The 72,089-nt window shown below is 33.9% G+C and overlaps 3 protein-coding genes, 1 long non-coding RNA gene and 3 pseudogenes across 4 annotated transcripts; 4 read left to right on the top strand and 3 right to left on the bottom strand.

Annotated features, from left to right (window-relative positions):
- LOC114740182 (CBL-interacting serine/threonine-protein kinase 20-like) overlaps positions 1–3,291 on the top strand; it is a 3,444-nt pseudogene extending 153 nt beyond the window's left edge.
- A 4,832-nt stretch (positions 3,292–8,123) lies between these two features.
- Positions 8,124–9,721, top strand: LOC114740187 (CBL-interacting serine/threonine-protein kinase 20-like). The gene has a single exon (XM_028928312.1). The coding sequence runs from the start codon at positions 8,136–8,138 to the stop codon at positions 9,444–9,446; it is 1,311 nt and encodes a 436-aa protein (XP_028784145.1). The 5' UTR covers positions 8,124–8,135; the 3' UTR covers positions 9,447–9,721.
- Positions 9,722–15,443: 5,722 nt separating this feature from the next.
- LOC114740181 (CBL-interacting serine/threonine-protein kinase 12-like) lies at positions 15,444–16,987 on the bottom strand. The gene has a single exon (XM_028928306.1). The coding sequence runs from the start codon at positions 16,899–16,901 to the stop codon at positions 15,444–15,446; it is 1,458 nt and encodes a 485-aa protein (XP_028784139.1). The 5' UTR covers positions 16,902–16,987.
- An 11,057-nt stretch (positions 16,988–28,044) lies between these two features.
- On the top strand, positions 28,045–35,723 carry LOC114740180 (calmodulin-binding receptor kinase CaMRLK-like; annotated as a pseudogene).
- Positions 35,724–47,955: 12,232 nt separating this feature from the next.
- LOC114740179 (uncharacterized) lies at positions 47,956–50,559 on the top strand (annotated as a pseudogene).
- Positions 50,560–51,595: 1,036 nt separating this feature from the next.
- On the bottom strand, positions 51,596–53,441 carry LOC114740166 (uncharacterized). The gene is made up of 3 exons (XR_003739667.1): positions 52,973–53,441; positions 52,761–52,816; positions 51,596–51,668 (listed from the first exon to the last, which is right to left on the bottom strand). It is a non-coding gene; the product is annotated as an uncharacterized LOC114740166 (long non-coding RNA).
- A 1,170-nt stretch (positions 53,442–54,611) lies between these two features.
- LOC114740178 (disease resistance protein At4g27190-like) lies at positions 54,612–64,411 on the bottom strand. The gene is made up of 7 exons (XM_028928304.1): positions 63,559–64,411; positions 61,877–63,492; positions 60,304–61,053; positions 59,320–59,646; positions 58,929–59,207; positions 57,621–58,142; positions 54,612–55,259 (listed from the first exon to the last, which is right to left on the bottom strand). The coding sequence occupies exons 1-7, from the start codon at positions 64,409–64,411 to the stop codon at positions 54,612–54,614; spliced, it is 4,995 nt and encodes a 1,664-aa protein (XP_028784137.1).
- Positions 64,412–72,089: the final 7,678 nt, after the last annotated feature.

Here is a 72,089-nt window from a genome sequence, read left to right as displayed (position 1 = left end):
AAAATTCTTCGAATTGGCTTGATCGACCAAATCAAGCACGAGATCTCAGGGATGCACCTCGTAAGGCACCCGAACGTCGTTCAGCTCTACGAAGTAATGGCCAGCAAAAACAAGATTTACTTCGCCATGGAGTATGTGAAAGGCGGCGAGCTCTTTGCCGAAGTCGCCAAAGGGAAATTGAAGGAGGATTTGGCGCGAAAGTATTTCCAGCAGCTAATCGGTGCCGTCGATTTCTGCCATAGCCGAGGGGTTTATCACCGAGATCTGAAGCCGAAGAAGCTGCTTCTGGGCGAAAATGGGGATCTGAAGATTTCGGATTTTGGGTTGAGTGCTTTGTATGAACGCAGAAAGAATGATGGTGTTCTCTATACAACTTGTGAAACACCTACTTATGTGGCCCCTGAAGTGCTCAGCAAGAAAGGCTATGATGGAGCCAAAGTTGACATATGGTCTTGTGGGGTTATTTTGTTTGTTCTTCTTGTAGGCTTTCTTCCATTTCAGGATAAGAATCTGATTGAAATGTATAGGAAGATTTGTACTTCAGAATTCAAGTGTCCTCAATGGTTCTCACCTCGAACCAGAAGACTTATCGCAAGAATTCTCGATCCAAATCCAAGAACAAGAGCAAGTGTTGTTAAGATTATGGAAAATGGCTGGTTTAAAATTGGGTACTAGCAGATTGAACCACCCAAATCACCAGTTTCCAATCCTACGAGTGATGTTCAGGCTCTTTTTATCATCATCAAGTCCAGAGGAAAAAACCAAAGAAACCCCAATGGAAGTGAAACCATCTGTCTTCAGTGCGTTTGATTTATTAATATCCCTATCTTCAGGATTTGATCTCTCTAGTTTGTTTGAGGAAGATACGTGTCGAAGACAACACACTAGATTCACCACCACGAAGCCTTTTTTTTTATTACCAAAATGCTATAAACAGTAAAAATATATATATCAAAATACTACTTTTAAAAGTATTTACTAATATGTTATACTTAAAATCGTTTTTCAGGTAAATAATTTTTAAAGTCATTTTTTTTATGAATGATTTTTTCAGAAACAGTTATCGATGTGCGTGAAGTGATTGAAAATTGTTCTTCTGATGAACGACCTCAAAAATCATTATTTTGGTGAATGACTTCAAAACTTCATCTCCTATTGAACGACTTTTCACCTTCTCTCCTAATAAATGAAAATAAAATAATTAATATAATGATTTATATTCGGACTTGGATTTCATTCAAGTAGAGGATGGATGGCTATATGCAATTGTTAATGCTCCTATAGCACTTGATGAACTTAATTGAATATCTCAGTACACGCAATAGTATTGGAGACATACAACGCGATGGATTTAACGTATCAATGGTGATACAGGTCGCACGGTAAGTTTTTCATCTTTCCACCATTAATATTGTTTTCTTTTACACAAAAAGTGTTATTATCTTATATCTTATTATTTATTTCAATCTGACATAGCGGAGGAGTTATACGGGCTATCAATTAATTCTCGTTCAACATGCCCTAGTTGTATTGATTATCGAGACAGGATTGCTCGTGACCAACGTAATGTTTTACTTGCACTTAGATAACAACGTTTTAATATGAACCCTTAGCCTGCTCCACCAACAATGGAGTTGCCTTGGCCACAAATTTCTCGTGATAGACCGAGCAAGCGACGTGGGAGTTACTTGTCTACCCAACCTATAATTGAAAGCAAAAATGTAAGGGAACAGGAACTTCCAATTTTTACTCAAACTTGTGACATATCACCATCACAATTATCCCTCTTCACCTCTGTCAATCCTACACAACTTGAGTCTCATTACATGGCACTCTCATCATCATCCCCTTTCAACTTAGCCAATCCTTCTCAACTTCAATCGTTCATGACTTTATTAGATAATTAGGCGCTAGTTTTAATTGAATACAATGCCTTCAAGCGATTGAAAAACTTACCGTGCAAGATGCCTTTAATTGAATACATGCAATAGTATTAGAGAAATACAACACGATGGATTCAACGTATCAATAATGATACAGGTCGCACGGTAAGTTTTTCATCTTTCCACTATTAATATCGTTTTCTTTTACACAAAAAGTGTTATTATCTTATATCTTATTATTTATTTCAGTCTGACATAGAATAGGAGTTATACGGGCTATCAATTAATTCTCGTTCAACATGCCCTAGTTGTATTGATTATCGAGACAGGATTGCTCGTGACCAACGTAACGTTTTACTTGCACTTAGAGAACAACGTTTTAATATAAACCCTCAGCCTGCTCCACCAACAATGGAGTTGCCTTGGCCACAAATTTCTCATGATAGACCAAGCAAGCGACGTGGGAGTTATTTGTCTACCCAACCTATAATTGAAAGCAATTTTTACTCAAACTTGTGACATATCACCATCACCATTATCCCTCTTCACCTCTGTCAATCCTACGCAACTTGAGTCTCATTACATGGCACCCTCATCATCATCCCTTTTCAATTCAGCCAATCCTTCTCAACTTCAATCGTTCATGACTTTATTAGATAATCATGCACTATTTTTAATTGAATACAATGCCTTTACTTTTGAACATGGTGGACCATAAATGAAACATTTGTCACTCCTCAACAATCTATACATTTAAATGAATCACCTTGATTTGATTTGAATACGCCAACTATACAAACAAATGAGACACTTGAATATCAAGAAATTGATATACAACAACAACGACTACAATGTATGAGAAGGAGGGCAAGATGTATTACTAGAAGTCACTATCAGAAAAATGGATAACTTTTTCTTTTTAAACTTAATTTTTATTTATTATTCTTTATAATAAAATATTTATTACTTCTTTATTTTTAATTAATATACATCTTATACTCATTTTACAATTAATTTTAATATCATTATATAATTATCAACATTTTCCTCTCATTATTTAGTTATGATTTGGTCATTTAAATGATTGATAAATCATTATACTAAATCATTTTAGTTTCATTTATTAGAAGAGGAGGTAAGAAGTCGTTCAGAAGGTGATGAAGTTTTGAAATCGTTCACCATAAGAATGATTTTCAGTCATTTCACAAACATCAATAACTAATTCTGAAGAAATCATTCACCAAAAGAATGACTTTAAAAATTGTTCACCTGAAAAACGACTTTAAATGTCGCATATTGGTAAATATTTTTAAAAGTGCAACATTTTGGTATATATTTTTACTGTTTGTAGCATTTTGCTAAAAAAGGCCCCACGAAGCCCGCCTCAACAATTGTTTCAAAATTATAATTTTTGAACTTCAAAATGACAGATGAGGTGTTGTGAAATTTCAATAAATAAATTGCAAAAATGCGAGAAAATTCTGAAATAAATCTATAAAATATAATGGGTCAAAGCAAAATACTCGCATATAAGATGGCCAGTCAATTTCAAAATTTTACTTCTAAATTGTGGCAGATGAATTTGTAAATAAAAATAATATTTAAAATGTTAATATTCTAATAAATAATAATAATAAGTTGACTTATTGAACTTATTTTGGTAATTCACTTCTAAATCCAATATTGCTACATCTAAATGCAAAACTTGTTTTAAATAATGTTTTAATTAATATAATTTTTTCTTGCAATTATTAAGATTTTTTGAACGAAAAAAAGAGCCAATTTCATGGCCCACATATATGATAATTTTTCACAAGAAAATTAACGAAACGTTTTTTTTCCCTGTTCTTTTTTACTGCTATCTGCATGTTGTCCAAAAGATCACGCAATATATATCCCACAAATGCCTCCCCACTTGAAGTCACATTGGAATGAGACCCTTGAGGTGGATGAATCCATTAATGGTCAATATCAATTAATTAGAAAGCCAGAGGTTTTCATTATATGAATGAATGGTTCTAAGACATGCCCTTCATATCGCGTCACGGTGTAGCCAAAACCCACGAAAGTCTCATTTCTCTCTCCCATTTATGAGATAAAATCTATTTAAAGTGGTAAATTTCTCTAATAATATTCTGAGTTGTGGAAATCCATAATAATCCGGTAGGTCCTCGATATATATGTGTGTATGTGCAATTAACTCACTTGAAAATAAAGAAAAGAAAAGTGTAAATCTTGACCGTGATTCCTCTAGCTATCTCTAACAATACTTAAACTCAAGACTTTGGGGGTATTTGAGTTAGCTTTTCATAAACTATATAAAAACATTTTGTTTAATATTTTTTTCAAGTATACCAAATTTTTGTTTGTGAGGAAACTCTTAAAACCTCTTTTACTAAGAGTGTTTAAATAAAACCAAATTATAATTTTAAAAATAATTTTATAACACAAAGTAAACATATAAGAAAATTTATCTCAATTTAAAAATATACTTTTGAGATAAGCCAAACACCTCAACACCACCAGTAATTGGGTTGGTATTTCTTTGGCTCTCTCAAAAAACAAAATCGAAATAAGATCCAAATCTCAGGCTGCATGGCTTGGGGTGCGCGCTCTTGGCCCACGTGGGAACACAATGGCTGTTCCAAATGTTAAGATTCTGTTGGTCAGCACTGGGGTCCGCAAAAATCCACATCGGGTGGGTTCATTCAGATTCAATGTCCTTCAAGTGGGTCAGAAGTTTTAATGATTACGTTATCATTAAATTTACATTTTAATCTAATTGGAGCTGATTTGGGTGCCCAAAATAATACTCGTTCCGTTTCTTATTATAAGAGACAAATAACTAAATTATATTGATAAAAAAACAGTTAAAATTAGTTAAAAACAATCAATATGTAAAAAGTATAATTTTTTTCCAAAAATACCTTCATTAATAAGAAGAGAAAGCATGAGAGAGAACAATTAAATTATTAAAAGAAAAAGAAGTAAGAAGGAGAGAGTGTGTAAGTTAGAAATAATAAATATAGATAAAATAGGAAATCAACACAAAAAATTAGAGATAACTTTTAAGTGTCTCTTATATACAGGAACATGCTATAAACATTAAATATTTCTTATAATAAGAAACGGAAGGAGTAATAAATTTTCACTATTCTTTTTTTGGATACTAATTTTGCTATTATCAAATTTTTTGATAACAACAGGACAAAATAAAATTTTAACATCCATAATATAAGACTTAATTAACTAATTTAAGTATAATAAGCTTAATTAAGGATGTTAATTAAATAAGTTAATATAATATATTTTTTTAAACATCTTAAATATCTTTTTTAATTCCCTTCCTCCCTTTATTACTTGATTATTGTTGACAAAATATCAAAAGGACTAAAAAAATTATAAATATGTAAAATAAGTCTTATATATAGGATCAACATCAACTCCCCAATTAGCTTCTATATTAGCCAGAGGAGTATAATATTTTTTTAGAGCAAAAATTATATATTAACACTCAAAGGTCTTATTACCCATAAAAACTAATCCGGTCTTATTTATGGAAAGAATAACTTGATGCTTAAAATATAGTATATTTAAGAAAATTGCTTAAAATTGGTCCTTTCAAATCTTTCTAAGTGTCTGTTTGGATTAGTAGTGAACAACTGTGATTTTAAATAATCGTGAATTTTACAAATGACACTGGCTATAAGTGACACTGGTCAATCGTAATTTCTGTTTGGATATTTTTTTTATAACTGATTTTAAGAATTATGATTATGTTTGGTTTTCATTTATTAAAATTACTTATAAATGTATAATTACTAAAAAGGACATAAAGTTAATATTTAAAGAGAGATTTTTAGAAGAGGATAGGAGGGTAGATTGGAGAAAATTTAATTGCTGAAAATTGATCGGGATTTTTCAAAAGTATAAGCTACTCCTTGTTGCTTATTGTAAAAGTGCGGCATAAGAGTAAAATCATGATTGATTAGGATTTTATAAAAATTATCCAAATAAGACAAACATATTTCATAATCGCTTATTTAGATTTAAACGGGCTTATTTGAGATCTTACCACTTAACCAAACAGGCTTTAAAGGAATCAGAATCCAATTGACGTTATCTGAGCAAGCATTAATTATTTTTCGGTTCGTTAGTTGGTTGGGTGGCGATACTTGTAATTGAAAAAGAAAGCTCGGAAATTGAAGATGACGTTAGGAGTTTCTGAACCAGACATTTATACATCCGTCACTCTCAAATTGAAGAGTTGGAATTATTGTGAACTTGGTTCCTCATCACCACCTCTAGTTTCTTAGATTTCTTCTTTTATGTTCAATAAAAATAACACACATTTTGATTATTGGTTAATTTTTCAAAAGGAAAAAAATATGTTTAAAAGAATTTTTTTGTTCCTAATTGATAACACTCATGAAATAGAAATAATATTTTAAGAAATTTTAATATGACAACAATTCAAGGGTTTTTGTACTTTTTGGAAAAAGCAAACATTACTTAGTTTTTTATTATTATTTATATTCCCTCCGTTCTTTTTTTATAAGAAATCTTAGATTAAATTACATAAATCAAAAAGTCAATTAAATTGATTAAAAGTAATAAATATGTAAAAATTAAAAGTGTCTTCAAAATATCTTTACTTATAGAAAAGAGAGTAAAAAAATAAAAATTTCTCACCCGGTTCTAAATATAAGACTCATTTTATAGTGTAATTTCTAAAAAAAAAAGATAGATAAGAAATGTATATATAGGATGGTAAAAAAGGCAATTAACTATCTCAAATAAAAAAAATAGCAATGATTTTAAAATTTTGTTGGCCACTCGATTTCAAAATGTTTGAAATATCAATTTATTAATTTTTATATATTATATGAAAATTGAATGAGAGATACTATTCCTCCGGTCCTAAATATAAGACTCCTTTTATAATGTAAATTACATTATAAAAGAGGTATTATATTTAGGCCCGGAGGAGTATTATTTTAGAATTTATTAATGTGCCTGGTGTTTTATTTTATTGTCAATAATTTGCAATAAAATTATGGTGGACAATATCTAAGTATCTTTACAAATGTTTTCTGAGCTTGTAGGCATGTTTTGATCCTCGTGAGCCCAGTAACCTAACTTGCTAAATTTTTTTAAAAAATGTAAATAAAACCACGTTTATTAGTGAACCTAGAATGTTTGATTTCATCTCAAAATAGATTTTTTTTTTGTATTTGCATAATAATAATACTCACCAGAGAAATTGCGCGTGCAAAATATTTACGTCAATCTATTTACATCCTTCTTACAAAAATTTCAATATGTACGCCAGGCACTTTCTTTAAATATAACAAAATATATCCGCCATAGCCCATAAACGGTGCATATAATTTTTTTAAAGAGAAAATATGACCTATAAATTGTTACAAATTTTATACTCTATTTGTATTTAAACTTACATTTTAATGAATATGTATTACATCACACTGTGTCATCTCTCAACGCAACTTACAACAATATATTGCTCTTTACTCCCTCTAATCGGTTCAGTGCAAAAGCTAATAAAAATAGTTTATCTAATCATAAATATAAGATTTATTATTTAAATTTATATTTTTTAAATTCTATTTATTGATTGTACTTATTAATTTTAACTAAAAAATTTTCTATCAAAAGAATAATTTTCAATACAAATAATTAAAGGTTACTCCAATCTTACATCGAGGTAGTATAACTTTGTCAGCAAAACAATTTTTTAATGAAAGCGCATGTTAATGTTTGAAATTATTTTTGGTAGGTAACCTAAAAGGCAATTTTATCCCTTACCAAAGAAAATAGTTTTATACATGCTTTTTGGAGATTGAGATATACTCGAATGAGTAATAAGCAAAAGAGCCAGTTTACTTAAATTTTTTGCCCCTAAAAAATTATATTATATTGTGCCCTTATTTTTTCTATAAAATTTAATAACGCAGGAAAAAGAGGGGAAAAAAAACCAAACTGAATAGTAATATCTATATACTGATTTTCTACAAATAGAGCAAAATAACGGCCTTCGGCATAATTCTGTGAATCTGTTGGCTTCCGCCTGACTCCATTCCTCTTCTTCTTCTTCTTCTTCTTCTTCTTCTTCTTCTTCTTCTTCTTCTTCTTCTTGTCCTCCCGCCTCTTTATTCTCATATCTCAACCTTGAAACCCACAGTTCCTTTCTTTGCAACCCCAATGGATTCAGAGCCAGAGAAGAAAGGAACAATGCTGATGGAGAAATACGAGCTGGGCCGTTTGCTCGGCCAAGGCACATTTGCCAAAGTCTACCACGCCAGAAACATCAAAACCAACCAGAGCGTCGCCATTAAAGTCATCAACAAGCAGAAAATTCTTCGCATCGGCTTGATCGACCAAATCAAGCGTGAGATCTCCGGCATGCACCTTGTAAGGCACCCAAACGTTGTTCAGCTCTATGAAGTTATGGCGAGCAAAAACAAGATTTACTTCGCCATGGAGTACGTCAAAGGCGGCGAGCTCTTCGCCAAAGTCGCCAAAGGGAAATTGAAGGAGGATTTGGCGCGAAAGTATTTCCAGCAGCTAATCGGTGCGGTTGATTTCTGCCATAGCCGAGGGGTTTATCACCGAGATCTGAAGCCGGAGAATCTGCTTCTGGACGAAAATGGGGATCTGAAGATTTCGGATTTTGGGTTGAGTGCTTTGTATGAACCCAGAAAGAACGATGGTCTTCTCTATACAACTTGTGGAACACCAGCTTATGTAGCCCCTGAAGTGCTTAACAAGAAAGGCTATGATGGAGCCAAAGCTGATATATGGTCTTGTGGGGTTATTCTGTTTGTTCTTCTTGCAGGCTTTCTTCCATTTCAGGATAAGAATCTGATTGAAATGTATAGGAAGATTTGTACTGCAGAATTCAAGTGTCCTAAATGGTTCTCACATCAAACCACAAGACTTATCACCAGAATTCTGGATCCAAATCCAAGAACAAGGGTAAGTATTGCTAAGATTATGGAAAATGGCTGGTTTAAAATTGGGTATCAGCAGATTGAACCACCCAAATCACCAGTTTCCAATCCTACGAGTGATGTTCAGGCTCTTTTTGATTCTCCATCATCATCAAGTCCAGAGGAAAAAACCAAAGAAACCCCAGTGAAAGTGAAACCATCTGCCTTCAATGCCTTCGATTTAATATCCCTATCGTCAGGATTTGATCTCTCTGGTTTGTTTGAGGAAGATACGTGTCGGAGACAACATGCTAGATTCACCACCACGAAGCCCGCCTCAACAATTGTTTCAAAACTGGAAGAAATAGCACAAGCAGAGAGAAAATTCAATGTTGTGAAGAAAGACGGATTAGTGAGGTTGGAGGGAAGCAAGAGTGGTCGGAAGGGACAACTTGGTATTGATGCAGAGATTTTTGAGGTGACATCAACGTTTCATGTCGTGGAGGTGAAGAAAACTGCCGGCGATACGTTTGAGTATATCCAATTTAGGGATCAGAACTTGAAGCCTTCATTGAAGGATATAGTGTGGGCTTGGCAAGGAAGTGAACAGTAGCAGCAATACTTGGCACCAATATATACCAGAAGATATGGTTTATATTTTTAATTTGCTTGCGGGATGTGTAATTTCAACCCTTCTGTTTCTGTTTTTGTTTTGTTCAGATATATGGTCTTCCACCCTGCAGAATCACTTGCTGCAAAGTAGTGAAGGTTGTCTCTATTGTACGTCTGGTTCTTCTTTTCTTGCGCCCAGGTTGTGTATAATAATATTGTACAGAACTGTAACTGTAGAGTTCAAATTTTCTGCCTCTAAAGACGGTTATCTTGCTACTACCGGCTCCTATTTCTAATATAAAAACTAGTTAGAAGTTAAATTTGGTCTTAAATATAAGATTTTATTTCATTTTATCCCTCATATTTATTATTTTTCCCAAATTGTTTCTACTAATTGTATGTATTTAGGGAATTTGCATCAAGAAATGGTTTCAATACAAATGAAAAAATCGTTTCTATACAAATGATTTAATATGGTATTTTGGATAAACCAAAACTTATTTTTAACAAATAACTAATTAAACTAGTTTTTTTTATCTATCCAAATTAATTAATTAATCAAGTAGATATTATATTCAGGACTACAAATATTATTATTATTATTATTATTATTATGGTCGTCATCATTATGGTCCTCATTTTGTTGGTTGATACTTAGAATAGCAATTTACCAACGTCAAGAAATGGTTTCAATACAAATGAAAAAATCGTTTCTGTACAAATGATTTAATATGGTATTTTGGATAAACCAAAACTTATTTTTAACAAATAACTAATTAAACTAGTTTTTTTTATCTATCCAAATTAATTAATTAATCAAGTAGATATTATATTCAGGACTACAAATATTATTATTATTATAGTCGTCATCATTATGGTCCTCATTTTGTTGGTTGATACTTAGAATAGCAATTTACCAACATTAGTTGAGTTGAGTGAAAAGGATTGGAATTTTATTTGAGGTTAAGAATCGAACTTTGTACATGCAAAAAATTATGTCACCAGAAATAATGCTATTGTCAGTTATATTAAACCACGTGTGAGAACTTCCCATATTAAGTACATCATAATGCTAATTATTCACATGCACTCCTCCAAAAGAAGCCATAGGATCATACTTATTTGGGAAACCCAAAAAAAGAAAAATCAAATTTCAAGGAATAAAACTATTGATTTTAGATTTCAAAATTAAAATAAGATCAAAAGGAACTGAAAATATCAATAAGGTCATCTAATAAAATAAAGGGAAAATTACACTCAGGTCCTACAGAGTACAATTAATATCAAAAAGGTCCCACGAAATCGCGAAATGATTCTGAAGTCCCCAGGGACCTGTTTGTAATTAATTCTAATTGTGAAATTACCTACTTACCCCTGTTAATTTTATTGCAACAATTCGTTTACAATTTCAACAGTGACTGTTAACAACCCAAGAAGACGTGATTGACAACCTCGACAGTGCTCATGACAACTCACTTTGTGGAATGCTAGAGGCGTTGTTGAGGTTGTTAACCACCTCTTCTCGAGTTGTTAACAGCCACTGTTGATATTGTAAATAGGTTCTAATTTTATTTACAATCTCAACAGTGCTGTTAACAACCCGAGAAGACGTGATTGACAACCTCGGCAGTGCTCATGACAACTCACTCTGTGAAATACCAGGGGCGTTGTTGAGGTTGTTAACCACCTCTTCTCGGGTTGTTAACAGCCACTGTTGAGGTTGTAAATAGGTTCAAATTAACAGGGGTAACTACGTAATTTCACAATTAGAATTAATTACACACAGGTCCCTGGGGACTTCAGAATCATTTCGCGATTTCGAGGGACCTTTTTTATATTAATTGTGTTCTGTGGGACCTGAGTGTAATTTTTCCTAAAATAAATTGTCTCTCCCATAGCAAAACAATGACATAATCGCATATATCGCCAATCCTGTCCTTGTTGGTTTATTTCTCATTATTTTTTGTACATTTGGCCGGTGGATCTGGATGGTGATTGTTGCCCGCAACATGGAGATTTCATCAGTCACTTTTCAAATCACGTATTTAAATAGAGAGAATTGCAAAAAAGTCTCAAAAAATAAATATAATAACTAAAAAGTCTTAATAACAATTAAGCAGTTTTTAATAATAAGTTATAGAGTGAAAAATGATAACTTCTAACTTGTAATTGAGACTTTATGGTAATTATTTTTTTAGCTTAGAATTTTATTATAATTCTCTTGAATATGTTTCTCCATCCTATAACTTTGAAATTTGATTTCTTTAGGAATTTTAATTTAATCTTTTTTTAAGCTCAATCTTCATTACCCATTTAAGAAGTTGTTACCATGTACTGCACATTATTCCTATTATCTTTAGTATAAGAGTTAATAGAGGTATTTGTTTTAGCCTTAGAAATAATATTTTAATTTAATTTGTCTTCTAAATATATACTTCTTTAATTTTTTTCTGCTTAATTACACATATTATGGGAGTTATTTATGAGAGAAGCAATTCCAATACAAATGAGCCTTGGCTTTAATGACATCTCTCTACCCCCTTATTGAGGAGGTTGGGGAATTGATTCTAGAAAGTATAATAGATATGGTGATACAGTATACTTATAATTGAGTTTTCAATTCCAATGCAAATGAGCCCCGGCTCAAATGACATTGCTCTATGTTGATAGTGTATATATAATTAAATTTTTAATTCAATTTAAATAATTACAATAAAAATAAGCATAAATTAGTGTTTTTTTCTTCTATTTATCTAAATATAAGGAGTGAAAATATTTTATACGCACTTTTCTCTTCTATATCCATTTTCTTTTCTCATTCAAACACAAAATATAATTCTTTGTCAAGGCCTAACAAGGCTGTGTGGTGGATTTTTTTTTTTCCTTCCCCTTTTAAGGTTTCAATAAGGGAGGCAGCTTTCTTTCTTTAGTAGACAAATGAGTTCTTAAATTTTTGTCCTTTTTTTTTGGTTTCATTTTATTTTACATGCCAAATCATGCCGAAGGCTAGGGTGGACCTAGTTCCATAATAATAAATAATAATTCAATTATACATATACATATACATATATACACACACACAAATATATAAATTGATATGCAGGTTTGAGCTCTTTATGTCATGCCGTTTAGACCAAAATAAGGCTTTTCGAAACTCTCTTTTATTAAAAGGGAGCATTAGAATAAGGGAAAATCACTAACAGGTCCCACAGAAGGCAATTTATTACTCTGAGGTCCCACGAAATGTCAAAATCACTGACAGGTCTCAAGGGACCTCAGAGTAATATTTTCGTTTTGTAAAATGACATTACTGCCCCTCATATTCCAGATTCACATTTGCTCTGTCATTACGATTTACAACCTCAGCAGCGACTATTAACAACCTAATAAGAGGACGTTAACAACCCTAGCAGTATCCGTTAACAACTTACTTTATAGAATTATATAACCTCTACATAAGAGTAAATTATAACCAAATAATATAATACAACAACTTTAACACTAAAATAGGAAGCTTTTTGATATCATTAAGAATTTTAACTAGATCCAATAGGATTATAGTAATATTTTAATGCGAATATCCATTTACAATCTCAACAGCGATTATTAACAACCAAATGAGAGGGCATTAACAACCTAAGCAGTAGCCGTTAACAACTTACTTTATAGAATTATATAACCTCTGCATAAGAGTAAATTATAACCAAATAGTATAATACAACAACTTTAACACTAAAATAGGAAGCTTTTTGATATCATTAAGAATTTTAACTAAATCCAATAGGATTATAGTAATATTTTAATGCGAAGATCCATTTACAACCTCAATAGCGACTATTAACAACCGAATGAGAAGGCATTAACAACCTAAGCAGTATCCGTTAACAACTTACTTTATAGAATTATATAACCTCCGCGTAAGAGTAAATTATAACCAAATAGTATAATACAACAACTTTAACACTAAAATGGGAAGCTTTTTGATATCATTAAGAATTTTAACCAAACCCAATGGGATTATAGCAACATTTTAATGCGAAAATCCATTTACAACCTCAACAGTAAGTATTAATAACCTAAGGAGAATTGTTAACAACCTTAGCAGTGTCTGTTAACAACTAACTTTATCGGATAATATAACTTCTAACTATAACTAATTAAACTATAACTAAATAGTCTTAAAGTTAATCTTATATAGTTGTTAGAGGTTATATTATCCTATAAAGTCAATTGTTAATAGATACTGCCTAGATTGTCAACAGCTCTCTTTGGGTTATTAATACTCACCGTTGAGGTTGTAAATGGATCTTTGCATTAAAATGTTGCTATAATCCTATTGGGTTTAGTTAAAATTCTTAATGATATTAAAAAGCTTTCCATTTTAGTATTAAAGTTGTTGTATTATACTATTTGGTTATAATTTACTCTTATGCGGAGGTTATATATTCTATAAAGTAAGTTGTTAACTGATACTGCTTAAGTTGTTAATGCCTTCTCATTCGGTTGTTAATAGTCACTGTTGAGGTTGTAAATGGATATTCGCATTAAAATATTACTATAATCCTATTGGATCTAGTTAAAATTCTTAATGATATCAAAAAGCTTCCCATTTTAGTGTTAAAGTTGTTGTATTATATTATTTGGTTATAATTTACTCTTATGTAGAGGTTATATAATTCTATAAAGTAAGTTGTTAACGGATACTGCTAGGGTTGTTAACGCCCTCTCATTAGGTTGTTAATAGTCACTGCTGAGGTTGTAAATCGTAATGACAGAGCAAATGTGAATCTGGAATATGAGGGGCAGTTATGTCATTTTACAAAACGAAAATATTACTCTGAGGTCCCTTGGGACCAGTCAATGATTTTGACATTTTGTGGGACCTCAGAGCAATAAATTGCCTTCTGTGGGACCTGTTAGTGATTTTCCCTTAGAATAAAGGTCATTGGGGTTAGTTCTAGCCCTAGGCTCTACGCACAAGACTCAAGATTGAGGTATAGTTTCTTCTCAATTTGACAAAGTAAATAAAAATTATGTAATTTCAATAATTTTCTTAAAGAAAGACTTTATCCTAATTAAATAATAATAATAGTAATAGTAATGAGATATCGGTATAAATTAAACGGAGAATTACAATGAGGTCGAAAGCAAAAAAAAATTACTAAAATATTATAATAACAAGCTCAACAGTCTGTAATAATAAATTTTAGAGTAAAAAATGATAACTTTTAAAACTTATTTTATAATTATTTTTTTCTTTTTTTCTCATTGTAATTCTCCCAAAATTAAAGTAGGATTGGATATGAATATGTGGAGCTTGGGCCTTATAACTCAATTAACACTCGGCATTTTTTTTTATAAAGTTTTTCTTGCACAAGAGTTTGAATTCTTAATAAGAGATAAAAGATAAGGTAGTTGTGTGAGATATTTAAAAAAGTGAATATGAATATATCTTGGGTTCGAATAGGAAGTCTCATGTTTTTATGATGAAGGTTGAGATATATGGCAAGATATATAATTATGAACTATATATCTTACGAATATAGACTTGTAATGCAAAGAATTAAGATCAATGGAGTAATTCAACCAAAACCCCATTAGATTTCTTGCAAGGAACCACATTTATACTTCCTTATACTTCAAACTAATAAGAAAACTAAATATGAAGTTATACAAGCCCAGCAGAGATATATACTCAACTACATACATATTTTGTCCAATACAGAGTCTGAAGAATGAGTTTTCACTGCGGTTTGGCTGGCTATGTATTGATAATTATTGATATGTCTGATCATTTATTATTCAAATTAGGCTTGTTGCAGCATAGCACTTATAGTTTGTACATAAAAAAGAACCATAGAATCTACGACTCCAGTCAAGGACAAAACCCTAAGTCCAGAAAAGAAAAGATGACAAAAGATTACCATGTATGAACAACTTAAAGCAGAGGAGAAAAAATAAGGATTCAATATCCGAGAGTTAACTAGTGTGGACAATTCTAAGAATCAGAATCAGAGTGAGGACTCTCATCAGAAGAATTTCTCTTGGAAGAAGAAGTTGCTGATTCATACTTCATCATTAACTTCTGTAGGCCAGGTTTCAATTCAGAGTTACAAAACTGTTCATACTCTGTTTTATCCCCTGCCTTCTTCTTCACTTCCACCACCACCAACGACGGAGTAAGCTCGAATATCTCGGCAGCAATCGTCAGTGGCCCCTTCACACCTTCCCTTGATCCCTTCAAGCTCACCCTGCAATCCTTCTTCCTCACTGTAAAGCTCACCAACTGCGCAATTTCCTCCAACTTCGATATGATCTCTGACACTGGCGCGCCGGACACGAACCTCGCCTCGTCCCCTTTCTCCTCGAACAACCCAGAAAGATCGAAGCCTGCAGAGAATGATATTATATCAAATGCATTCAAGCTTGCTGGTCTTGGCAATGAAGCGTTGCTTCTTCTTTTGACCTCTAGTTCTGAATCGGATTCTGATACTGAATAATCTGAGATTGAGTCTATGTCGTCCTTGTTTAAATCCAGTTTGTCAATATCTTCAACGCTGGTACAGAGCTTATCGTCGTCGAAATAAAACTTGATTTGTTTGAACCCTTTCTTGAACCACTTGTTTTCCATGATATCTGGAATTGAGATTCTGGTTTCTGGGTTTGTATCGAGAAGACGAGTACATAATAAGTTTAGCTCCGGTGAGAACCACTTGGGACACCGGAAAACTCCTCTGTAAATCTTCTTGTACATAGCCATAACGTTCTGATCATGGAATGGTAAATAACCTGCCATTAAAACGAAGAGAATAACGCCACAAGACCAGAGATCAACTTTGGCTCCGTCGTATCCTTTTCTTGCCAGAACCTCAGGAGCAACATAGGCAGGCGTTCCACAAAAAGTATGAAACAATCCGTCTTGTCTGATTTGATCGGAGACAGTGCTGAGGCCGAAATCGGAGACCTTGAGATCACCGTTTTCGTCGAGTAACAAGTTTTCTGGCTTGAGATCGCGGTGGTACACGCCTCTGGCGTGGCAGAATTCTACGGCGGAGATCAATTGCTGGAAATACTTTCTGGCGACTCCTTCCTTCAATCGGCCTTTTGCGACTTTATTGAATAACTCACCGCCGCGGACGTATTCCATGACGAAGTAGATCTTCGTCTTCGTGGCCATGACTTCGAAGAGCTGGACGATGTTGGGGTGGCGGACGCGGCGGAGGATTGAGATCTCGCGCTTGATGTGAGCGACTAAGCCGCCCTTGAGGATTTTCTCTTTGTCGATGATCTTAATTGCGACTTCTTCGTCGGTTTTGATGTTTCGAGCGTAGTAAACCTTCGCGAAGGTGCCATGGCCGAGGAGTTTTCCTACTTCATAGCGGCCGAGTAAAAGATTGGCGTTATTCTTCTTCTTCGTCCGATTGAGACCGTTGTTCGAAACGTCGACGTCCGCCATGGATGCGGTGGTGAAGAATGTAGAAGCTGCAGAATTGTTGTTCTGTTTTTCTGGTTTAGTTTTAGGCGTCGACGTGCTTCTCCGCCATTGAAGGTGGTGATGATGTGAGTTGTTCGGAGGCGAAGATGTGGTTTTGATTTGTTGAGGTTTGTTTGTGTGTGTGTGTGTGTCTGCGGGGTTGGTTAGGCTAAATAAATTTTTGTGTGTATAATAATTTTAAATTTTATTTTGATTTAATTTCAATGTGATAAATTTATTTTAATTTTAATTTTATTTTTTAAATTATTTAACTCTAATTTTACAGTAGTTTTTCATTTTTTTTAAAAAACTAATTAATCTGATTTTGATTTTTAAAATATTTAAATAATTTTTCAAACAATGTTGAATCAGAACAAATACGCAATATATGTTTAGTCAATCAAAATCCAATCCTGCAGATTGCTTTTGTTTATTTGCATTGACATAAATCTCTTAATTCAATATTGAAAGCAAAATAATTCAAACGTGCCGTTGAATTTGAAGCTTTTAACATACCTCTCATGAATTAAACTGAATTTTTTGAAAATTATAAGCTACGAATGCAATTTAATTTTCTTTAAACGGGAATGATATATATATATATTAAGATTAATGATGATATTATCAGCCGATGAGGTTAGCTTGAATCAAAACCAAGTTCCTTTACTATTCTATTGATGCATTAAGAGAATCAATTATTTTACTTCTCACATGCCAATCTCAAGAGTAACGCACCGGTAAATTACTAAATTGAAATGAAGATTGAATAGAGTATGTGCCAAAAACAAAAGAGAGGAGAAAAAGAAATTAAAGGTCAAATTAAAGATTGGAGATCCAAGAATGAGGAGTTATAAAATAGAATATTAAAAGCATAGTTAGTTTGAGTAACAACTTAATTAGCTCCACGTTTATAGGGTTGGCACGTAACTGGAACTGGAATATTATAAGGGAACTAGTGATCGCGGCTACCGTACGGTCGTCGCCCCAGCAGGAAGCACTCCCTTCTACGACCTAATAGTCAACTCCTTCCTTGACTTTCTCTTCTCTGCACAAAGAGCATCGTTGGACAGAAAGGGCCCACTTAACCTTTTTTTTTTTTTCCAAACCTACATCAAGGTTTTGTTTTAAAAAAAAAAACATGGTGACCGATAATCAGTACCTTTTATGAATCGTATTACCAGATATTCGAACAACCAACTGATCCAGTTCGGTTAGAATGTGGTGAAGGCCGAAGGTCTCCCATGAGTGTTTTTGCAGGCATTATGTTTTCAAATCTTGGAGCCCAGAGGGGGTATTCATGATTATGTTTAATCAGTCGGCACATGTTCCCTTCTCTTACCCCATGTTTGCTTGGGGCCACCAAAATCCATTTTATATTCCTTTACACGCAGAGACTACAATTTTTCCGAAGAGCTATTGAAGAGTTGGGGATGTATGTATATGTATTTACCTGTATATTATATTAAAAAAGGATAGCTTACCCCATACTTTATTCAAGGGAAGCCACGCTCTAGTTTGACAATTTTTCTTTTTGAATAACAAAATTAAAGCCACGGTTAGGACGGTGCGCATAAAATAGGGATTAAGTCAAATCAGAGATTAATAAATCCCTATATCTCAGGGGATATGGTTATTTAAAATCGTAACGTTCAAGCTATAATGGTCTGCTTTATGAGTTAGTTAGTAGGTATTATCTTCTCGAAAGGGGTGATCGAAAGAGACAATCCAATCTCGCATGAGAAGATTCGTGCATAATCATATCCAAAAAATGGGAGAAAAAGGATAATTTCGAACGTGCTTGTTCTATCTGAATGAGGATGATAGCTTCCAAGGAATTGTAGTAAACATTGACTCTCGTAGAAGCTTTTCATTCCAGACAGAAGAAGGTTTTCATTTTCCAATAGTTCAGCTGCAATTATCTAACTTTCCAAAGGAAGGTTTTGATTATCTCATTATAGGTGAGCTATTTCCACATTTCTGTCCAAATGTCGGGGTTGGAAGCGATTTTTTTTTTTTTGTAATTTTAATTTTCAGTGGCTTTATAGGCAGAAATTTGATTAAGAAGTTGCCATCAACGAAAGGTCTCCAACAAAGAGCATCATCATCATCCATCCTCATTCGAATCAGGCAGCTGTTGAACAAGAAATATTTGGTTGATGACATTCATAGAAGGATAACGGATCATCTTGTTTTAAGTCCCAACCCCTTGCTAAAGTTTTAAAATTAGTGACTCTGGCATTAAGAATATTGCATCCGCATTAGAACCATATCAAACTAGAGGTTGAGGAAAAAGTGATGACCATCTATCAAACCATAAAGAAACTTGATTCCTTTTCCCAATCCCTAATCCTACGTATTTCCCATATGACATGAGTTTGTCCCAAGAAGATTCTAGTCCAAGTAAAAAATCAGATGGACGAGGTTTAACGAGGGAATGGTAGGTTTGTTGCATTTGGACTTATCCCTTAAAACCTTGACTTGTTCGGTTTAGCGATGAAGCCTGAGCAAACTTTCATAATGAAAGCAATATTCCAACATGGAGAATTACTATGAGATCTCAAATAAAGAAAATAATTACTAAAAAGTCTCAATAACAAGGAAGAAGTAATCTTAAAATTTGCCATTACAAAATGCTCACTTGTCATTTGGACTTCTAGATTTTATTTCAATTTCCTCTTCCAACTTGAGTTTCCTAAGATGGAGGCCAAGTTTGAGAAGCTTTATACCATAACCCAACATGTACTTAGCTAGTCAAGATTTTCTTAAGATTTTTGCCCCCAAATAATCTTAAGGACTCAGTTTTAGTTTTGTCCTCCCATCTATTTATAATACCAAATAAAGATTAAAAAAAACATAAGATGATGAATGTAAAAGAATAAATAAATAAATAAATCAAACCCATATTTGTAATAATTACTCTTCCGGTCCTTAATCTAGAAGTCAATTAAGGAGTTAATATCAATTCTATATATAAGATCTATTTCACATATTTATTATTTTTTTCCAAATTAACCCTATTGGTATTCTCCTAATAATAATCAAATAAGAGAAAGAAGGAGAGAATTAAAGAAGATACTTAGGGTGTTTTGGAAAAAAAAATCATATTAACTAATTTAACTAACATTCTTAATCTTTTCAAATTAGTTAATTAGGTTTTATATTAAGAACCGGAGAAGTACTTAAAATCGACAGCTATTTTATTGAGATAATGACCAGCACATTACTGAAAAGACCATGATACTCTCTAAATATAAAACCTATATCTCTAACATGGTGAAGAAGTGACTTTCACATTTTGTAAATGTGAATCTATGCATCATGTGACATAACCACTATACATTTGTTGACTGTGATAAGATTAGTTATAAAACAGTTATATTATTATTGGAAAAGCAAATAAGTTGACCTAAGCATTGTATGTAAAGGGTTAATATAATATTGAAACTTATGTCAGGTTCGTGCTTTATGATGATGATGCCTTAATGACACGCAAGAACATAAAACGAAACTGCTTTTAAAAAAATATAAATAAGTAAACAAGGCCGATCAAATAAAAGATAAATAAACGAAGCTCCAAAAATATCGGCTTTTTGTTTTTTTTTTTTGGGCGGGGGATGATCTTCTATAGTGGTAAACGCAGATCTGAAAATATTTGGTAATAAGTCCTTTACTTTTTTAATTATTTTTTAACGCCCCTTGAATGCAGGAGAGAGGTGATTTCTTTCTCGATGTAATTGGCAAAAAAATAAATAAATAAAATAAATTAGCAGAATGTTGATAAATGTCACGTGGCTTTAGTTATTTATGTATTTAAAGCTTGTTTAGTTTAGTGTTTATTGGTAGAATTAATTAACTTTGCAAACTTGGCTTTAAGCAAAATCAAAATTGGCCAAAATTGAGTTTGGCCAAAACTGAAGTTACCCAAAAGTAGGTACAATTTGCTTCTATTCCTAAATAAGATTTTGGGCTTAAACGTGGTTTGAAAAAAAAATGGTACTATTTGGTTTTAAAATTCAAAACTACGAATTTGAAAATTGTGTTACTTGGTAGCCACTCTCAACAAACATGGATTAGGCTTCAAATTCCATGATTTTTTTTTTCTAACCACAAATATTCTTTTTTCGGAAGTAATCCTGTTTGAAACATTATTTGATATTAAATATGAGTACCTTTTATAGTGAGAATTCGAACATTAGTTCATCATGTTATAATAAATTGGTTTTTTTTATTCAACTCTTGTTGGTTCAAAATCATGACTTTGAGCCTCGGAACAGTTTTTTTGCAAATGGGCATTTACTCTGGATAACATGTTAGGCCCAAACTAGGAGAGGACAATCCAATCCAGATCAGAAATTATTCGGCCCATTTGAAGTCTTTAATTAAAGTTTTCCTTCAAGGGTGTGATTTGACTTAATACCGTCACCACATAGCACACTGTGTTAAGTTGTAAACGCTTCTTGGCCCCAAAGAAAAAAAAAATTATAATTAAATCCCACAGAAAAAAAATAATTACTAAAAAGTCTTAATAACAATCTCAATAGCTTATAATGACAAATCTTATAGTGAGAATAACAATCTTTGGGACTTATTTTTCAATTGTTTTCCTTACTTGCTCATTGTAATTCTCCCAAAAAAAAAAAAACAGTTGTAAACTGTTAAAAACTTAAAATTACAAATACAAGAATTATCAGAGAAGATAGACTGATATATTGAGTATTATTATTTATTAAATAAACGGATAACTGAATTTAAATGTTGAAAAGTTCGTATAAGATTCTTAAAAGGTGTTGATAAGAAAAGTTGGGATGGACCGCGACTTGCTGATCCGTTTGGCTTGAATATTTTTTGTTTTCTTTTTCCGACTCTAATTTTTTGATAAAAAAGATTAATTATATAATATGAATAAGTTATAATATAGGTGAAGTTGGTGTAATAGATTTTGTGAAATAATAAAACATCAGTTTTATGGAGGGAGTTGCTGGAAAATGATCGAATGCAAGAGGTAACTAGGTATATCTTTGAATTTAAACCTTTCTAGTTGCAATTTTAATGTTGGACCGACTCTGGTTTGAATTAAAAATAACACGTATAGTCATAGAACTTTAGGACAAAACCAGATTAACGGGCTGGCCCGCTAAGAAAATTTCCCATATTTCCATCCTTGTTTTTATTTTAGTTGCTCAAAGTATCCTCCCACCCAAACGATAAGAGCCTAATCTCTCGGAATACTGTCAGGCGACGTAGAAAAGACCCCTCCTAATAGTGTTTTTTTCATACATATGGTTCCAAGGATCAAACCTAGGACATGATGTTTAAGGTACCCAAGTTCCTTCTAGTTGGTCCAATAGTTGCTGGTATTTCCATCCTTGTCCTGTTGGGGGCTTGCTTAGTTTCTTTCTTTCTTCTCAGTCAGAATAGAGGGATCATAAAACAATTAAACAAAGGGGGAGCTAAGTTCCATAGTACAAGTATTATTTATCGGAGCCTCTCCATTTAAATGGAACAAATAACTACCCCTGACATTTTCTCATATGCATATTAAGCAGAGTAGCTTTCAATTTCATAATGCCCACAAGTGAGAGTTGGTGGGATCTTGCTATAATTTTATATCAGAAACTCAGTCTTTTTGTAATTTGAATATTATTGCTAGACTAAAGCTGACGTGTCATTCTCTTGGAGCTTTGGTTTGTATGCTTGTGGATGAGGTGATGCCACCCACTTAACTTACCCCACTAAATCTCAACAAAATTATATCAAATATAGTAAAATTATATGAACATGATAATAAGAGCAAATGGTAGAAGCCAAGATCACGTGCAGAGCAGGTGTGACGCCACTGGGTATCTACTGTCACTATGTGTAGTCTTTAGTCACTTTGACCTCATTTTGTTTATATCACTGCTTTTTTGCTTTATTTTGATTTGATTAATCGATGGATCATTGGCATGTAAATTGTTACTTTGTGACATGAAATATACTCCTTTTAAATGAAAATTTTCATCTGAGTCCTACAAATGCCGCTTAATTTTTAGTAGGTATTAAGGGATAAAAATAAAATTATTGTTTTGTGTAAAACGATTAACTTGTGAAATTTTGAGAATATGGAAAATAGGAATTGTTGGTTATTGTTGATTCCTCTAAATGTACGTTTTAATTTGCTAATTGCAATTGTTCTTATGAAATTTTGGAAATCTGAAATAACTACAATTAGCAAATTAACAAGTATAGATAAGGAAATTAACAACAATGCATAAGAGAATTAGGATGTAAATTAGGAAAATTAGTGTATTATATAGATTTTTGCACAATATAACCAAATGAGTTTGATGTCTTGGTGATTAACAAAAAAAAGATTTTATTTTTATCATTTACTACTAAATTGAAAGGTCATAATTTTTTGGAACTTATTGAAAATTAAATTTCATGTGCGAAACTTAGATGAAATTTTCCTTTATACACACACACACTAAAAAGTATGGTGAAGTATTTATATTTTTTTTCAATACCCTTATCCAATTATTACTAGTTTGAATTGAGAATTTTTGTTTTATTATTTGTTTTTAGTTGCCCACTTAATCACTACAAAAAAAATCACTTCCAATGATGACTTTCGGTGGTGACAAAAAAAGTCGCCACTAAAAGTATGACTTTCAGCGGCAATTTTTATTGTCACCATCGAAAGTGAGACTTTTTAGTGGCAACATCAAAGTTGCTGCCGAATATAGGACTTTTCTACGGCGATTGCATGTGATTATAGCTACCGAAGGTCTGTATGCCGCTATCGAAGGTCTGTATGTTGCCGCCAAAGGTCTGACTTTTAGCAGCAACTTTCTTATGTCACCGTTGAAAGTATAATCTAATAATACATATTTTATTTGACAATAATAATAAAACAAATTCAATTCAGCTCAATGGCAAGAAGATTGGACACGCAAGGAGATCCTCATGAGTTTGAACTTTTATTTGGATGGTAACGTGGCGGCGAAAGGGCGACGTGGCATGAGAGTGGTGATGTGACAATGACGTGGAGGTGGCTAGTGATGATGTGGTGTTTGGTCAATGATGACGTGGTGACCGACAACGATGATGTGGCTTCAGTAAAACCTAGGCATCACTTTTTGCGGCGATAAAAAAGTCGCCGCTGAAAGTCACTTTTGGCGGCGACAAACTATCGTCGCTAAAAGTTTTTTCAGCAGTGACAAAAAAGTCACCACTGAAATTGACTTTCAGTGGAGACAAATGTCGCCATTGAAACTTCTAAAAGTCGCCGCTAAAAGTCTCTTTTAATGGGAACTTTTTTGTGTTGCCGCTAAAAGTTTTCAACCACGGTCGCTACGGCAATGTCTTTTGAGCAGTGACAAATTGCCACTAAAAATTTTCAATGGCAAATTTTATACTTTTAGCTGCGACTTTTTGTCGCCGTTGAAAGTTAATTTTTTTGTAATGAATCCTGGTAATTTATTGCATTAAATGAAAAAATCGAAAATGAATGATTTTTTTTTATAATACAAAAAAAATAAATGACCAAGTATCTCTTAAAAAGCATTAATTAATTACATTTGACCTATATTACATGGAATGCATAGTTTTTTTTAAATATTTTATTAAAGTATTATTTATTATCATTAAGGGAGCTGGAAATGTGTGGGCGTATAGTCTCTACTCACGTCAACTACTACTAGAAGTTCAACAAAGTAGTTGTAATCATTTATTTTTGCTACTTTCAGTTTCAGATATGATTCATCATTCTAATTAAAGACCAAATTGAACATATGAAGAGATTAGTTTACCCAAGGGATGGAGTTAAAGTGAAGGCATCATGATTCATGACTTCTCAGAGCTCTTCAAAAGTCAACCAAAAAAGAATTTGTTTGTTAAGTATTTAATTTAGAGCGAATATGTCCATACATTGGAAGGTCTTAAAATTTAAAACTAACAATGATAATGCACATAAAATGAGATGTGTTTTATTTTGTTGTTGTTATTATACAATAATTAACAGTGATGTACTCTTCTGGGGGCTTCGGTTCTCTCCTAGGGTTTCCTTGTGAGAGTTTGTTTCTCTCCTCTGTGGGAGTTTAGTTTCCGGCGCTTTCTCCGGCCACCGCTTGGGAAGGATGTTCGGCTGTGTGTGTAGGTTAGGGTTGTGTGTGAGTGTTGTTATGCTTCGTCTCTCTTCATATCCGCCAGATCTACTTGCAGATGAGAAGGCTCTGGAGATGTTGAAGAAAGGAAGGAAAACAGAGTGTACTAAGGTGATAGTGAATACATCGGGGATCGGTGATGAGCATATTTGTTGTGAGTGGCCAAATTCGGAGCACGATGTGGACAACCATGGTAGCATTCAGGTAGGTAAAGATCGCTCTCTTGCGGAAACCGCAGGACAAATCGCAAAAATTTTGAGGATGCATAGTTTGATGATTGCGATGAAGAGCTCAAAGGACAACAAGTATAATTGGAATTCAGGAATACGATTGTAGCCAATTACCAATGTTTTTTTGATGATTTGTTTCTATTATTCCAGCGGCACTTCTAGATCTCTGATTAATCAATCATCATTGCTAGTTCTAAGAATGATTGTTTTCATCTTCAATGCTCGTGTATTTGTCTATGCAAATGACAACTATGCAGTACAATGGACTTTGGTGGAGGAACAGCGCTATCAGATGAGGAACGATGCTCTGTTTAACCTGTTCTTAGAATCACCATGGTATGATTTCTTGAAGATTATTTTCCCAAAGTTGAATGAGCATCTATGTTGAGTTTGTTGCTTTGAAGTGGTTAATAACATGTGGCGTAATAGAGTCTCTGGCTTTGGATTTCATGAATATGGTGAGGAAACAGGGGATCGCTTGGGTTGTAACTCTAGTATTGATGGTGATTTTCTCAATGTTAAAAATGCTGTTGGTTTGATGTTTTGTTGTTATGGATGGGATGGAAGACTATTTGGATTTTATGCAGTGACTGTTCAGAGGATTAAAGAGGATTTAAGATGGGTTCCACCAGGAGTAGAGGATTGTTCTGCTGTCTCGTTGCTTTTGCTAAAGTTGAAGGTCAACAAGAGTTATCTTCTGGTTTTTGGAATAAATCTCTCCGTATTGATAAGGTTGTGTTGGTTTAGTCCTAGTAAAGTCCTTATTGAGCTGAAAGTTCTCAATAACTTTCAGTGTTCTTCTTTCCCTCTTGGTATGAGAGGGGCTGTTAAAGCTGCTGATATAAATGCAGCATTGGCACATAAAGGGTTGGGCTCAATATTTGAGCAAGTCATGCGACAACCACTCTTTCTCGTCGTTATCAAGGATCATAGGACACAACTTTACAGTCTTATCTTTTGGGAGATTTGTGAATTTACTTCACAGTATCGTGGTGTGTTAGGGGCTCTTTGTAGTTTTTTAGAGTTGAGTTTGATGTATTTCTTTGGCTGGCTACTTTTAGTTTGGTGTTTGTAATAACTTTGTTGTTTGAATGAATGAATACTTCTTCTGGCCAAAAACAAAAAAAATTATACAATAATTAACTGTTATTGTCTTTCATGTGCTTTTTACTTAGAGACCAAAATGCCATATTCATATATACATATTTTATTTCTTTCTATTCTTTTTTCCTCATCTCTGTTGGTCTTTTCATCATCTCTGTGCAATGGTGTCTTTCTCTTATTCTTTTTATTATTTTAATTTATCAATTTAGTATAGATAATATTTACTCTTAAAAGAATGACTCCCTACCATCATTATTATCAATCATCAATGCTATTAACAACAATAATCATATCAATGTCAATGAATACACAACATGTAAATTAAAGAGCGTCAGCCTTGCTCATCACAAGAAAAGGTGACAAAAAATAGCATAAAATATATTTATAGATGAAGAGTAGTGTGATGAAAAAATTTATGTGGAAAAAAATACTTTATCCCCTTTTTTTTTTATAAGATTCAATTAATTGCTTTGCGTAAGAAAGTTGATTAAAATTAATTATTTCTTATAAAATATAACATTATATTGAATAAAAGCTTTTTAATTAGCATTATAAAGCTAGTATTCCGGGGGATTCATTATAAGATTCGAAGAAAAGAATACATCACCAAAAAATCTCAATAACAAATATTTTTATGTTTTGACTATTTGAAAAAAGTTATCGTCTATCACAAGGTCACGTACGATTGCATCTGCCGACACTACATGAACACAATGCTTGTAACTCTCCGAATGAATGAGAAATAAAAAGTGGGACCCCTTGAGTTTGAAAACTTGAGAAGTCGCCTTCATAATACTACATTCGTTCGGACTTCAATTTCCTGCAACGTAACTCTCTGTCCATTTTTTCGTTAGTTCTGCCAATTAAATTCAACGCTACCACATGTCTTATTTTCCAGGGGAAAAAAAACAGCACCATTCCTTTATAAAAGTATACATATAACATCGTTTTTTTAAAAAAAATTATAAAAAAAATTTCAATAAGTTTGATCTTACAAATTTTGTAGGGTTAGCATGTGTCCTACAGCTCAAATAGTACTCATTATAGAGATGATTATAGTCACAGATTACCTCTTGAAGAAAGTTATCGCAATGGATTATGATTTAAATCCATAACTTTGCAGAATACATTTGCCAATTTTTATTCGTATGACATCATGTCTTGTAGTAATTAATTATTCTTTTAAATGACAAATAATGGATTAACTACTCTGCGACTACCACACATCATAAATAAATATATATACAAATATATTATTTGTAATATACTAATAGTATAATTTATTTTTCAAGCGCTGGTGAAAAAAAAATTATTTTTCAAACGTATTTATATCTTCCGATTCACATGATTACAAATAAGCGTGTAATCAGAAGCTATGGTACTTTGCAGCAAAAAAAAAAAACAGAAGAAGAAGAAGCTATAACAATTTGTTAAGTGCAATGGTCAACAGTCAACACCTCACCCTCTTCTCATTCTCCCGAGCCGTTAAGTTCTCCGTCAACCATGACGTCATCGATTCTTTATATTCGCGCGAACTGCCCCACTTCAATTCCAACTCCCCATCCCCCCTCCCTCAAAGCCTCTCACCGAAACAAACAGGGTATATATGACAGAAATAATTCGAGTCGCTCACTTGCTCCTGCTAAAATGAGACTCTTTTTCAGGTTCTTCATTCTTCTGGCCCTGCTTGCTTTTGTTGTACCTTCTTCCTCCTCTTGCAAACTTAGTCAAGAGGAAGGCGACCTTATGTCCAAGGCCTTCAAATCAGTCTCCCGATTCAACGTTTCTTTGTTATCCCACTGCCCCGACGATGATCAGTTTAGGGCCACAAGGCTTCCTTCCAAGAATCTCCGTGGCCCTATTTCGTGGAAGTTTCTGAGGAACGTTTCAAACTTGCAAGGTCTTGATCTCTCTGGGAATTCTCTTCAAGGTCAAGTGCCTGGCTGGTTCTGGCCAAGCTCGAGCCTGGCTGGTTCTGGCCAAGCTCGAGCTTACTGGAGGTCAACCTTTTCAATAACAGGTTCGGAGGTAGCATTCATGGCTCCTTCGCTTCTTCTCTTCAAATGCTTGATCTCTCACACAATAGGTTCACAAACCATGTTCAGCTTTCTGGGTTTTCAAAGCTGAAAGTTCTTGACCTTTCTCATAACAATCTGAAATACCTCCTTTCTGGGTTTCAGAAGCTCACCAACCTGAACTACCTTGACCTTTCCAATTGTAAAATCAAAGGAAATGTCAAACCTATCTCTGTTTTGAAGTCGTTGAATTACTTGGACCTCTCAAATAACGAGTTTAATGGTACTTTTCCTTCTGATTTCCCTCGTCTTCATACCCTTCATTTCTTGAACATTTCTCACAACAATTTCAGAGCCATACTTAGCTTCGATGGGTACAATAAGAAATTTGGCAAATCAGCTTTCCTTCACGCCAGTGCTAATTTCAACTACTACGCTTCCAAAACATTGACGTTTCATCACCCTCCGAAACGAGACCCGATCAGTGCGAAACAACCCAAATCAAAATCTAAAACACTGATTCTCTCAGCTTGCTCTGCTTCAAGAGTCATCATTGTTCTATTGTGTATTTCAGTATTATGCATCTACAGGAAGAGACGATTGGCTAAGAAAAACAAATGGGCAATCTCGAAACCAGTCCCTCCATTGCCTTTCAAGGTCGACAAATCCGGACCGTTTGCTTTCGAGACCGAATTAGGTATGTCGTGGGTGGCTGATCTGAAGGAGCCATCATCGGCGTCGGTCATGATGTTCGAGAAGCCATTAATGAACCTGAGCTTCAAGGACCTGATCGCGGCCACGTCACACTTCGGTAAGGACTCACTGCTCACTGAAGGGAGGTGTGGCCCCCTCTACAGAGCCGTCTTACCCGCCGGGAGGGACATCCACGTGGCAATCAAGGTTTTGGAGAACGCCAGAGACGTCAAACATGACAACGCAATTGAATTGTTTGTTGAACTCTCAAAGCTGAAGCATCCAAACGTACTACCACTCTCCTGTTACTGCATTGCAGGTACTGTGCCGAGTTGCATCTTTCCAAAATCCAAATGCTTTCTTCCAAATTTTACTTGTTTTTCTTTTCAATTCTGTTTTTTTGGCAGAAGCAGCGTACATTCTGAAATTGAATTGAACCTGCTCCCATTAATTGCCTTCACGGGTTTTAATCTTATCATTTCGCACTCACTAACTTGCTGTGTACCCATTTTTCCTAAATCTACACTCTTGTAATGATTAAGTATAGGAATTCGTGTCTGTCCTGTTGTACATTTTGGTTTCGTAATTGAAATGTCTGTTTCTGGAAATAAGCAAAATATTTCAAATGGTTTTAGCCTAACAAAACTTTTCTGTTAATATTAATCTTTTTTTGGGAAAAAATTATGGAAGTTGGCAAACTTGATTCATGTTTGGCCTAATTGAAAAATTTGCTTAAATATGAGTGTACTTAAATGTGGTGAATTTAATTAAAATTGAAATTTGATTATGTTTATTGCAATTTCAGAAAAAGAAAAGCTGGTGTTGTACGAGTTCATGCCAAACGACAATTTAGGAAGATGGCTTCATGAGCTACCAATGGAGACTACTAACGTGGAGGATTGGGGTAGCGACACGTGAGAGATTCAAAACGGTGTTGGATCACAGGTGTTCTCATCAGAAACCATGGGTTGGCGAACACGACATCGTGAGAAGAGAGCACACGGAAACTTGGATTTGGTAAAATGACCAATCGAATATTATTGATTCAACTATGAATATTTATAGTACAAAACAGGAACCCATAATAGGCTAACTAGGATGGAACACCGGCCCAATACAACTCATACAATCAGTATCCTTAACACCCCCCTTCAAGTTGGGGACTATACAGATTAATAGTTCCTAACTTGCGTATCATGGCCTCATGATCTTCCCTCCCAAGAGCTTTAGTTAAGACATCTGCTAACTGATTCCGACTATTTACATGTTGTAAGTCAATGACTCCTTCTTGTAGTTTTTCTCGCACGAAGTGACAATCTATTTCAATATGCTTCGTGCGCTCATGGAAAACAGGATTACTAGCAATATATATAGCAGCCTTGCTATCACAATAAACCTTCACCGGCTCAAGCCCTCTCACATCCAAATCTCTAAGCATGCGTGTCAACCATGTAACTTCAGACACGGCAGATCCTAAAGCTCTGTACTCTGCTTCAGCGGAAGACTTAGATACTGTTTGCTGCTTCTTAGATTTCCAACAGATTGGAGAACCACCAAATTTGAGTACAAAACCAGTCACTGATCTCCTTGTGTCATGGCAAGCTGCCCAATCAGAATCTACATAGCATTCTAAGTTTGTTCTGTTGGTTGCAGCAAGGAAGATGCCCATTCCAGGATTGCCCTTTAAGTATCTCACCACACGTGTGGCTGCCTCCATGTGAGATTTCCGTGGAGCACTCATGAATTGGCTGAGAGTCTGCACCACAAAACATATGTCAGGCCGAGTCATGGTAAGGTAAGACAACCTACCTACTAGGCGTCTGTACACAGAGGGGTTTTGAAGAAATGGATCCAAATCTGTTTCGGTACTATGTCTCTTCTTATTTGCCTTGTTGGATGCCATTTGGATCCCTTCACGTGACAGCCTAACACTTCTTTCCATAGGAACTTTCAATGGCTTGGCACCAATTAAACCTGCATCTGAAATAAGATCAAGAGTATATTTTCTTTGACTAAGAACAATACCTTTCCTGGACCTTGTCAATTCCAATCCCAAAAAGTATTTAAGCTCCCCTAAATCCTTAATTTTAAATTTCTGGTGTAGATGAGTTTTAGTTTCATTAATTCTGTCAATGTTATTTCCAGCAACCACAAGATCATCTACATAAGCTAGAACCACAGTAATGTCGTGTTTATTTTGTTTAACAAAAAGGGAATAATCATATCTACTTTGTCGAAACCCCCCTTGTATTAAAGCCTCAGTAAGTTTGGCATTCCACTGTCTGGATGCTTGCTTGAGGCCATATAGAGACTTGTTCAGTTTGCAAACTTTGGTGCCGGCAAACTGATCAAACCCCTGAGGAATTTTCATATAGACCTCCTCATGTAGGTCCCCCTGCAGAAATGCATTGTTGACATCCATTTGGAAAAGATGCCAAAATGCATGGCTGCCAACGAGCATGGCTGCAAGAAAATACACCTAACTGTAACCATTTTGACAACTGGAGAGAAGGTCTCAAAATAATCAATACCTTCTTGTTGACTATACCCTTTAGCCACTAAACGGGCTTTGTAACGTTCAACACTACCATCAGAGTTATATTTTACCTTAAACACCCATTTACAACCTATAGTCCTTTTACCTTTTGGAATGTCAACAATATCCCAAGTGTGATTCTGCTCAAGAGCTTGCATTTCCTCTCTCATGGCAGTCATCCATTTGGGATCCTTTGCTGCATGCTCAAAGCTATAAGGCTCAACAACAATGTCAGTGGAAAGTAAATAATTCTTATAATCAGCAGAAACATGAGCATAAGTAATATATTCATGCAAGGGATACCGGCACTTGACTTTTCCTTGGTTACTATCAACTGTGTCACCAAGACAGATATAATCATTGAGCCAAGTAGGGGATTTTCTGTTCCGAATAGGTCTATCAATTCCTTCTACATGCCGTTCAGTATCAATATTAACCTCATCACCATGGTGATCAAGAATATCAGGAGAATTAGCAGATTCATTGTTAATAATGGTCTGTCTAGGATTAGACTCGGTGGAAACATGATCATCATAGGCAAAATAATCCAAGGCAGACTTACCAGTCCCTGATGCTTGATTATCAAATGAAATATCTTTAAAAGGAAACTTGGTTTCTACAAAATTGACATGTCTACTAACAAACATAGTCTTGGTCTTAATATTATACAGTAAATAGCCCTTTTGATTAGGTGGATACCCCATAAAAATGCTGACTTCAGCCCTGGGCTGAAATTTATCATTATGACAATAAGAGACAGCAAATGCAAGACATCCAAAAACTTTCAAATGTGTCAAGTCAGGTTGTTTCTTATATAAAAGCTCAAAAGGAGTTTTATAATTCAGGATTTTAGAAGGAGTTCTATTGATCAAATAAGAGGCAGTCTTAATGCTTTCCCCCCAAAACTTAATCGGAACACCAGAATGAAAGATAAGGCTTCTAGCTACATTAAGCAAGTGTCGATGTTTGCGCTCAACCACCCCATTTTGTTGTGGAGTGTAGGGACATGTTGTTTCATGAATAATGCCCCTCTCAAGAAGAATACATTTTAGTTTAGTGTTAGTGAATTCTAACCCATTGTCAGTTCTTATTCTTTTGACAGTAGTAGAGAATTGAGTACTAACATATTGCAAAAAATTAAGTAACAACTGAAAACTATCACTTTTATTGATCATCAAGAAAGTCCAAGTACATTTAGAGAAATCATCAACAATGGTAAGAAAATATCTATACCCCTGATAGGTAGGTTCCCTATAGGGACCCCATATGTCAACATGTACCAATTCAAAACAACATGAAGAAACAGAAACTGAATGGGGAAAAGGAAGTCTAGCTTGTTTAGCTAGAGGACAAACATCACAATTGACATTAGAAGGACCTACAATTTCATTCTTTATCTTGTCTATATGCCTAATGACTTCTAACGGAGCATGTCCTAGTCTATAGTGCCACAGTTGAGAGGTTTCTTTCCTTGTGTCGTTTGATGGAAGATTCATAAGAGCATTGTCCAAGGTTAAAATTTTTCCAATCAAGTATAACCCACTATGGATTCTACCAATCACCTGAGACCTCCCAGTTAAAATCTCCTGCAATACACAGAACTCAGGGTAAAAAGAGACAATGCATTGCAGTTCTTTAGTTATTCTAGACACAGAGACAAGATTATAACAGCATTCAGGAGTATAATAAACATCACGCAATATAATGCTGTCAGAAAGTGTTACTGTGCCAGTGTGTGTGATTGTAATTTTATCACCATTAGGCAATCTGATTTTCCTAAGGGGTCCTGAGTAAACCGTAGCACTATCAAGCATAGTAAGACTACTAACTACATGACAAGATGCTCTAGAGTCTAGTATCCAATGGGTTTTACAAAGATCAGAGGGGAGTGCATTAATATTACCTGAAATGTGTTCCTCAATGTAATCTGCCGTCCCAATCATATCTTCATTACCATCACTCTTGAGAAGCTGTAAGATCTTATTGTACTGCTGTTGGGTGATAGAGGTTTGATTTCCCGAGTTGTTTGAAGGTGCAGAGGACTGAGGTGTCTGTTCTCCTACTACTCGATTCAAGTGGCCTGTCTGAACCTTTCTTCCTCTGAAGTTGGGAGGATATCCAACTAACTCAAAGCATTGCTCTTTCTTGTGGCCTCTGCGATGACAATGACTGCATTCATCTTGGGATCTTCCCCTGCCACGGCCTCTTCCAAATCTCCCTCCTCTAGTTGTGGTGATTGCTGCATCAAATGGGCTATAAGGTTGCTGTGAACATATAAGCCTCTGATCCTCATCTTGGGAGATCATGGCATAGGCTTGGTTGAGAGTCGGTAACGGAGACATTAAAAGAATTTGTGATCGCGCTTGTTGAAAACTGTCATTCAAGCCCATAAGAAACTGAAAGAGCCGCTGCTGCTGCACTATTCTAATGTATTCTTGAGCAGTTTCACACTGACAGGTGGGCAAGGGAACTAACAGTGCATATTCATCCCAGAGTTCCTTTAGCTTGGTAAAATACGCAGACACAGTAAGGGTCCCTTGAGTAATGGAAGAAATACCTTTGAGTAATGAATAGATTTTTGCGCCATCCACTTTGTGAAATCTCTCTTTGAGATCAACCCAAACAATGTGCGCATTCTCAGCGAACACTATACCGTTAGCTATCTCCTTATCCACTGAATTGATCAGCCAAGAAAGGACCACAGCATTACAGCGATCCCACTGTTCTTTGAGATGTGGTTCATTGGTGCGGGTGTATGTGCCTTCGATGAAACCCAATTTATTCTTCCCTTGTAATGCCAGACGGATAGCACGGCTCCAAACCAAGTAATTGTTGGAACCGGTGAGCACTTGAGAAACTAAGGTTGTAGCTTGTGTGTCTGAAGGATGCAAGTAAAGAGGGTGATTTGCATCAATTGTGGGGATGTTGGAGGCTTCAACTTTGGAAACTGCCTTATCGGCCATCGCGATAATTTCTTGAAGGAATCTTGAAGGAATGTGAACAGCTTAACTAGTGAGAAGACCAGTTCAACCACTGGCGATGGGGGAGAAGAACGATGAAGTGTTGCGGATTACTCAACTGCGTGTTGGGAGATGGACGACAAGGTGGTGAACGGAAAATCGCTGAACGATGGGAAACTTTGACAGCAGCGGGTAGCCTATTCTTGAATTCTTTCGGTACGAACGTAGGAAATGATGACTATTAGCGCCTTCGTGGTGAGTATTCCCGCCTTCGTGAAATCTTGACGGTGGGCGAACTCCTAGGACGCAAGGATAAACTCTAATTGAAAGGGGAGCAAGCTGGATTGCGATTCTTGGGTTGCGCGAGTTCCAGAACTTGCCTTGACAAAACGATGACAGCAGCAACCATTTACACCATTACGGTTCTGCAGGCAAGGAGGCAATAGGGCCTTCAACTTTTGCCTTGGACTGGGCTCAACAATCGGACCTGGCTCTTGGTACCATGAGAAGAGAGCACACGGAAACTTGGATTTGGTAAAATGACCAATCGAATATTATTGATTCAACTATGAATATTTATAGTACAAAACAGGAACCCATAATAGGCTAACTAGGATGGAACACCGGCCCAATACAACTCATACAATCAGTATCCTTAACAGTATTGCTGTTGGGATAGCACGTGGCCTGGCATATCTCCACCATGCCAAATCAAAGCCCATCATACATGGCCACCTAGTCACCTCTAATATCTTACTAGCCGACGACTTTCAGCCCCGAATCGCAAATTTTGGGTTTCGAAAAATTGGGCAGCATGATAAGTCGAATTGCACAACAAAGATGGACATTTACTGCTTTGGTGTCGTGCTGATGGAACTCTTAACAGGGAGGGCCAGCACGGTGGAGACTGTCATGTGGGTGAGGAAGATGGTGAGAGAAGGAAATGGGGTGAGCGTGTTGGATGAGAGGTTGGGAGACGAGGGCAGCGAGTCGGAGAGGGAGATGGCAGAGAGCCTCCGAGTGGCGTTCTTGTGTACGATGGAGTCATCGGCGAAGAGGCCCACAATGCGGCAAGTCCTGGGGTTGCTCAAAGACATTCATCCTTGCGATGGACTCCATTAATCCCAAGTCTAAATTCTCAACAACTTGTTCTCCATTATTTTTTTTCTACATCTTTTTTTTTGGTAATATTTTTCTGCTTCTTTTGTTTTTCCCCCCTTAAAAAATACACAATTTAATCCTCAAGTACACATTTTTCATTTTGTAAAATTTATTGTAGGCATCATATGGCGTGAAGAGAAGCCTAGGCCGTGTTTGTATAGAGTACTCCTCCCTTATATTCGTTTAAATTTAAGTCTTTTTAAGCAATTAAATTTTTAAACAGGCTATTTTAACAAAATTTCCCTAATTCTTTTTTTTTGGGCATGGTACAGATAATCCCACTCATATTATTCACTTTTTGCCTGTCCTTTTTGGCCTTTTCCTTTTTATTTTTCTATTTTTGTCTTATTCTTTTTTTTGGCCTTTTCCCCTCCTTCCTTTGTTCTCTTTTAAATTAGTTAATTCTTCTTTGGGAAAGAATATTCCTTTCCCCGAGCTCGGGGAGCAGTTAGATGTGGATGTAGCATTAGCACTTCAGCAGTTTTGCAATATTTAGGTCATTTTTATTTTTATTTATTTTTAACTTTAATTAAATTAAAGCTTGAGTTTCTGTTTTGTTTTTCTTTTCAGATAATTATTATTCCTGAATGAAAATACTCGTTCTGGATCTATTCCTCTTTGATGAAAGAATTTTTATACTTTTTTTTTTGTCATAAATTCTGAATATAAATTTAAAAAATATAATTGTGAGGTCAATAAAGTTTACCAAAAAACTATACTTCATGATTTGAATAATATAAAGTTTCCCAAAAAACTATACTTCAATGTAATCTGAAACTGTTTTTTTCCCTCTCATTATCGTATAACTATGTGGCTACAAAAATTTCAGGTGACTTTTGTATTAATGGATGAGTCATTATACGGTGTTTGTCCTGCACGGGCATGTCATTCTGGACTTTCAGCTTTTAATCTAATTGGTCTGCTTGCCCGGCATGCTGATAAGCCCTTGCGTGTAAATGCGGAATCATATATTGGTTCGAAATTATTGAGATTCCCTCACATTTTCTCTATTCTTTTTTAATTGTATATTAATTAATTCCGCTCAAGACTACTTATTGAATCTTGCATGTACTTATTCATTCTTTTAATTTTTAATTTGATATTTTTATATTTTTCTCTTTTGATTAAATCTTTTAGCTTTACTTTGTTAACACCGTTGAGTCCTACTAATAGTGTTAATAGAACAAAATTAAAGGATAAAAAGTGAAAAGTATATCAAAAAATAAAGAATGAAAAAATTACATATACCTAATTAAAAATTGAGTTAAAATATAAGTATCCAGAAAATGATCTTTCCTTAAAATTAAAATAAAAGAATTTTGAACTGAGCAGTTGCAATGATTCTTGGATATTTTGCAATTGTATAGTATTATAACCATAACATGCACAAAATATTTTATTTTAACGTTTATCACAACATTATATGCCCACTAAGTTGGCAACCAAAAACAAAAAAACTAGATTCAATTCTAAGATCCCTGGCACTTGATGCGGGAGTGCTTTGGTATTGGATTTATACTGCTTTTCTTTTGCTTTATTTCATGTTTCAAAACATAACATCAAGATAGAATAGGGTGTGCTTAACTAGACACTTAGGAAGTTGGGGGGCTTGCCCCCTTTCCTTTCTGTCCTAGGGTTTACCCTTGTGGGAGCCTGTTTATCTCCGCGAGTGGCAGTATCTTTTCCGGCACCTCTCCCCGGCAACTGCCGTGGGAGAGGACGTCCGGCAGCGTGTGTGAGTGGAGGGCGTGTGTGTTGATGTTTGTGCGCCTGTGAGGCTGTTGGGAATAATGATTGAGGCAGGGGAGAGACCATTTTGTGATGTGTATTATGCGTATAGATCTGTGAAATTAAAGAAGGAAGATGATAGCCAAGGTGGAGCTCAATCAATTGAAAACATATCCCTAGCAGAACGAACACTTGAGCAATGGAGGTTGAAGGAACCTTGGATCGTAGTGCAGAGATTGATGAAAAATGAGAATGATCTGACGATGCCTATGGAAGCTAAGGTCTCGCTGACAGAAGAAACTTTTCAGAGCAGCCTCTACTGTAATAACATCAACATCAGAGCTCTGTCTTTCCGAATTGGCAATGCTAAACGATGTAAGGTTTGGTCGAATCTACCTCTATCGCAAATATGTTTATTCACTCCAGGAATGTGCTGTTATGTTGATGAAGAATATCAAAATCTAATGATCCTAAGGTATGATAATTTTTGCTTTATCCTGCTCTATTTGTTGAATATTTGGATCAATTTGATGCAATGGATCTGGTTGAAGAGAGCTTTTGGAATGTTTGTTAACTATCCTTTATGTGGAAAAGTAATGGAAAGAAAGGAGGTTCACATAAGAATGAATTTGGCATGGTACGAGATTGTTCAACCGATTGTTATACTTCTATCTGAAAGTCTAATGTGGCCTCTTTGTGCTGATTATGAGGATGTTGAGTTAATAGAGATGAATATTGTTTTGAGTTGTTCTCTCTTATTACCCGGAAGAGAAGATCTTTTGCAAACTCTGGTCAAGTTGTTTTAAAGAAGCGGGATGATCTGAGATGGGTTCCACCTGGAGGAGAGGATTGTCTTCTCATTTCTCTGGTTATAAAAAAAGTGTTGTGTTTGTTTGTTGGTGCCCTTTGGCAGAATGATACAAGGTCTAGATTTCTTATGCTTGTTGTCCTGGAGGTCTTTTTTGGCTTTCAGCAACACTCTTCCTCTCTTGGCTCAAGGGAGTGGTTTAAAGCTGCCATTGTGGATGCCGTATTGGCGTCAAAGAAGTTGGGCTCAATTGTTGAGCAAGTCTTTGGGACTACCACCTTCTACAGCCGTTCTTGTTTGTGGAAGTATTGGGATTTGGTGTATTTTGTTCAGCTGAAGAGTATTCCTTTGTGCTTGTATTTTGTTCTGGTGTTTGTGTTTTGTTTCTATAGTTTGTTGGTTTTCATTCCCGTTATCCTTTTTCTGGGTTGTACTTTGGTGTTTCGTAGACTTTGCTACTTTTAATTGATACGAATACATATATTTCTGGCCGAAAAAAAAAACATAACATCAAGATCTGACTCATAGATTCCAACCTCTTTTTTTATGTAACCTTTTCTGTTACTTAAAAAAATGGCCACTTCTGCCAACCGCCTCTAGGCGGAGTGGCACATAGTGTGTACGTGTGTTGGTAATGTGCGGGTTCGATCCCGCCCCTCATGTAACCAAAAAAAAAAAATGGCCACTTCTAGCTTCATGATGGGATCCAGTGCCTTTAAGCTTTTGATTAAAGTTAATTTCTAACACATGAATTAGATTTGCTTTGATTCCTCACTTTTCAGTAACTTACCCCCACATCTTGGACTGTTCATCTGAACAAAAGGGGATCGACAAATTCAAAGATAGGAAATTGATTAGAGCGAAATGGAATTAAGTAAATTATTATTATATGATTGTGTACAAAATTCATGCTCAGACAGTTAGAATTTTGGAACATCTACATTTAGTGTACATGTAGACTAGAATACAAAATACTCTTCTGATTCTTAATATAAGACTTATTTAATTAATTTGATTAGATTAAGGAAGTTAAGTAAGTTAGTTAATTATAAAAAAATATGACATGTTTTTCCTAAAATACTATAATCATCTTCTTTAATATCCTCTCTCCCTTTTCTACTTATTTATGGTTGAGGGAATATCTATACGGATAATTTAGAAAAAATTGATAAATATGAGAAATAGGTATTATATTTATGACCAAAATTAACTCAAAAATTGGGTTTTATATTAACGATTGGAGAAGTATTTCAAAAATTTCTTCGATTCCTAGTGATAGATGGGAGTGATCAAATATTATTTAGGTCATTTGCTTTGGCTTAATGGTTTTTCTTGGCCAATATAGGGTTAATCAACCAGTTCAAATTATGTAGTTTAAGTTGATATTAGAAGTTATATATACACGTGTATTCCAGGGAGAATTACACAAAGTTTTTAAATAATAAAATCAATTACATATAACTCATAGTCACTTGTAAATATAGAAGGTTGACATATAAATAAAATTAAAAAAGTTGATTAGTTTTCTTATTTGGAACGGTTTCCAGGAATAACAATCCTTTTCGAGTTGGCAGGGACTTTGAAGCTGTGGGGCATTGCATGGGAAGGGGAAGATTTCCAAGGAAACAGAAGTCAGTATAATTTCATTGAGAAAGTGGCAGAAAGTGAACGTTATGGAAATTGCGAGCAACTCTCGATCATATAAAGGTCTAATGGCTCGTTTTTTTTTTTTAATTAGAGCTTTGAGTGTGGTTGGCTTGGGACCACCTAGAAATGAGTTGTTGCGAGGATTGAGGGGCTTCTCCAGTTGAGCTTTTTGGTACTTTGGTTGACCCCCTGGTTTGTTAGGCCTTTTATTGTGTAATTTGTCTTTGCTTTTTGTTCCAAGTGCATATTTTTATGCAATTATTTATATTTTTAAATCTTGATCTTTTGATTGAAAAAATTATGAACGAGTGGATTTTTCTAGTAATTTTGTGATTAGGACATTAGTTATATAATTGAGTCTTATTCTTGAGGAAAGATAGATGGAAAAATCGCAACAACAAAAAAAACAAAAGAAAACCGTGGAAATTACAAAATCACAAATTAGGATCGTTACAATGCTTTCATAGGTTTTGATAATAATTGGATTGCAATTGACAACATATTTATTCTTTTTTAACAAAATGCTTGATTTGCAATTTCTCCAAAACAGATTCAATTTTAAGTTAAAAAATTATACTCCTTTGCTTCTTAATGTAAAACCTAATCAATTAATTTGAGTTGATTAAGAATGTTATTTAAATTAGTTAATATGATACTACCTCCAATCCTAATTATAAGACTCAGTTTACTAATTTGGAGATATTAAGGAATTTAGTTAAATTAGTTACTGGTTAGAAAATATCACCTATTTTCCAAAAATACCCTTATAAAATTTAAAAAAATAGCCCCGTACAATACCTAATTGCCCACACCAAATCTCAATTTGACAGCACTGATCGATCTCTTTGGATTTTCAATTTCTACTTTGTGATTTCATTTTTTCTTTTTTTCTTTTTTTGAGTTGAGATTTCAGATTTTCTTGTTTTTATGGATTCATTGCATTCTTACAACCGCTCCAAACCTCTGGTTGACAGCATTGACTGGTCTCTTATTCTAGACTTTTGATTTCCAATTTCTGGTTTGTGATTTCAGATTTTCATCGATCTAAGAACTTCTGTAACATCCTAAGTTTTTATCAGGTTTTAATAGCCTCTTTTGGTTGATTTTGAGGGTAGATTAGCAATTTAATCTTGATTTGGGTGTTTGGGTTGAATTTGAGGTATGTTGGAGGAATAGGTGAACGTACCCCTCTCAGGGTATGTTCGCCGCGGCGAAGTAAACTTCGCCGCGGCGCACAGAGAGTTTCAGAGGGGAGTGTCTTCTCGGGAAGGTTTGGCCGCGGTGAAGTCTTGGGGACGCCGCGGCGAAGTTATTCCGGTGAGCGAGGCTTCCCTTTCGGGAAGGTTTCGCTGCGGCGAAAGTAGGGGTATGCCGCGGTGAATGTTTTCTGGGCAAGCGAGAGTTTCCTCTCGGGAAGCTTTCGCCGCGGCGAAAATTGGGGTTCGCCGCGGCGAAGTCGGGTTTTCAGGCGAGTAATCCCTCTCGGGATTAGTTCGCCGCGGCGAAAGGTCGCGAATCTATATATTCGCGGAAGGAGTTCTTCGTGCGGAAATTAGAAAAATCTGAGGTAGAGAGAGAGGCTCTGCTAGGGTTTCGGTATATTGGCTTGGAGGGGGCATTTCTAAGGATCCATTACTTCAAGTAAGTGATTTTAACCTCTAATCTTCTTTCTTTCTTGGAATTTCTGAGGATTTTTGGTGGAACCCTAGGATTTTCTAAGTTGTGATGAAACTGAGGTTTTTGACCGATTATTTTGAGTTTAATTGATTGCTTTGGGTTAGTTTAAGTATTTGATCGGTGTAGTTTCCTTAGATTTAAAGAATCTTGAATTTTTGGAGTTAGGGTTTATAGAAATGGATGATTTGGGACTAAGGATGACAGTGTAGAGGTTGATTTTGAGTTTTGTGATTTGGGTTATGTTAAGGAGGGTTAAATTGGATGTTTAATCGGTTTAGATTTATTGTTGAAACCTTAATTGTTCAAATGGGATGTTTGGGTGTTGAATTCTTATAGTGGGTCCTTGAGGTTATGAAGTTTAATTGATGTTTGGAAAGGAATTAAAGTTTTAATGGATTGGTATGACTTTGGAGTGTTGCCTTGATAGTTATACCCTTTGAGTTGGGTAGAGTTTTGATGGGAGATAGGAATTTTGTGTCCCCAAGTGTTGTTTTGGCCACATTATTAGTTTGAAAGCTAATATATGATGGTTTTGTGTTTGTGTGCTTGTGTAGACCGGTTGTGAGTCTTGATGGTGCACGGGGCCACATTGTCGGTTTGTTATTCCTTGCTCAGACGAGAGGTAACCACTTTCCAATCCTTAGTACTTGCTTCGGTGGTATTGTGAGTAGATTTGTGTTTGTGCTCCAAGTAGTAATTGTGTTCAAACTATATATTATATATATATAAAAAAAGGGGGAAAACCGTCTTGTGGGGTTTTTGATTGATGATGAATGAAATCTTGAAATTGTGAAGGATATGCCACTGAATGAAGTTACTTATAAGATGTTCAATTACCATTTGATTATGATTTGAGCATGATGCATGATTTGGGAATTGGTGAGAGTTTTTGATAGTTACTACCACGTGGTAAGGCCTCCATTAATGCATGATGGTTGGCTTAGTACGTCCCCCATAGTGAGGGATAGGCCTTTTGGCTCCTTACGTCCCCCAGAGTGAGGGATAGGCCTTATATGGCTCCTTACGTCTCCCATAGTGAGGAATAGGCCGGCTTCGGCTCTTGAAAATCCCCCAAAGTAAGAGATTTGGTTAATGGGATTGCATCATTGCACATGCATGAATTGTTGTGGCTATCTTGTTATCATATTATTTGTGAACTGCCCCACTTGACATCTCACGAGCACCTATTTAGTAGTACCTAGTATTGGAAAGGCTGGTTACTGGGACTTTGTCTCACCCCGTGGTTTACAATGTTTTCAGGTGAAGGTTCCGGGCGTGAGCCATCGGGAAGAGACGCAGAGGCTTGAGCTTGGTTAGCTTTAGGCCTCTAGCATTTGTATATGTATGGCTAGTATATATTGCCACATTTAGGACTGCTTTTGAAATATTTGATTACCCGGCCTTGTTGTAAACTGGAGAGAATGTATCTCCTTATTTTGGTTGGCCGGAGGCCATTGATAGTGTCTTATGAAACTCTGGATTATTTTGTTGGGAATCTTTTAGATGGGCTGATGTGATGTGTTTTGTTACCCGGGCCGGAGGCTCGGAGGCCCAGTAGTTGTAAATGAATGATTTTAGTTGCATGCATCAGAGTACGGGTTGACCCGAGTTTGAAAGTCAATTTCTAAAAATATGAAATTTTCCTTCTACTATGGTAGCTCATTTTAACATATTTCCTTTTCTACCATAGTAGTGGTTTTATGGCCAGGTTATAATGTTTTTAAGGTTAAGGGTCTTTTCAACTTCTACCGTTCGATGTGTTTTTATTGATTCATTGTGTTTACTTAAGATTCATTCACATATTTTTGTCTTGATCGTCCTTCTAGTGTCGCTGATAAGATTACTAGCTTATCTCCCTAGAAGTACATGTGGCATCCTACTTGCTTGCTATAAATGGTCGCTGTTGAGAATCAATCTCACTCAATGCCCACAAACTTGGATTTGAACAACAAAGGAATTGGTGAATCCGAAACAGGTGATGGCATTAATATGATTTTAGGACTTTACAGCTTATTGTTATCTTAATCAAAGACTAAGAACTTTTTTAGCATAAGTCAATAGTTTGATTACTAATTCTGTAATCACTTCGCTTTTATGTCATATATTTGTTTACTAATTCTGTTGCCCTTGAGAGAGATAACTTTTAGGTAAGTTTCTCTTGGACCGGAACAAACTGCCTAGTCAATTTCAAGAAGTGGAAGTTCATTCAGTGGAAATTTCAAACTTTGAACATGATGCTGAACAATGAATGGAACACATTCATGCACCCGAAACTAATGATACCCAATTATATCTTTAGATTGACATTGCATTCGCGTGACTTGGAATATTTTTATCTGTATTTTTGTTATATACGGTACAATTATTACTTGCACACACATATATATATATATAGGCTGCTACCCCATCACTGAGTTTTAATTTTATCTGCTTCATTTATAATTTTGAGACTATGACTTCTGTGGTAATCATATCTATATATATATAGAGGTTGTGTTCTGCTTTGATTTTTGCTTATTTGGCTTAATCTTTGCAATGAAAGGAGATATCCTCTTTCTCTTTCTATCTATCTGTGTCGTCATCTTTTTCTTCTTGGCTAGTAAGAATAACTGAGCTGTCTGCAAAGTTGCATGGTAAAAATCATAAAGGACAGAGGTTCTAATAAATATGATATTCCACATAAAGATAAATGATGATTTTTGGGTTTGAATATTGGCACTTGCAGCTTGATCTCTTTCAACAAAAGTTCATGAACTTCGCCGGGATGTAAAAAATTTCTCCCCGTACAATTCGTGGGTTGGAGTATTAATTTTTAAAGCAATTATGGAGAGCAAATATATTTACATCATTTAAATATATTGATAGAATAGATTGGTGAAACATGTTACATTACCATTGGTTAATTATTAGTACATAGCTGGTAGATTTTCTTTGGCTGATGGTTATTAGCACAAACTAATAGCTATGAAACACTTAAGCATGATTAAGGTGTTACATTTTTCTACTGAAATATAAACATGCTGCACACCTTAAACATGATGCGCTATATTTCAATTAAAAAAAAAAGTAAAAAATGTCAATTGCTTTACATTATTGAAATTTATAGCTGTAGATACTCTTTTATAAATATTTTAGGGCAAGAATTTGAAACAGTTCAGAGGTGAAAATAGCTTTTAACCTATAATTAACAATACATTAACTAAATATTAAATATTATAAATAAAAAATGGGGAAAGTTATTTTTAGGATAAGACTTATATTAATTTTCTTATATTGATTATATCAAGTTCTCCACATGAAAAAAAAAAAAGACATATAATGATGTATGATTAAAGAATTTAACATAATAGATATAAAAAACTTGACATAAGCTTTTGATTTTTTTTTTTTAAATACCCCTCAAGGACATGAGTCCTCAATCAGTTTTCAAGCAATAAATTTTGTAATTGATGCTTTTTCAGCAATTTGTCATTCTTATTATAATTATAAATTAAATTAAAGTCATACTTAAGAAAGTTTATCAGTTTAACTACGTCGTTTAATTTATGGTAGATCGTAGCCGTTCAAGCAGTGGAAAAATCGAGTTCGTCTGTTCAACTCTATCAGTTTCTTTGTTATACTTCTCTCTTGGCTCACTCGAGTCTCGACGACAGCGGCTTCTTTTCTTCTCCCTCTCCAAAAATGTCTTGTCGACGGGTTATCCGAACTGATTCACCAGCAGGTTCTTGTCACGGGTTTTCCTTCTCCGTTCTTGTTGCTGTTCTTCGATATGATGTTTTAGATCGTTTCGCTTAAGTTGTGCTGTGAGTCGGTGTAGTCCGAAAAGTAAAAAACCTAGAAGCATCTTGAGCTTAGAGAATTCGAAAGTTTAAACCATTTGTAAGCATTCAACCTTCTTAAGTATTTTTTTTTTGGTGATTTCCCTATTTTATTTTTCTCTTCTCATTTATTGGAACAATAATTGTGGGAAGAATTTGAATTTTAAACCGTATTTTTGGAAGTTATTGTGTTGGCAACACTTTGAACGTTATTTTCTTGCTTGTTGAGATCTTATAGTCTATAAAAGTTAAGCATATGTATATTATCAAACTTAAATAAGGAACTTGACTGGTAGTATCTGAAATTCTCATCCATGTTTTAAACATGGTCGCAGCCACACATCTAAAGGCTCGAGGCTTGTGTTATTACCTTTAAAATCAATGCAATTGAGCGAAGAGCTGGGTAAGTTGTTTGAATATCAGTTGGTTCTGGTTTAGAGTCTATATTGTCTTGATCCTACCAAGTTAAGGTTGCCAGTCATGCTGTATAGATTCCCATATTTGAAAGTTCAACTTTTGTTTGAATATTCCTTCTACCTTTTATTTTCCTTTATCAATTTACTTGCAAATTAAAACTAACTCCCTTCTCCATTTTGCAGCACAATACTTGATTTCTTCAACAAATTCTTCAAAATAGGAAATCAGATTTTCTAGAGTGGCTTATTAATCATTATTGCACCGACTGGTGTTAAGATTCTTCTTTCTGTATGGTTGACGTCATTTTAGGCTAAATGTGAGCTGCAAATAGGAGGGCTGGCAATGAGAGAACCCAAGCGACAATGATTCTGTCTTTGCTAAAATTTAAAATTGAAGATTTTGTTCTTTTCTACCTTCAATGCATTAACACTTAGTATTTTACTGGAATTTGCACTTGATTCCTTCTATCTATGATACTTTTCTATTTGATCAACCTTTTGGATTAGTCACTGGAGCCCCTAGCATCATGGCATCCAAGAAGAAGCAATACTAGGGTATTGCTTTGTTGTCCATATGCAACGATGAGGAAGATGACGAGATGGAGGATGTTGAAGGAGGAATGGAGGGAGGAGAGTGAGAAGAAGAGGATGGTGGGGAAATGAGGATTGTAGAGGAAAATCTAGAGAGTGATGCTTAGATGATGAGGATCCCTAATTCTGCTAATGAGGCTACTCTACTGGCTTAAAATGATGGGATGACCCCAGAGAAGAGTAAATTTGGGACTTCAATGCCACCACAGCCTTTGGTTGATATGTTGGTTTCACAGCAGGATCAACAAGTAGTGTCTGTTGAATCTAGGAGGAGTAGGAGAGGGACAATTACCGTTGTAGACTGTGGTCATATGAAATAGCAATGTCACCTGAGCCAGAGTTACTCTCTCTTACTTGAATCCACGCCTCTGTTTTTTTAGAAATGCATTTAAGTAGGACTGAGGACATGGCAATTTTGGTGTACTATATTTGTCTTCTATACGTTCCTTCATCATTGTTTTCTTCCATTGATGGAGTCATGTCTCTTAAACTTGAAAATTGCCCAAAATGTTTAAGACCCTAACATTACCTTAGCCACCCTGGCCTTGCCATATTTTCCAGGAAGGCTACCTTCTACTAGGAAACCATTTTCTCCTTCTTTATTTTAGGTTATAAGCTAATAACTTATATTTGGTTCTGATATCAAGATGGAGGGCCTGATGGTAACGGTTGACTCATGTTTGAGGAAGAACTTCAAACAACAAATGGTATTTCCCCTTTTGATTAAAGTTTGTTCTGCTAAATTTATTGTATCCTTTTTTTGGACACCTCATCCCACTATAGGTTATTCTCAGAGAATGAATATTACTTGATTAATCTGTTGGTGATAAAGAATAATATCTCAAGAGCTTCACAATGTCATTGATTTCTTTTTGGAACAGAAGAATTTAAAATTTTGACCAGTAATTTGTTCTTTCATTTGGCCAAAAAGTTTGTTCTTTCTAGAACTTGTATAGATGGTTCTGGTAAGATAATTATGAATATGAGCTAATGAATCTGAACTGTCATATTCATAAGGTAATAAACATATAAAACAGTTAAAATTAACTTCTGCATGAAATGTATTTAATCAAGAACGATTATTCAACTGACCTTTTATATGCAATTTTTTTGCCTATATTTGATTGTTTAACTGTTTAGTTCTGGATAATTGAAGTGCATGAGAGTTTGTCTGAGACTAGTAATTTGAGAATATGCCAATCTTTTGGACTTTGGTTGGGTATTTAAGAATAAGATTATTGAAAAAGAGGCTTGGACATTACGTTGGGGTGGTTTTAGTTCACTTTTCCATGAAGTATATTAGATGGGAATGATCCTATTGTTTTATTTTGTTTTTCTGTTTATCATTTTGCCTTTTGGTCCACTGTTTTTTCCCCTCTGAAGAACTTCCTTGAATGTGGTTTTGTAAGTGATTTGCTAGATGGAGCATCATCAGGATCTTTTTATGTTGAGACCTACCAGTCAAGTTAACACTCCTTAGTTTTCTCATTTTTGAGCCATCTCGTACCATGCAAGTTGATGCTGTGGCTGGATCAGATGGTGCAGAACACGAAGAAACAGCTTAGGAAGAGCAGAAGTTTGTAGATCCATTGGATAGATTTCTCCCACCACCACCCAAAGTTAAATGCTCTGAATGCCTACAAGTAAATTCCTTTGGATTAATTTTGCAATAATCAATAAATTATTCTTGATAAATTTTAGATATGTGCTAATTTATTGAATTGAACTGGTGTGCTTTGCTCCCTCCCCTTAAAAGAAAAACAGCTATTGTGTGCTTGTGTAGTTTGATGTCTTTTTCCCTTTCTGCTTTGTGCCACACTAGAGCTCCGCTTTTAATTTGCTATGGCTCTTTAAATTCTTAAGCTTCTTATCAGTTGATTTTATTATTTTCATATGTTAGTTAATGAATATGATTAAACCAATTTGGCGATACTTTGGAAGAGTTGTGATGCAATATTACACTCTAATCTCTTATGACTTCCAGTCCTGTTTAGTGATTGTGCATATATGTAATGTAAACTACATGTACATACATAATTCTAAGGTCCTGTAGAAGCACTTTAATATAGTGATCTATGTTTAGAATTTTGGCATTGAAATTTTGATTAAGTGTTTTAGTGTGAGAATCTACCCATCCAAAATGAATTTAAGGTGTAGAAGTGCGGAAATCACTCATCTTGCGGGGTATTATTCGATGAATTAGGCAGCTGCTCTTGTTTAATTACTAAGTGGTGATATATGGTTTGATTCATTAACATGTTCCCTTTAATATGAATTCAAGACTTATCATTTCAGATATTACTAATTCTGTGATTAAATCATTGAATTATGAAAAAAGTGATAATTTGCCAATACTTCTCTGTATCAAGTTTTTTGACCACTAAACATCTCATTGAATGCACCTTATATTATTATATTTTTTGACTCCCTTCTTGACATTCTGTACATGGGAAGTTGAATGATCATCACTTTACTCCTTAATTAGTACACTGCCAGTTTAGCAGTTTTAAGTAATAGTTTAAATTAAAAAATAATTTCCCTCATTTTTTGATAAAGTAGAAAATTGTATAAAACTATTTTTAGCTTTTGCATATTTGTTGTTCTTTCATGAAAATGTGCTATGATTTTTTATTATTATTGCAGAGAAAGATATATAAATTTCTTGAGTATAAGAAGGCTGGAAAAAGTTTTAATGCAGTAGTTCGCAATAGAAAGGACTATCAGAACCTTGCCTTCCTGTTGCATGCTGTGAGGTATCAAGATATTGACCAGGATTTGATAAGGATGTATTGGACCCTCATAGATATGACCCAAGGGACTACTACGACCAAATAGTTGCTTAACAGTTTCTTCTCTACATCTACTTTCTTGTCCTTCCCTGTACTTGTTTATTTTATGCTCATATTTTACCTGATTTTGTCAATTATATAATACTTCTTGTGTGTTCTTGCAAACATTAATATTTCATGTTTGTCATATTCTAGATATACTGGTCGCTGGTACTTGGGCTGTTTAGGCTATTATTGTTCACTATGCTAACAATGGACTTGATATCTGGTATTAAAGAACTTGTTTATCTTCTAACCTGATGTTGAAATTATGTTTTGTCGTTGGATTGTGTTTTTTCTCTCCAAAGGTCCTTTTGATAATATTATTTGCGCTGAAATGGACAGCCAACGTCTATACATAGCTGTGTATGGCTAGTTATATCTGCTTTGGGGTTCTTTCTATATTTTTTGTGAATATGTTGGTCATGATTTTGGAAGTTAAATACTAGCCTAATTTAAGTTTCATTGTGATTTTAACCAACTTATTTGTCATGCCATATTTTGTTATTTGTTCATATTTTTCTTAGCACCATTAGATCATTAAGGCCGACTTTCATCCCTACTTGACGGATTGGTCTTGCAGTCAAGCTCCCTTTAAGTACTTGATACTGATGTTGCTTTACCACCCCTAACTGTCACATAGGCAAATATAAGACGTGGAAGTGACAACAAAGAGCAGAAGAAGAAAGCCTAGGAAGTTGAATTTGTCTCTAGGGGTGCACAACCAGGAATTGTAACTGGTGTTCCAATGATCAATGTACCCGTTGCAGGTTATAAATCAACCTAGTTTACCTATGGTATGGCAAAGATCATTCTTACTACTCATTTTCTATTTTATGCTGATTTTCTCTCTTCTCTCTTCAGGTGGTTTGCCTTTGATGCCTCCTATTGCTGAGGCCACCAATCGTGATGGTAGACTGAACAAAAAATCAAAATGGGACGAGGTATTCATTTAAACAAATGCACCAACACGTGCAACTTGCTTCAAATTTTTACACAATATTTCGGTGAATAACAATCCTGTTTAGATGGATTGGGATCAGAAAAATCCTCTGCCCTTTGTGGGGCAGGATTCTGTGCCTACTCACGCTACAATTTTGCTGCTAATGCTGGTGTGGGTACATGCATTTTGCGTGAGATTATGAATAACTTTGAGCTTCTTTATGTATTCAAGAATGAGATGTGTTTGATACTATGACCATTGTTGTAATGTTGGACAGGCAGCAAAAACGACGAGAGGTGGAAGAGAGAAGGTCAACTAAAAGGAAGGAAAGAAGGTCATGAGCTCCACTCATTTTGGTCTATCAAACTAATACCTCCAACCATTTTGAAGTCTTTTAGATTGCCGTCGACAAAAATGTTTGTCTATTCAATAAGTTTTGCTAAGTCACCATTCTATATATCATGAAAGGTAGAAAGGAATAGTGTTGTGGTTATCGCTGCAGGATTTCAGTCAGCTAAATGGCTGGTTTTATTTTGTTTAACTTTTACGAGCACGCTGAATCAGGATTTCGAGTAGGATTGTCATTCCAGTTGCTTGCGACAATGCAAAATGCACCACTGATTTGCTTAAAGCTTTTATTTTTTATTTTTTTTGGATAATTCTTAATACATGTGAGAGAGTATATAAGTGACTTTTTTTTCATTAAAAATGATGTTTTGGGTTTTTAGCTGTCAGTGTGAATGGTGCCAATGGCATAAGCAAGTAAAGCGAAAGATAAAATAAAGGGCATCAGGGAGTAATTTTGTTAACTAATATCAAGAAAGTAAAACATGGTGAATTTAAATGGTAGATATTTCATTCATTCTAGCTAACAGTTTAATATTGACCTAATAGAGTTATTTTCATTATTGCTTACCATTATTTTTTGAAATTTGGACCGTAATAGATAGATTGGCGTGATTTAAATCTTTAAATTGGTGCGAAAAAATAACTCACCTTTTATCTGGCTTGTAGTTAAGTCCTGGTCTATTACACAATGTAATTGATGGACATAAACCTTATGTCTGATTTCATTTATTATTCTTCTGTGCCTTTACAGATCATAAAAATGAATATTGTTTCATACAATTTTCAAGAACTCCATGGTCAATTGTGAGCATTCTCATTGAACTAATTAATAATCTTTATAACACAATTAAGCAAACCATGCAGATGTTGAAGGAAAGCTTCACAATCACAACAAACCAATTTCTGAGTCTTTCATACATTAATGGAACAGACCATGCGTTGGGTAGGGTTTTGTCATGCATCACCCAATTGTTTATGATAAAAACGGAGTTTCATTTATCAACTAATTGAGAATTCAACAAAAGCATCACCGTACAAATATCTGTCCATATTCGTCATCTTGCAGTCAATGATTTTGCAGTCCACACTTCGGATTAGCCGCCTGCATTAATCAAGCAACGAAACGAAGAAGGCTATTGAGTGTATTCTACATATATTCATGTTATCAAATATAATTCATTTTGTAGTCAATGTGTTAAAAAGCCTTATTTGTTTTCTTAATTTGAGAGACCTTTTTTGTTTTTAAAAATAAAAAATTAAAAAGGCTTGTTTTGTAATTTGCTGTTAATTAAGTTTTCAAAAACCAAAAAAACAGAAATATTTTTAAAAACTCAAAAATGAAAACAACTTCTAGTTATTTTCTAGTTTTTGTTTTCACATTTCCTATTTTTTTGTTTGCAAAAATTGGAAAAACTTTTTTTTCTCCACTTCGATGGCTTTTTTCTCATTTAAAAACTTGAGTTCTCATTAAAACTTCACTTTCCAATCTCAGTATGTTTATGTTCAAATTCAATTTTTTGAAGCAATTAACCAAACAGATTTTTTTGTTTTTCTTTTCAAAACTTGTTTTAAAAAACAATTTTATAAAACTATTTTGAGGGGGAAAAAAAACAGCCCCTCTGTTTTTATCATTCTATTTTGTAAATATATATCATATTTAGTTGAAAACATGGGTTAAATAGTTGGGGTAAACAAATTATCAAAATCATCCTTTTTGAAATACGCCAGCTGTTTCTTTTCTTCTTAATCACAGTTGATCTCTTTAAGATAAGCGAAAGTGATTCACTAACTCAACCGATACTATACAAAGAGAATGTACAGAAACAAAGAAAAATTTTATAAAAAAGTTACCAAAAAGAACACACTCACTCACAAAAAGATGGCTCCCCTGTTTCATCCTTTAATACGTAGCAGTAGTTGATATTATAGTAACTACTATTGGAAAAGAAATTGCAATAAACTTCAACAAGCAACTCGTATCTTTTAGTGATAGCAAAGCACAGACGAATGTAGCAAAAACATACAAATAATTTAAGAAAAAGAAAAAATTTGGCGTATAGGGAGAAAAAAAAGAGATGCAAGTTTTTTTTATTTTCAAGCTTGTGCCCTCATATATTAGGCTTTTATTGATATCATAATAACCACTAGGAAAAAAAAACAGCCGATAAGCAGAAAAATCATAAAAGTAACGAACCTGGAAAGAATGGTAACATGGATGATGGACTTATCCTTCTATATATTAACACTATCCTGCAATAACAAATCATAATATTAGCTGCCTAAAATAGAAGGTAATTTTGAGAAGAGACGTCATTGGCATAAGCACGATACAATCAATTTTCTATTTCCTTGGTCATTAGCAACACATTTTCCGAAACAATATTTGTTAGTGTGGGTATGTCATACCTTTGCTGAGAATAGCATTTCTACTGTTTTGTTAAGGTCTTCTTTATCCTTCCATTTCATCTCATGCTCTTCAATTTTTACTCTAGACAACTTTGGTGTTTCCAATACTCCTGGACAAAACACCTTCATTTCAAGACATCTGGTTATTTCTATCTCTTCTAATTCAGGGAATTCAAATGTCTGACTTTGTGAAGAGAACATCTTCAATCTTGGCATATCAGTAAGTTTGATCCACGACAATTGGTTAAATGTGATTCCACCTTGTACACCTTCATTGTTCTCATTCGGTACAATTTCCTCCATCCTTTTGCAATTGTCTATCGACAACCATCTAAGACTCACCAAGCTTTTGGCGGTTGAACTTGTCACCAAATAGACGAGTTGATGACATCTAGATATAGACAGCTTCCACAAATTTTGAAATAAAGCAGAGGATGGTGCCAACTTGACCAAGCTATGACAACTTTCGACTTTCAGGCATTTTATTAGGTCTTGATGAATTGGTGGTAGCTGAGAGTCATCCTTCCATATGCTCTTGAGTTGATCCAAATAGGCAATGTGTAATTTCTCAAATGGTGGGATTTTCCCCATAAAATCGATAATCTCATCTTGTGGGGGGAATACCTCCTCAAAGGAACTATTCTCCACATAAAGCTTTTTCAACATGGGAAATCTTTCAAGGGAACTATAGGGAAAGGTTACCCCTTCATCCTTGAAGCTTTCTACATAAAGAGTTTCCACTTCAGGAAAGACATCCCTTATCATCGTGACATTCTCTGCATTTAAAGCCATGCTTTCGATTGTGGAAATTACCTATAAAATGATAATTAATAAAACAATTAGCATAATGAGTAGGCGATTTAGTAGATTACATCAGGATATTGTTTTCAAGAATCAACTTTTTAAATGGATCGCTCGTCTTTTGCCAATATCTAAATTTTCATCATTTCACCATGAAATAAGATCCACACATTAAAATTTAAAAAATCCTTTAAATTAACTTCATAACCCCCTTTCTTTTCTCTAAATCAAATTAAAAAAAAAACCATAATCCCCTTCGAATTCACATTTAAGGCTAGGCTTTTTTGACTATGAAAATAACCTGTAAAACGATTATTTGGTAGAATTATTATTATAAGAAGGCAATTTAATAAATCAGGTCAGAATATTTTTTAAAATAATAATTTCTTATATAATTGTAGATAAAATCTTTCTTAATTGACCTGTCATCTTTTTCTAATACTTATATTTTTCATCATTAATTCCCCCTCCCCTCCTCAAAATCACTTTAAATATAAACAAAATTCTTTGAATCATTTTATAGGCCCATTTCTTTCCAGTCAGAGATCTACAAACATTATCACACTATTTGCAGTCTGCCACATCCGTTAATTATCATTTGCTTGTCGGCTTTCGCGTGCAATCAGGGTCTTGTAATTTGATGAACAGTTTACAATTTTTGGGAGATGACGGAATGTACAAACTTTAAATTTATGTGAAATATTTATCTGAACCTAAATTTTGTAGATGATGAGGAATTATTTAAAAAGTGAAAAACAAGAATATCAGTATGTTGGACTAACCTCTTGAATAGTAAACCGATGTTGGATGGTGGCATTAAGATCAGTCATCCAAATATCTATGTGAGGTCCATATGGAGTCGTCGCTTGAACCTTTTGAAGTAGCGAGCATGAATGGCTCCAGAACAGAATATTGTGAGTTGAGGGCACTCTGATACGATTGCATGTTGTAATAATGGAAACTGGAAAGTATAATTTTGGCTGCAAAATCTCTTCAACCTTGGTAATTCATCAAGTTCCAAAAACTCCAGTTTGCTGAAAATGATTTTCTTGTCCTCATTGTCCTCTTTTTTCTGTTTCGTTATAAGTTCTTCTATTTGATGGCATGAACCATCTAGTGAAGAAACTAAGTTTATTTCTCCTTGGCGGTCATTATTGCCCAATACATTCTTCAATTTTGGCAAATACCATAGCCTTAACTTTTTCAATGGCACGATCACTGATGATGACACCATCTCTTTATAATCATTTAAATCTTCAAAATCAAACACCGTCTCTAACATGTTGCAGCCCCTGACTTCCAGTTCTTGTAAGTTGTTTAAAGATTTCAGCACATGAAGTGGCACCAATTTCACAAAGCCACAACAGCTCACAGTCAATGTTTTCAAGTTGCTCAATGAGTGGTGTGGAAGTTTGTCATCCCATATCCGTGGAATCAAACTGTTTAAATAGGATAACTCTAATATCTCTAACTCTGGGAATGACACCTGTTGAAAGAAAATATAATTAAACGAAAATGTTTTGGCAAAAAATGAAAACGAAGTTACTGTTTATTTGTGAGGCTTAGTTTTCATGAAAGATTGTTTAAATGTGCAAGTATAGCTCTCGTGTAGGGGTGCTCACGGGACGGGACGAGACCGGGACAGGCCCGTCCCGGTCCCGTCCCGGTGAACAGGGACGGGACAGGGTTTTAGTCCCGTGTCCCGTCCCCCTCCCCCTTTTTTTTTTTAAAAAATTATAAATTTTTTTATATATATAAAATATTATAAAAAATATTATGTAAAAAACTCAATTATATAGTATAAAAAAGGTGTAAAATAATACTGTAAAAAAAATACGATAAAAAAACACTATATAATGGCTTTATGAATTATTTTATTGAGGAAGGAGATATTGTTGAGATAATATTACAACTTAAGAGTTAAAAATCACTATAAAAATAATTATTATTATTAATAAGTAAATTGAATAATCTAATAATAATTATTAATAAATAATTTTTTTAAAAAAAAATATCCCGGGACGGGACGGGACAACCCCGTCCCGCGTCCCGTCCCGTCCCGGTCACTGTCCCGTCCCGTCCCGTACTTGTCCCGTCCCGAAATTTTTTTTGTCCCGTCCCGTCCCGTCCCGAACTCACCGGAACCGGGACGGGACGACCGGGACGGGACAAATTGAACACCCCTACTCTCGTGTACCACAATATTCTTCAAGAGATTGATAAAAGTTCAACTTCAAATTTCAAGTTCACCTAACAGAAATAACTAACTGAAAAACAAGAGAACTATAAAATGCTACAATATCTAGCCTGATAGCAAAGTAAGTAATTTAAGTGAAATAATTTTTTTAGATATATTTAGACAAGAAAAAATAAGAACATATTTTTACTGAACAGAGTGAATAATTCCAATGAAATTAATTTTCACAGCGTAAGTTTGTCATCCCATATTGATGGCACCAAACTGTTGAAAAAGAATAATTCTAATATCTCTAACTTTGGGAATGACATCTGTTGAAAGAAAATATAATTAGACAAATATCCTTCGGCAAAAAACAAAAACAGAGTTATCGTTGATTTGTGAGGCTTAGTTTTCATGAAAGATTGCTTAAATGTGTAAGTATAGATCTCGTGTACCATAGTACTCCAAATTTCAAGTTCACCAAACAGAAATAACTAACTAAAAAACGAGAGAACTATAAAATGCTACAATAGCTAACCCAATACCAAAGTAAGTATTTTAAGTGAAACAATTTTTTTTCCACATATATTGAGACAAGAAAAAATAAGGACATATTTTTACTGAACAGAGTGAATAATTCCAATGAAATGAATTTTCACAGCGTAAGTTTGAAATTAAAAAGTTAATAAAATAAGAAAATCCTGGAAAGGAAAGAATATACTAGATAAAAAAATGAATTTTTGTCCAGAAAAAACAGTAATAAATTGATGAGTAAAATATTCTGCCCTTCCTTGTATTTTGCCCTAATTACAAATTTTCCTTCTATTTTGAAAACATAAACTTAAGTCCAAATAGTTAAATCTGTTGAGAATATTCTAAAAAGATAATTTTCTAATTAAAATTTATATTAAAATACTTTTGATTTACTAATTTACCCTTCATAATACTAAATTTTTAAATTTTGGCCTAAAAAATTTAAAATGTTTTCTTTTCCTTAATTTTTTTCACTTTTTGGAGTTAGTTATTTGTTCAACGTTTTTATCATATTAGGATTGAAAATAAGTAATTTAGTGAGTGGAAATTTGGTTAATTCTTTAAATAAATATATAATTGACTAAGAAAGTTATAGATATTTCTCATTTGTTTAAAAATTTGAAAGTATAAATTTAAATAATTTCTATAATCTATCAAACTTAGATAATCTATATTATATTACGAAAAGAATATGTATTCAACATATTTTTTAGCCATTTAAAGAAACCTAAAAAATTAATTTCAATATGTGTGACAAACAATTAAAATTATAAAATTTTTATGAAAATTAACAAATTTCATTACATTTTAAAAAGTCTGAAAATACATGTATTAAAATTATTTTTTGTGGTATTAAAAATTATTTTTGCTAAAAAATGAATGTTTAAATAACTTTTATGTGAAGGAGAGGTATTTTGGTCAAAATAAAAGTTTAAAGGTCAAACTCAACTGTAACCTTACGGTTGGGTAGATGGAAATGGAATTTCAAGTCAAATATACAAGGGAGGTTTGTACAACATGTATTTTAATTTGAAGGGAGTTATATATATTTTTAAAATAAAAGGAAGGTTTCTATAACTTAGGTAAAACACAGGACTAGTTAGGATATTTTACTGTAAATTGATTTGAACATACCTTATGATTATTTGTTGCTGGGTCTTCAATGTTGAAATCCGTTTTATGCTCTTCCGCTTTCAGTCTTGGTAGACTACTGCGTTTTAATCTTCTTAACGCACTGAACGTGATTCCACCTTCCACATCGTCATTATTCTCATTCTTTACAATTTTCTCCATCTTTTTGCAATCATCTATTTCCAACGTTTCAAGATTCACCAAACTTTTGGCGGCTGAATTTGTCATTAAATAGATGAGTTGATGACATTGGAACACCTTCAACACTGTCAAATTATGAAGTTGTTGAATTTGATGAACAACAGGTGATGGGAATATCTCCTCGAAAGAACTATCCTTCACACGAAGTTCAGTCAGCCGCGGAAATCTTTCAAGCAATGTATGCGGAAATGCTGCCCCTTCATCATTAAATCCTACTATGCCCAGAATTTCCATTTGAGCAAAACAATCCGCTGGAAATTGGTCATTCCTTATCATGCTAACATCATCCTCATCTAACACCATCTCTCTTAATGCCACAAATATCTGTAAAACAGATATTGAGTTAGAAGCATGGTAATATTAATTTATTAATTATGTCGCAACTTCTTATTGAATCAAAAATATTATTTTGTTTTTTATTGTGTCCCAAGATCAAATGCGATCACTAGAAGTGCGAAACATTTTGATTTCATTTATTTTTCATAATTAATCTTGGAAAAGAAATAATTATATCAGCCACGACAAAAAACAATAATTCCGACACATTTGCTGTGTATCGCATTAATTATTAAATTATGACGTAATTGTTTGGGATATTTTATAATTAAAGTTATGTAATTAAAAAATGATAACTACTCCCTCCAGTTCCTTTTATAAAAATTTGAAATTTGAATTGTCTTGGTTTTTTTTTAATAGAGCCAACTTGGATTTGTCTGAACATTTAATGTGTTTTTACCCTTTTTGTCTCTAATTAATTTTATACATTGCATTAATTAAAAGGCTGACAACTTGGTATGTTATCTTATCTTTCATTCTTTTTCTCATTATTACTCTATTTCTCTCTCTTACTTTTCCCCTCATAAGTAAGGGTATATCTGGGGAAAAATCCATTTCTTACTGAAACATTTCACTGTGTATCCTATTAATTAATTAATTATGATGTAATTGTTTGGGATGTTTTGTAATTAAAGTTGTGTAATTAAAATATGATAACTAAAATTTTAGTAGAAACTTCAAAACCGAAACATGTACTGGTATATTTATATTAAATATCATAGCAATGGAACATTTATAGATTCATATTTTTGTAAAAGCTGGAAATAGACGCACCTGTTGGTCGAATGTTTTGTTAAGACTGGTGTCCCATATTTCATGATGTTTCTCCCCCATTTTTTGTGACACTTGAATGCTTTTAAGAGATGGTGTATCAATGAGTCCTGGAGAGAATACTTTGAATCTTGGACATTCCGTTATGATCAGCTGATCCAATAACGGAAATCTGAAAGTGTAATTGTAGCGGCAAAATCTCTTCAATTCTGGTAACCGTTCAACTTTCAAATGCTGCAACTTGCTGAAAACGACTTCCTCATCGTCATCATCCTCTCCTTCCTGCTTCCATATAATTTCCTTTATGTTAGAGCACCCACTAATTGAGAGACTTGTGAGATGGACCAAGCTACGAGCAACTGATGACGTCATCAGAGTGGTCAGCCCACCACACCATTCCACGTGCAGATGTGTGAGATTTGGTGAAGAAACTAAGAGTGGCACCAAGCTTGTGATACTGTAAATACTGTCGAGTCAATTTTATTGGAAGAGGAACATCATCCCCCCCAGAAGCCTTTTTAATTTGACCCCGCAGTGTCAGCTCCTCTAAATTTGGAAAGCTTTTCAACAACAATTTGTATGAAATAGTCGTTGCTTCATCATAACCAACATCTAGACTAAGCAGCTTTACTTTGGGGAAGCGGTACGTTGAAAGCTGGCCACTCCCTATCATCTCAACTCCTTTACCCCGTAATGTCAACTCCTCCAAATTATGAGTGACCTGCACAATACATAAATCATAACTAAATGTAACAACTAATCAATGCGTCAAAATCCAGCCATGTGCATTTTGTAACTACAAATAATAATTATGATACATTAAAATGAATATAAATTTCCAGCCTGGAATTTCAATCTTTGATTATCACACACAACCGTTTTTCCTCCCTTCTTTTGTTTTAAATAAAAAAAATCAAATTAAAGCTTATAATGTCTTGAAAATGTTAAACAAAAAAAAAAAATCCCCTCCCTTGATTAGATGACACCCCCCTTTTATTACCCAAAAAAATGACACACCTCTTTCCGGTGAAGATGGAAACCTGAGGATTCGAGTCCCACTTTTTTTTCAAAAGAAAAAATATTTAATTAATTCTAATATCTATTAATTAATTAAAATAATGATTATGAATTATTCCTTTTTATCTTTTTAAGTCAATCATCAAATTAATCCTAAACTACGTTATATTCTAATTAATGTTTTAGTAACAGGAACAATTCGCATATTTGAGTACTCACAAATATCAAATTGAAGTGTGTTCTTACGCTGTAAAGCAAAATATGTTTCATTATTTATTTTAATGCTTAAAGTTATTTTTTGCTCTTTTATTAGCTTATTTTCAAAATAAATAACACATGAATGAGCAATTTAGAAATGTACCTTGTCATGGGACAGTAGAGGATATTTTGAGGCTAATGTGCTCTCTTCCTCATGTATTTCTAGTGAACTTGAGACTTCCTTTTCAAATATCTCTAATTCATCACAATATGTAACATCTAACTGTTGAAGTTGTGGCCATTCTAATGTGTGTCTCTGTGGATAGAAGCTCTTCAAATTTTGAAGCCAAGAAAGCTCAAGGGAAGTCAGCCTAGAAAACTCTAACACAGTAGCAACAGATTCTGAAACTTGATCTTTTGCAACAATTGCCTCTATACCACAATCTTCTATCTGAAGATATTCAAGATCACGAAGCATGCCCTTGGCTATAGATGCAGGAAACAAACTTGTGAGGCTTTTACAAGCGGACACACGCACGCTCCTTAGACTTGGGAAGGAGACATCTCCTTCATAATGATTGCTCCATACATTCTTCAATTTTTGCAATCCACATAACGTTAACTTTTTCAGCGGCACAATCATTGATGACAACTCCGCCTCCCCTTTATAATCATTCAAATCTTCAAAATCAAACACCAACTCCAACATGTTACACTCCCTAACTTCTAGTTCCTCCAAGTTGTTTAAAGATTTCAGCACACGAAGGGACACCAATTTCACAAAGCCACAGTTTTTCACAATCAATATTTTCAAATTGCTAAATGAGGTGTGTGAAAGTTGGTCGTCCCACACCATTGGAATCAAATTGATTGAATTGGACAATTCCAACCTCTCCAATTTTGGAAGTAACACCTGTTGAACGAAAATATGATTAAACACAAATAACTTATAATCCATAGGCTTACTTTTCATGAAAGATTGTTTAAATGTCAAAATAAAAATCTCACCTACCACAATACTTTTCAAGCCATTTGCTAAAAGTTCAACTTGAAATTTCACAGTCACAAAATAAAAAAAATTAAGTAATTAAAAAAGTGAAAGAACTGCAAAATGCTATAGTAACTAGCCAAATACCAAATTAAGTAATTCCAGTGGATGTAATTTTTGTAGATTTCGTTAAGAAAAACAATCCGGCAAAATGCCAACAAAGCAGATAATTGTAGGGAAAATGATTTTCTTTTTCCGGGAAATTAAGTTTGAAGTTTTGTCGGAAAGTTAAAACAAGAAAAAGTAACTAAAATAATATGAATATAACCTATTGCTGAAAAGGGATTAGAAAACCATGAGCTACATTCTCATAAATATTTTTTTGAGTAATGAACAGCACAAGCGTCTAGCATCCCCGTCCAACAAGGTGGTTATTCACATCATCTAAAATAGTCATAAATACTGTAGGAACAATTCATATATTAAAACACTCCAAAATATCAAGTTGACACGTTTTTAGGATGTAAAATGAATAATTTGAGGCTTCATTATTTATTTTAAGACTTGAAGTTATTGGCTTTTCTCTACTATTGGCTGATTTTAAGTAATTAAAAAAATAAAAAGCTGCAAACTTCCATGATTGCCTAATAGTAGAGCAAGTAATTCTAGTGAAAATGATTTTCGCATATAATTTTCAAATTTTGTAAGAAGATAAAATAAGAAAAAAATTGTGAAAATCTGCACATACCTTGTTGAAAAGTAACTCAGACATTTTGTTGGATATGTTATTTGTTGCAGCTTCATGTTGCGCTGAGTTCAAAACAATGTATCTAATAGTATCATCACTTTCAATCTGAAGATGCCTTAAATGTGGAAATGCTCTTCCATCATGACAGGGAAGAACATTTTCAAGCCCATTAGATCCATATAAATACAAATCTTCAGCTCCTTTCATCAACTTCTGAACCCCACGCTTCAAATGGATACTACCCTCTAGCTCAAGTTTCAATATCTTCGAAGTTTCATAATTGTCTTGCCATTTCCAATTGTCTTGCCGTTTCCAATGCTCTCCAATGAATATTCTATATCTCTTCAAATTCAAGTCTAAGAACAAAGCCTCCGGCAACATAGAGACATTAGGAATATGAATATCGAGAGAAGAGATTGGCAAATCCTTTAACTCTTGAAGACTTGCGTTTTCATTAGCTTCACTAGATCCTTCAATTTTCCACTGGTTAAAGCTGTTTCCCATGTACAACACTTCCAATTTTTTCAAGCTAGATAGAAGTTTTGGGGGAATCACTTTGAGCTTGGAGCAATGGGACAAATTCAACATTTGTAAAGAAGTCAACTCTGCTAATTGAATTGGTAGCCATTCAATTTCAGAGTAAGCAAGACTTAACACTTTTAAATTCTTCAACCTTGTGACTTCAGTTATATCTTCTAGCAAACAAGAGTGCAGACACAATGTGTTTAGTTTTAGTAGGAAACTGAGTGATGGTAGTGATGAAAAACGCACATCAGTAAATGCCAACAGTTTTAGCTTCTTTGAAGATTTGAAAAACATGCTGGGTATGGTCAAGTCATGTTGTTTTGTGTTGTGCAGTAGAAAGAATTCTAATGTTGGAGCATGCAACTCTTCTGTACGGTCAACACTGATGTCACTTTCTTCCAAGCAAATTCCCTTGCAGCCTTCTAGCTCATCTTCATCTGGCCATTCTTTCAAGCTTTTATGCCTCAAAATCAATGCATGTAATTGATCGGATGCAATCGATAATGCAATATCTTGAAAGACGTCATGGATTGTAACATGATGACTAGAAATGCTATCAAGAAATAAGTTTAATGATTTTAGCTTACTTACAGCAACAGAGGTTTCAACATAGGCTTGTTCCATGTTCTCTATGCCTTGAAAAATGCCTAACCCCACAGAGTGCATGAATAGGTCTTCAATTGAGGGATCATGGGATAACATGGCAGTCAGCAAGAAAATATTTTTATTCTCTGAGCTTAGACGATCGTAGCTCAACCTCACAATGGGATCCACCTCTTTAATCCCTGTGATGTTTCTCCCTAAAGGATTATTCAATCGAGCACGAGCATTTTCCCACTCATTAAGACCTTTTTTCCTCAACGCTTTGGCAGCTGTAGCAATCGCAAGCGGCAGGCCACCACACTTTCGAACAATATCAGTGGCTATAGATATCATCTCAGGACTGCTTGAGTCAAGAGAAAGTTCAGCAATCCTCTTGAATAACTCCCATGCTTCATCCTCTAACAAAACACCTACATCGATAATTTTTTGACATTTCATGAGATCTGACAACAGCGTTTTGTTCCTTGAAGTTAGTAAAATTTTGCGACCTGCATTCTTTTTGCTATAATTGTCAACATCAACAATGTTCTTTGAAGTTGGTAAAATTTTGCAACCTTCATTCTTTTTGCTATAATTGTCAACATCAACAAAGGGAATTCCTACTTTGCCCAAATCAAGTTCCTGCCAAAGATTATCCAATATTAGGAGCATATTGTTCTCTTGGTTCAGCCTCTCAGATAGCTTAGAAGTTCTGACGTCTTCAGTTTTTTCATTAAGTTGCATACCCAGCTTCTCAGCAATCTGGTCTTGAATCTTCTCAACGTTCAGTTCTTCAGAAACAGTTGCCATTATTACCTTTTCAAATATGTTTTGATTCTTTACCTCCTTTGCTACCTCTTTAGCTATAGTGGTCTTGCAAACGCCACCAGGCCCGCACAATCCGATCATATTAACACTTGGATTCCGCAATGCCTCCATAATTTGATTCATAATCAGCACTCTTGAACCAATCCCTTCATTGCTTTCTGTGTTGGTTAACTCTAGCATAGACTGGGGAGGAACACGATATGAAACTCTGTTAAAGTTTCCGTTTCTACAAATTTCAACAACTTGTTGGGTCACTGCCTCTGCTCTTTTGCTCAGCTTAGAGCGTAGCCGTGGGTTGGGACATGAAGTTATACTACACTCTGTTTTTGCTTGACTCTCTTTGGTTAACTGTTGTGCTTGCTCTGATATCTCATGTACTTTGTGCAACCAACGAAGAACTTCCTCTTCAATTTGTTCTACATTGTTTTTAGCCACATCTACTTGATGCTCTATGGAGTTCCTTTTAAGTGTGAGATCCACAAGTCGTTCATTGAGCTCCTCAATGTTTCTGTGATAGTGAATGAGATAAAGAAGCTGCTCCCAAATTAGGTCGAGCACGAAGTCTCGAACCTTCTCAACCAAACCACAAGTAGGATCCATTTGTTTAGAGCTCTGTTAGAAAGACATAGCCAAAACTCAATTAAACCCTTGGCTCGTTAATGCAGAAATGTTGGTGACTTCGAAAACAAAGTCTCACCTTTTCTTTTCTTGACTTAATTACGATGAAAATTTGATTTCTTCTTGTTTTGTTATCTCTCTTTTTTTTGCCCCGAAAATCAAAGCAAGAGTGAGATCTTACTATTGACAATATTAAATTATTTGGAGTCAAACGACTTTTTTCAGTTATACAACATCAAAATATGATCAAGATATTTTTTTCCTTTTTTTTTTTTTGCAAACAGATATTCCATCCGAAGAACAGGTTTTTTTGTTTTGTTTGGGCTTTTATTTGGAATTCTAGAACACTTCACCATGTAGGTTGAGTATGAGCACAGGCAAGCTTATTACTGAAAAATAGGGCATAATTTATGCTTTTGGACATATTACCCAAATGTAAAGAGAACAATGCTTCTTATTTTTCCTCATAAATATTCTAAAGGAGGACAATATTTTGCTGCAAAACTTGAAAGTCAAATTGAATAGAAACTTACAATAACGACGTGAAGCTTCGCAATCTGAGTCCGATCTACCAGCAGCAATCAGTTTCCCCTAGTGATCCAACACAAATCAAAATGACCACCCTTTTCCTCTGTCTTTTTATGATATTTTGAACAACTTTAAGAAGCAGATCTTCACACCAATCAGAGGTTTTAGCAGAAAGATTGATTTACAGAAACAGACAGGAAATCAACATCAACTAAATAAGGAAAACAAAAAAGAAGACGGACTCACAGAAAATAGAGCAGAGGGAGTAACACTTTTTTTACGACACGGGTAGTGACAAATTCAAAGTGCAGTTTTTTGGATTTTTTCCTAGAAGAAATATCGAAAACCAGCAAAAAGTAAAGTTGAAAAATGATCACAATAAAGGAGAAGTGCCGGCAAAAAATGCAAGAGACGAAAATTTTAGATTTTTTTTTTTAAATTTTTAATATGAAACACAGAAAGGAAAACAGAAATCAGAAAATAAAAAGGGCATTACAGAAAAGATGTTTAATAACAGGTTGAGAAATCAGGAAACACAAAGGAAGTAAGAAATGCGGTGAAATTATGAACGAAGACCATGAGAAAAAACAAAAATATAACAAAGACTAGGTTTTATATTAATTTATAAGTGAGGCAAATTGATTAAAAAAATAATAAATATAAATACTTTTTATTAGTTAATTAATTTTTTTAATATTTTAAAATTAGTTAACTAAGTTTTATATTAAGGACAAATTCAAAATTTTGAAAAAAGAAGTGAAAGGAACAGTGAGAATAGGGACAAGGAATAGAAGAGGCATGAGGATGTATGGGGATGTATAAAACCTGAAGACAACTATAAAACCTGAAAGTTTTTGAAGAAAGATGATGAACTTGCAAATCTTACAGGGAAAACAACATCAACTAAACTAGTCTTTTTTTTTTTTTTGGGAGATATATAAGCCGTCATAAATTGAAGGAGCGGATTTTTTAATTATTTTTTGGGATTTTTTTCTCAAAGAAAAATAAAGTTAAAACAAAAAATGTAAAACAAGGAAATTCAGATTTTTTTTTAAAGAGAATTCTTTAAATATTGACGAGAAAACAGAAATTAGGAAATTCGAGCAAAACAAAGTGCCAAAAAGACGTTACAGCTGAGGAATTACGCAATAATAAAGAAGGAACTAGCAGGGAGTGATATGAAAAGTGAAACTATGAAAGAAGACTCAAGTGCAACGAAATCAACGTTGCAAAAGCAGTAAATTCAGGATTTTTTTATTTTTTTATTTTTTGGTCTAGAAAAGAGAAAGGAAAAAGGAAATCAGAAAGTGCAAATATATAACATAATGGAAACTACAAAGATGATGAAGTAAAAGAAGAAGATGAGAAAACACTAGAAATTAGTAGAAGGGAGTAGGAGATTTGTGAAATTATGGAGAAGAAAAAGAAGAAGAAGCAGATCTGAAGCTTCAGAGTGGCTGTAGAGTGTGTGGTTTAGGTAGCATTCAAATCAATGCAGTTCGGTTCAGACGCTGTGCGGTTCCTAGTATTATTATTATTATTATTATTAGGAAGGAACAACACGTTGTACGGTTTACGGGAATTATTTGCGTCATTTTTTCTAAAGATTGTTGAAACTCTTTTTTAAACTACTGACTTAATTAACTAATTTAAGAAAACCCAAAAAAATTAAAAAGTTATTTAATTACCCACATTTCGTTCTGAGTAAGAAATAAAATTGGCTTCTGCATTATTTACCAAAACGATTATTGTACCTGTTATTCGATCATACTACTTCCGATCCTAATTATAAGAACTTATTTGTAAGTTACAAAACGGATCTGATAATTAGGATCGGAGAGAGTATATCAGTTTATAAACTAGACATATTAATTTGTAAAAAAAATAATAAATATAATATTTTAAAATAATTTATTCAGAAATCGCACGCACTCACTCCTTTGGGTTCCGCTTCGGTGGCTCTCTATGATGGAACTGGAAGCGCTGAGCGATGACAAGAAAAGTAAACGAGGCCAATTTACCGGAATGCCATGTAAAATGAATTATCAATATTCTGAGAGAAAGAATTTATTAAAGTACTACATTTTAACATCATCACCGTATCAATAAGTTTAAAATTCTACAGAACTCGTTATTTATCAAAACTCGTTTCTGAATTATATATACATATGTTTTCCTAAATTTAATTTTTTTGTCGGTTTGGTTAACTTAATTTTATTTCTCGTATTTAAATAATAATTGGGAAAACCGTATCAGAGGTATATATACTGTGTAAGGAGAAGTAAGGAATGCTGTGTAATTATGAAAGAAGACAAGGAGAACCAACAAAAATATAGCAGAATTCAGTGAAAAATGCCAAGAAAAGGAATAAAATTCAAAAACAAAAAATTCTGAGAAAATGCTGAAGAAGAAGCAGACATGAGGCTTTGGGAGGAGCAGATAGCGTGGTCTCTCGTGCATAGAGGAGTCAATGTAATCCTATTTATAAAAGCTAATTGATTAATTTAAGAAGATTAAGAAAAAAAAATTAAGTTAGTTATTTGTAATAAATAGATGTTGTCTTTTCTAAAATATCCTTATTAATTAAATATATTCACTAGAATTATTATTGTTAGAAACATTATTTTGAAAAAAAATGTATAAATATGAGAAATAAAATAGATTATGATCTTATATTGAAAATCAAACAAGATTTTATATTAAATACAGGAAGAGATAATATATGGTAATGAATGAGACCGCAGCAATTAAGAAGACAAGGCACTTTTTTAAAGTCGATTTGAGGCACATGACATCGGCAAGACGCTTAAGGATTTAAATTTTAAACACAAGCGTACCAGTACCCCACTTCCACGAGGTTGCCTCAAAGACCAGAGGTCATGACTTCATTGTTCGGCTTTTTGAGAGAGAGATAGAAAAGAATGGCCGATGGCGTGTAGGGTCTGAAAGTGACAAAAGAAGTGTGTGGGCCCCCCAATTTGGAAATCCGTGCACATATTTTGCTTTACTCCTCTTTTTGGTTTTAAATATATAAATAAAATTGAGTGTTCCTTGAATGCAGGGAGATATGAGTTAGTTTTCTAAAATATCACTAATTTTAATTATTTACATTGAAATAAATTACAACATAACATGTAAATCATACAATAATCTTATTTAAGATTGTTGAATGCTATTACGAAGATACTTTTTTTAAGGGAAACGCAAGAACAGAGCACTGCAAAAATACTTTGAAAATTGTACAGAACAAACCTCCCTTGTATTTTCAAGTTTTTATTTTCATATCCCAAAATGTTAATTGATCGTTAAATTACACATTTTGGGCCAAAATATCTCTCTCTAATAAAAATGCTGTTTAAAATTAATTCAAAAACACAATTTCATAGCATATATTTTCAAACTTGTTTTATTCATATATTAAATTTAAATGTCTAATTCATGTGAACTCTATTTTTTCAAATTCAGGGACTAATTAATGATTTCAATAGTGAACGCTACAAAAAAAAAAAGTTACAATTAGTCAAAGTTTCCAAAAAATCAATATTTCGTAGATTGAGAGTCAATAATCAAGTTAAAATTATGAGACCAAAATGACTAATTTTTCCTTTAAAATAACTCTTATTTGAGCACAAAAAAAAAAAAAAAAGAATAAAAGAGGGTATCTTTAGACATAAAGTAAACTAGGGAAGCCACACCTTAAGTAACTTGCCTTCGATGTGGTTGGGGGTTGGAACAGGTTTCTTCTTCTCTTTGTTGGTTACTGTCTAGATTCAGAAACACGAGGATATGCTGCAAAAGTTGAAAAACAAATCGAACTTTGTAAGTAAAGATCAATTAAACAACCACAGATTTTGGCAAAAACCTATATTTTCAAACTTACAGTAGTGGCCGATGTGAAAATTTGCAATTTCAAGTATATAAACCCCAGATCTCCCAACAGTAATCAGCTTTCCTCAGTGTTCTAGCACAGATCAAACCATGAGAGATCTCTTTTTTTATGGCGTTTTGAACAAGTTTGACAAATAGATGCTTCGCAACAATAGAAGACAACTATGATGTCAAAGTTTATGAAGAAGATGAAGAACTTGTGAAATTAAACAGGAAAAAAAATCAACTAAACAACATCACAAATATGATGAAAAACCAGTTTTTTTTTAAATTATTTTTTTCTGCAAGAAATATCACAAAACCAGAAAAATAAAGTTGAAAACGATCACAACAGAGAAGAGCCAGCAAAAAAATGCAAAAGGAGCAAATCCAGGGTTTCCTTGAGAACTTATCTTTTAATATGGGTGAGGTAGAGAGAGAACAGAAATCAGGAAATACAAGCAAAACCCAAAGTGGCCGAAAGACGTTATGGAAAGAAAGACTTAGCAAGGAACGAGGTGAACAGTGAAACTATGAAAGAAGATTTAAGAGCCAACGAAAGTTGCAAAAGCAGTAAATTCAGAAAGTAATGAAAAAAGGAAATCAGAATGACAGTGGAAACTGCAGATGAAGTAAAAGAAGAAGCTGAGAAATGAAGAGGGGAGAAAGTAGGAGATTTGTGAAACAGAAAAGAAGAAGAAGCAGATCTGAAGCTTTCACTTGGGGGCAGTGGGTACAATACAAAGCCTCTGGCTTAGATAGTTAGATGGGAGTCAAGTCGTTCCAGTTTGGTTCGGACACCGTTCGGTCCATAGTATTATTATTATTATTAGTGGGGGGGAACACGGTCTATTGGTTTAGAATTATTTGCGTGTCCTTTTTTCCCAGGTATAATGACACATAATGACGTAAAGAAGTGGGAAATTGCCATATTTCAGACCAAGCACCCAACGTTTCCAAACCCTGAAGGAAGAAGGGGAAAAAAAAGCCTATTATAGTATTTCGTAAATATAATTAAATAATTAATTAAAACATTTTTATATCATATTTGGAAAAAAAGCTATCAAACCTGTCATTCTCAGTATATTTTGTCATTGATTATTCAATATTTATTATTACTAGTTCACAACTTGTTAATAAATAATTTGTCATTTGTTCTTTGTCAGTTTATAACTTGTTAATAAACTTTTTGATACTAAAGCATTTTAGTCATTTAACTATATTTGCAAAATATCCATTCAAGTACTACGTCCTTTCCTAAAATTTTGAAATCTTAGTCTGAATTAAAATATTGTAATTTTAAATTTTTTTATCTGTCATTTTTTTTCCTTTTTTAAAGTGCGTTGAGACTCTTTTTCAACCCAGTGACTTCAAAAAAAATGTCAAAAAAAATTAAGGCTTTCGCATTATTATAAAAAAAAATTACTTAATTATGGCTCACGTCACATGATTTTTTTCCTATGAAAATAATATAAAAAGAAGTTAAAAATTGTAATATTCCAATTCAATTAGCTAAGAGGTTAAGATCCCAAGAGAGGAAGTGGTGCCTGGTATAATATTATGTAAATGTAGTCAAATAATTAAAATGTCCTTATATTAGATTTTTTTAAAAAAAAAAGCTATCAAACTTATCATTGTCAGTACATTTCTTATTATTAGTTATTTAACACTTGTTATTACTAGTTCACAACTTATTAATAAATAATATGTCATTGTCCGTATATTTTTTATCATTTGCTATTCAACATTTGTCATTTTCAATTCATAACTTGTTAATAAAATTTTTTGATACAAGGGCATTTTTGTTATTTAGCTATATTTGTAAAATATCATGCCAAGCATTACTTTCTCCCCTTAGATTTTGACAACCTAAATTAGAATATTGTAATTTTTAACTTACTTTATGTCATTTTCTCTTTGTTTTTAAAGAATTTGGGTACACTCAACATCCCAAAGCATTTCTTTGTGTGCCTTCAACACCTTAAAATATTTTGTAGTGCATCTAACACTCTGAAATATTTTTGTGCCTTGGTGTTAGGCGCACTAAAAAATATTTTAAGGTGTTAGATGTATCTAAAAAAATATTTTAGGGTATTAGATGTACTAAAAATGTTTCATAGTAAAATATTTTAGAATACTGGATGTAACTTAACTATTTCTTAAAATACTTATACGTAGTATTAAATTATATATCAGTTTATAAGTTTAAAAAATTAATTTAAAAAAATGATAAATATAATATTTTAAAAAAATTTATTTAACTCCTTTAGCCTTTTCATATTAGTTAAGAATCTCATGTTAAGGATTGGGTCTCCTTAAACAACAAGAGGGCACCGACGGAAATTGCGCGTGCTCGTAAAGCAAGTGGGTTCCACTTCGGGTGTTCTTTATGGTGGAAGCGCTCAGTGATTACAAGAAAAATAAATTATATAAATTATAATACTTTCAAGTAGAATTTTAAGAAGCATTTGTGATGTTTTTTACTTCAAAAAACAATGGAAAAATCCTTTTACAAATACTTTTACTTTTCTTAAAATTTTAATTTATTATATATGTATTTTTTAATTAAATTATTTAATTTTATTCTATTAGAATTAGCAACCCCCGATATTTGCTCCATGTGAACTGTTAGCCACTATGAACTATGCTAATAGAATAAAGTTAAATATTTAATTAAGAGAGAAAAACACTAAGTATTAAATTAAAAATTGAATGAGCAAGAATAAGTATTTTCAAAAATAATTTTCTCAAGAAACAACAAAATCACAAAAATAAATTTGACAATGATCAAAACAAATAAAAGTACTTATGGAAACAACACTAAGCTACATGTCTGTCATATGATAACCTTATCCATTATAACAAGGAGATTGTTGTTTATTGGGCCTTACACCAACTCCAGTTAACAATATTAACATCCGCGAAAGCAAATTTACAGCAAGATAAGGTTTATTTAAAACAGCTTATAAGTAATTTTTCACTCGTGATTTACAGAATACAAGGTAAATATATGAAAAAAGTTTTATCTAAACTTACGTTAAACATGTTTATAAGAGCTTTTGAATACTATCCCAATCAGGCCCATATACAAGTTATCATACTAATTTCCTTCCATTATTATTTTTATAGGGTTAAAGATGATTTTTGTATATAGAACTATTTTTGCCACAAAGACAAGGGGTGAAGACTGACTCCATTGTCTTTACGAGGGCAAAGAAAAAGAAGACCCCATTGCTTTTCATCATTATTCCCTTCGTTTCAATTT

This window comes from Neltuma alba, unplaced genomic scaffold (assembly GCF_004799145.2).
Source record: "Neltuma alba isolate B1F8T4 unplaced genomic scaffold, ASM479914v2 tig00003072_pilon, whole genome shotgun sequence".
NCBI lineage: Eukaryota > Viridiplantae > Streptophyta > Magnoliopsida > Fabales > Fabaceae > Neltuma > Neltuma alba.
Note: the sequence above shows the minus strand (reverse complement) of the source record. Positions and strands in the feature narration are given on the sequence as shown.

Excerpts from the sequence above, each read along its gene's own strand:
- LOC114740187 (XM_028928312.1), top strand. The coding sequence starts at position 8,136 with ATGCTGATGGAGAAATACGAGCTGGGCCGTTTGCTCGGCCAAGGCACA.
- LOC114740181 (XM_028928306.1), bottom strand. The coding sequence starts at position 16,901 with ATGGCGGACGTCGACGTTTCGAACAACGGTCTCAATCGGACGAAGAAG.
- LOC114740178 (XM_028928304.1), bottom strand. The coding sequence starts at position 64,411 with ATGGATCCTACTTGTGGTTTGGTTGAGAAGGTTCGAGACTTCGTGCTC. Across the intron at positions 63,493-63,558 it reads TTATAGCAAAAAGAATGAAG|GTCGCAAAATTTTACTAACT; the intron begins GTTGCAAAATTT and ends AAAAGAATGCAG. Across the intron at positions 55,260-57,620 it reads CAGCAACAAATAATCATAAG|GTGTCATTCCCAGAGTTAGA; the intron begins GTATGTTCAAAT and ends TTCTTTCAACAG.